At 43.1% G+C, this 72,089-nt stretch overlaps 1 protein-coding gene across 1 annotated transcript; it reads left to right on the top strand.

Moving 5' to 3' along the window:
* Window positions 1–13,701: 13,701 nt before the first annotated feature.
* On the top strand, window positions 13,702–47,265 carry TGFBI (transforming growth factor beta induced). Its single transcript, XM_006276411.4, has 17 exons — window positions 13,702–13,876; window positions 19,611–19,709; window positions 29,003–29,067; window positions 30,789–30,946; window positions 32,036–32,200; window positions 33,616–33,762; window positions 34,180–34,321; window positions 35,847–36,059; window positions 36,627–36,764; window positions 37,036–37,181; window positions 37,625–37,761; window positions 38,789–38,919; window positions 41,101–41,225; window positions 43,064–43,166; window positions 44,031–44,110; window positions 45,425–45,449; window positions 46,217–47,265. Exons 1-17 carry the CDS (start codon window positions 13,740–13,742, stop codon window positions 46,270–46,272), a joined length of 2,067 nt encoding a protein of 688 aa, XP_006276473.2. The 5' UTR covers window positions 13,702–13,739; the 3' UTR covers window positions 46,273–47,265.
* Window positions 47,266–72,089: the final 24,824 nt, after the last annotated feature.

A 72,089-nucleotide genomic window follows, 5' to 3' on the forward strand; every position in this document is an offset into this window, starting at 1 on the left:
AAAAAGTTCCCTGAGTCTTTCTTTGATTGGCATTTTGAATTTCCAAGAGCTTTAAACAAATTTTGGATGTTAGGACATACTGCTTTAAAGATATAGCAGCTTCTCTAGCTATGTAGCTATATAAACCTGCTAAAATTTGCAGAGGATCAAGGGCTTCTTGCCTTACTCAAGCAAGTAGCGTAATTGAAGCTGAAAAGATCATTTTGCCTGAAGATGAGCAGCTGGGTTTTGCTCAGAAATTCCCATTTTATCTTATGCAGGGTCTTGTGTAGAAGTGTTTGGTGCTTCTTGATTGTCAGTTGACTTTGGGTGTTCCAGGACTTGGTTTAGGACTCAGTTATCTTCTAGGAGAAGTATTCCAGCAGGGCTGAAGATGCCTCTTGTCCTTCTATTCATGGCAGAAACTTTGTTCTCAATTCAGCAAAGTCTTTAAACCTTCCTTATATAGGTAAGTGCTTTGCTGAAGAGACATGGTTTGGTGAACAGGCTGTTGCCCAGCACCCTTGGAAGCACTTTTACTACCCTTCAGAATCATATCACTGAAACAGATGACTGGCAACTTCAAGGAAGGGGTCACTTAATATTTCCTTGGCAATGTTTCCTTTCTTTCAAAGGACTATGCTAAGTAATGCTAAATATCTTCCAATCTTCAGGGAAAATTTCACAAGGTGGGCACATCTACATGTGATATGAATGCAGCACAATAAGCTCCAGCACAGTTTGTGCCAGAGTTTATTGCTTCTAGGTGCAGCAGTTCTATGGGCACATGGGACCGCAGCATGTTGAGCCAGGGCAGCACAGCCCCGGCTGGCAGGGAGCCTGGTGGGATCAGCCTGCCAGCCCAGAGCTGCAACCCCCTGGCTCAACCTGCTGTGGAGGGGCTGGCTGGGGCATGAGGATGCTATTGTGCAGGGCTAACACCGGGTAACATAGGGCCTCTGCAGGACATACGAGGAAATCTGGCGGTCACGCCGGATGACAAAGCTAATCTGTTTAACAATTTCTTTGCCTCCATTTTTTTGAGCAGAAACCGGGGCATCCCCCACCGGGATCCCCGACGTACCCAGGGGAGTCTCAGCCAGGCCCAGGGTCAGTGAGGACCTAGTCAGAGTACTTCTGGTGGGACTAGACATGTTCAAATCAGTAGGTCCTGATGATCTCCACCCCAGAGTGCTCAGGGAATTGGCAGAGGTTGTTGCGGGACCCCTGGCACAGCTTTATGAGCACACATGGTGCTCTGGCGAGGTGCCAGAGGACTGGAAAAGGGCCAATGTAGTCCCCATTTTCAAAAAAAGGAGGAAGGAGGACCCAGGAAACTACAGGCCCATTAGTCTTACCTTGGTCCTGGAAAATCTCTTTGAGAAAATTATCCAGGAGCACATCTGAGAGGGACCAGCAGGGGAGATCATGTTTAGGGGCAAGCGGCATGGGTTCATTAGGGGCAGGTCCTGTCAGACCAACCTGGCTGTCTTCTACAACCAGGTCACAAAATCCTTGGATGCAGGTGTCGCGGTGGACGTAGCCTTTCTGGACTTTAGGAAGGCCTTTGACACTGTCTCTCACCCAATTCTCATTAAAAAATTAGTCGACTGTGGCATTGATGCCTACAAGTCAGATGGGTCGCAAATTGGCTGTAGGTCCAAGCCCAGAGAGTGGTGGTGGACAGGTCTTATTTGACCTGGAGGGATGTGGGCAGTGGGTCCCCTAGGGCTCGGTCCTTGGGCCCGCACTGTTCAACATCTTCATCAGTGACTTGGACGAGGGGGTGAAAAGCACCCTGTTCAAATTCGTAGATGACACTAAGATGTGGGGAGAAGTGGGCATGCTAGAGGAGAAGGACAGACTGCAACTAGATCTGGACAGGTTACAGGGGTGGGCAGATGTGAACAGGATGGGACTCAATATGGAAAAGTGCAAAGTATTGCACCTGGGGAGGAAGAACCAGCGGCATACCTATAGGTGGAGAAGTTGTTACCTGCCTAACCAGCCCCTCTGGTAGGGAAATACGTGTAGGCTTCCCTTATGCTTATACAAAATGAACATCCCCACACTTTATGGATACCTACATCCATGGAACTCATTAGCTCTGCAAGTAACTTATTGATGAGCAGATACTTCCCCATTAAACACACAGAAAATAATTTTTCCATTAAGCTTTCCTGACAGATATCGCAACATTCAGTCTTGAGCAGCAATGAGGAGGTGGATCCAATGTTCCATCTCTTCCTGGCCCTTTATCAAGGAGCATTTACAAATCCTGTAGACCACGTCTGTGTTACTAAATCACTCCCTCTCAGAGACGATGACTGGACTTGCCAAATTAACTGCTCAACTGTAATCTACAAAATCACTGAAGTTAAATTGAACCATATGCTCTTCACCATCTGCAGGCTAATAGCGATATACGTACGATATTAAATATACATGTCTAAAGCTATGTCCTGGGGCCTGGCCAAGCTGTGCTCAGCATAAGACCCCAGGGTGGGACTTCATGGAGAAGGAGGGATGGCTTTATGCCACCTTTCCACTCACTGAGCCTAAGGTGACTCTCCAAACATCAGTGTCATGCAGTCATGCAGAAGGAAAAGGCAAGTCTCTATGAAACATCTCCTAGAAACCAAGGAATTAATTTATATAAATATTCACCTGGAGTCCAAAAATAGTGAAGTGCTTGTGCAAAGAGGGGATGGAAAATTTCACAGTCTGGTCCCTTTTCTCCTCCATGTGACTCTAGCCAAAAGAAAATGCTTGGTTTGCTATAGATCACAGAGCAAAATAGACAATATGGAAGCATCCACACAAGCATGGACATTTGATTCCCTAGGGACAATTAGCAGTGGGACATCTTGTACTGCCACTAGTTGCCCCTGGGGAATGCTTGTGCCACATGCCCTCTGGTGCATAGCAAGTTACCTTGGGTAGGGGAGGGGAGGCTGGGGCCAGTACTGGACTCCTGTTGGCTACAGCAGCGATCCTGCCTCTCATAGCCTGGCCAGCAGCCGGAGCATGGCTCCAGTCAGCCTGACTCTGGTTTTGAGGGGCACATGGTACCCCCATGTGTGCCACTCCACTTTTTTTTTGGTATGGTTTTTTTTGGTCCCTAGATATCCAAGGGTCAACCTCCCTTCCCCCCCAATGCTGCTCCCTTGCAGCACAGAGAACAGCTGAATGTGCGGTATGTGGCACCACACATGTGTCTGCAGTGGCACATACCGCACAGCCACGCTTGTCTGGATGTGACCTATATAGGTACATCTAGATTCAGATATCTGGGCCCTTTAGGAAGTTAGTACTTAAAAAGATTTTTTTTTTGATTTTCAAAGTTCTTAATCACTCGTTTAGGCTTCAATCCTGCCCAGTCTTCTTAATGCGCTTAACATGAGTAGTGCTGTCGGTATCTGAACAGTGGGACTGCTCACAATAAACCCATGTTTGTCCTAGGATCAGGGCCTTAGGTATTGAAGTGTTGTGTAAATACCATGCAGAGGACCTATCAATCCTTTTTTGATTCAAGGCTTTATCTCCTTCCCTCTTCCTCCTCTTCCTCAGATACATTCTTCTCTCCCTTACTGTGGAGAGAATCAAAGAAAGCGTGGCAATCTTTAGCACTGTCTGGAGACCTCACCATGTCCTAATCTCCCAAAGAATTTCTTCACATCACGTCACTGTAATTCTGAATATTTTTAATATGTTCCCAACTTTGAGAGACCATATGGTTTGTATAAACTTTCAGGATTACTTCAGAAATGTGCTCATAAACTCTGGATAATGTGCCGGAGAATGTACAGTAGGGAACACTCCTGCCCTGGCAGACATGGAGACTGCATGATCTAATAGGTCTTTTCCGTCTCTAATTTTATTAATGCCATGTGAAAAGTATCCAGAGGGAAAGGAAACAGGTGATTGTGAAGTTGCCTGGTGACCATTAGGTAATTAGGGACCAAAATCATCCCCACTGTGTGGTTTTGCAGGGGAAAGCTTTTATGCATGCCACAGTCTTTGGAAAACCCACGAGGAAGTTTTCATGCAGGGCCATATGATCCAAGTGGTGGGGTTTGACTCTGCCTATAAAGGGTGACATCTAGACCCCACTGAAATCAATGGGAGTTTTGCACTGTTTTCAGTGTAGCTAGGCATTGACTTGAGTTTTATAGGAGTGCAGAATCAATGGTCTTGGTAAAGTTAGGTTAGAAGATGCTAGTCTAGTTACTGGCCCAGCATAGTTTGAGTAGCTCTGTGACAGCAAATGGTTATCATCCTTTTGCTTTAGAAGGGACTCTCTGTCTCCAATTCAAATTAATGAGTATCATTTTTCATGCAATATTAATAGATCACCATAAACTACATTAATTTAGATTTCAAAGTTTATCCTCCCCAAATAACAGTCTATTACATTTTGGCTCAGGTCACTTGCAAATTTGTTCTATTGCTATATTACAAAATGGCCTACAGCCAACCACAGCAGATTACCCTACTAACATTAGGCATATAGCAAACATTTCAATCACTTAGAGCAGTCCAGAAAAAAAAAATAAAAGAAATCTCTTATCCTTTTTTAAATCCTGAAGACTCCACTCACGAAGTGGTTTGTTCTACCATGGTGGCGTGACATGTTTCATGACTTAGGTTGCTTGGAATGATGGAAAATGTCACGTATGGGAAAATGTTTTTCTTTAGGATTTATTTCTCACTAAGTCACTTATTGAAAAAGGAGAGAAAAATTGGAAAGTCAGAAAGAAAAGCAAAGAAATGAGAGCTAGACATGCTTGATAGGAACAATTTTCCAGTCTTCTTTTCTCCTGATGAGTTCTCTGTATGGTTCTCTGAAAGTTACAGTTACATCGTCTGACATTTCTGTTATGTTATTTTGATGCATGCTATATCTGAGTTTGGGGAAGAATAGAAAAAGGACAAAGAGACAGTCTCTGGAGTCCAGTCTCTGCAGTTGTACCTATTTTAGTGTGTCTATTTTTTAAACTAAAAGAGTTAGTGTGTGTATGTACTCACACATAGGAAACATTTGTAAGACTTTAACTCAGAGTATTATATGAGGAGATAAATTACAAACGTACCTATTGGAAGGTGAGAGAGTTCATAGGAACATAGAAAAATAGGGTTGGAAGGGACCTCAGGAGGTCATCTAGGGATATTAAAACCCACCCTTCTTCCAGTCAAAATAACAGACTAAAGAGCAAAATACTATGTAGTAATTGCCATGGATGCTGAATAGTGCCATGAACATCCAGAAGCTTGCCTAGAGCAGGAAAATGGTCCTAATGGATTGCAGCAAGCCCTTTTAAACAGTTGTATGGAGTAAGACTTTTGCCCTCATTGATTGGTAAGAAAATCGAGAAACTTAAGAGGAAAGAATAACTGTTTTTGACTTTGCTTGAGTTGCTTGTAAATGGGAGCATTTACATTTAGCTGTACGTTGCCTTTGTCGTAGATCATCACTGTTCAAGTCACTTGGACAATTACTGAAAATAAGACGAGTGGGAATTGGTCCTGGTTGTTGTTGCAGTTCCTACAGCTCCAACACCACAAGAATTCTGCTGCCATTTATCGTGACCACATTGACATAGGATACTCAGGCTTCGCATGGTGTAGCAGGCCAGCAGGTTTCAATGCCTTTGTCCAGGCTATTTCCATTCTGTTGATTAATAGATAGCTCTACTTTCCAGGGCTTTAAATCAGTGCCCTTCACAGATGTGAGATGCACTAAGCAAACTATTTTTCATTTTTAATTTATATTCTGGGTTTGCTTATTTTTTATTTCCCACGTTCCATTCATCACTTCAGTACATCTGCCCCAAACTGTAAACAGCATTTTTATTGATCTGTAATAACCGAAACAGCTATTTTTATATTTCTATTTCAAAGTCTTCCTGAAAACTGTTGCATTTTCTTACAAGTGAAGTTGGCTACAGAGTTTTCAGAGCGTGTAAAGGAAGTGAATATAGCTGCGTGCAGACAACTGATCTGGGGAGTTCTCTAGGTAATAGATACAGTTATATAGAGTATAACAATACTTTCCACTTACGTAGTGCCTTATAGCCAGGTTTCGAGAGGTGTTGGAGACATAAGTTCCCCTTTACAGAAGGCTGTGTGTGTCAATAGCTTGAAAAAGGAAATTAGGATTAGCTAGTTTCCTCCTGCACCAGCTCTGGACAGGCCATATGCAGCCCTGCAATGAAGGGAAATTGACTAGGATTAGGTGATCCTAATCAGTTTCCTTTTGCAACCAGATTCATGTGTGAAGGCGAGAGTTTGCTGCAGAAAAGGCATCTGCAATATCTTTAACACACAGAGCCTGGAAAACAGACACAGAAGAGTGCGTGTGTGCGTGCGTGCGTGCGTGCGTGCACACGCACACACACGCTTGAGGGACACAGGGAGCTTAAAAAGACATTAAAAGGAAATAACAGAAAAGGGTAAGTGAGGGGAAAAGGGCGTATTAATAAGGTAGAAAAACAGATGATAAACAGAGGCTGGGAGAGCAGGGGAGAGTAAGAGCACAGAATATAGAACATCAAATTATGCAGCTAAATGTAATGATGTGACTCTCTCAGCTGATTTTGTTGGTGTTATGTGTGTGACTTATTGCCACAATGACATAACACTGGCTTAGGGACCTAGCAAAGTCTGTTAGCATCCTCCAAAGCCCACTGACAGCAACGGGAAGCCTTGCATTGACTTTGAGAGGCTGTGAATTGGTCCTCCTAATACTAGGCAAGTGAACAAAGGCTATACTTGTATGGTGAGTAGGCTAAAAGTAGCATGTCATCCCTGTTTGTCCATTTCTAGCCTCCTTGTTGCACCCTCACTGCTGGAGGATTCCTGTCAGTATGAAGTGGCTCTGTGTCCAGTCCTATTTCCATCCACTTAGTAATGAATCAGTGGGGTAGCTCATGCGATTAACTCAGCACTGCAGTTGGTACTAAAGATTTTCAGAGTGTGACCATGACACATTGCTCAGCTCTCTGAACATACCATCCCCTGCCATCATCTTTCATCTACAAGACAACTGCTGAGTTAGGGGAATCTGTCCATAAATTGTCAGGATCCAGTATCTGAACAACTGCTTAATGGTTCTTGGTATAGCAAGAGAAGTGAGCCTGGGCATTTGGTTGGCTCTGTGAAGACTGTACCCTTCTGCTGGAAGGATGTCTTATGTAGCCAGTCCTTCCCAGTCCGGTGAATCTGAGTAAAGCGCTCCTGTGTTACTTCTTGCAAAGGGTTCATGTAGAGACACAAAAAGGATGAAAGTAACTAAGAAACAAGCATGGAGAGGGGGAGTCACTGGCAGGACACAAATGTCCTCTCTGCCAGCCTTGAGTAGAGCTCCTTGGAGGAGTGATGCAAGCAGGATTTGGCTTCCACACTCTTATATTGGTTTTATGATGGATTCTGGGGTGCAGATCCTCAGCTCTTATGAATCAGAATTGCTTCTTTGAAAATATTAGCTGCTTTATGCAGCTGAAAAGGCAGCTCCTCCACCACACCTTTATCTATGTTATTCTTGATCCCACTGGTCACTGAGTTTTCTCAGCTTCAGGATGTCACTGATTGAATCTCTCCCTTTATTCTTAAATTACCTAATCAGTGGTTAAATTAGATATTTTTTTTGCTTTGCTTTATAGAAGTGGTTGTGTTTTGATGGCTAGGAAAGTGCAGTACAAAAGTAGCATTTGTCTGGACCAATATTTGGTTTAGGGTTTTTTTTAATTCAGCCTGCGTAGGTACTATAGCATTTTCTTATTTCCACCCTTGCCTGTTGGCCATGATGAGAATTTTCCATGTATTTTTCAAATGCCAGAAGAATAACATAAATGACTGTATTAATTGGCTTGCTGGCTCATCCTTTTTAAAATTTACTCTGCTGAATTTAAAATGTGTAGATGTCAAAAGAGCTTTAAAAATTCTTCACTGCAGTTGCTTGGACTATGAAAGCTGAGAGCAACTTGGGAAAAATAGCACTTAAAAGTCAGCACTGCTCACACCAGACGTTACATTGAAATGGTGATTTTTATACCTTCCAACAACATGTGGCTGGATTGACTACGTATTGTTTATAATTATGGGATTAGCCAAAAGCAATTATTGCCAGCTAGGCATTACCATACACACAATGGCCAGATTCTGATTCTACCCTGTTGATCAACATTCATTTCTCTCCTATGCGTGTCTGGAGGAACAGAAAGGAAATAGTGGTTTGGTTTGGTTTTTGTTTTCCCGAAACTTAGAGCCTCATCCCAGAGACATCCCAGAAGCCACCCGCTCCATTTCCTATAGGTCCTCGTCTAGGCTAAACATTCAGCATCTGGTTCGGGAACTGGTTCATCTAGGTGTACACCTTTCTGGCCTTTCAGAGTGGTTCACGCAACAGCATCCACAATATTTATGATCCAAAGAGTTTGATCATTCCAGTCTTCAGATTTGTTTACCAAGAAGAAAAAAAAGCTTTCTAAAAGAGAAGTGCCTGTTATTGCTACAGACCTCTTCCATTTGGTTCAATGATACCCCTTGAGATGTATTTGGATTCCTTTCCTCTGCTGAAACAGCTGCTGTTACTGGTTTTTGCTTAGCCTGAAAATGTTTATGCAAGTGTCTGGGTGTGTGAGTGCATGTTCCCGAATGATTGATTCTCGCATATTTGCAGGAGCACACGTAGCGTCTATCGGAAACTGATTTCCTTTCAACCTCAACATCTGTGGGTCTGCCTGAAAGCCGAGCTTTGCGTGAGTACGTCACGGTATTACGACAATTTACACATTGAGTTCAGCTCCAAACTGATGTTCCAAATTCAATTGATATTTACAGTGTAAATACCTTTTCCCCTCCAGTTTAACAACAAAACCAGCTTCACATAAACTACTTGAAAGCTGAGTTAGTGGAGGGATGCAAGCTAGTATACACGCTTCAGGCTCCATGCAACACATAGCTGTTTGGAAAAGTCCTTTCCTGAGCTGCCCAGAGCACAGACTTTAATCAGAGAAGCATTTGCCATAGAGTTGGTGCCACCACCAAAGAACTAATGAATCATCATGAATCAAACGAGTTGTTGGGAGGTGGCATGATCAAGAAGGTGGGGCTTCACTTAGGAGTCGGGATGCCTGGGTTCTTTGCCCAGCTTTGCCACAGGCTTGCTGTGTGAAACAGCTCTTTTCCAGCTGCCTTTTCCCCTTGCACAACCCTTGTCTACTTTGAATGGAGGCGACTTTCCTGGTACATACTGACTCACTGCTCCAAAGAAATACTTCTTTAAAAATGCTTCAGGTTTGACGAACGCTTGCGGTTGCCAAGGCAGGGTTTTGATTCCTGATAATGGCCTTGGCACTGGAACCCTGTGATCCCACAGTGTCTGTGACCCATACTGGTTAAATAATGCATTACTACAGACATCTTTTAATCCCTTTATGGAAGAGTGTAGTACCTTTGACATGTGTTTGCTGGCCACAGTCAACTCTAAGCAAGGCCTGAAGGAAAACTTTTGCCTTCAGTGGCTGTGTCTACAAAAGCGGTGGACTGAGCAGTTGTTACTGTGGAGTCATTTAGTACTTGCATTACTGCGCAGTAGCATCCCCACAGGTTTTTTTTTTTCAGATGCTACTGCACAGTAGCAATGAGCTACTGCACAGTAGCTTGTTGCTACTGTACAGTAGCATCATGTCATGCCTGCCAGTGCTGCTGCATGGTAGCAACTGTGCAGTAGGTCATTGGTACTGTGCAATAGCATCTTGTGTGGATGTGCCCAGTGACTCTTAAGAAAACTGAGAGACAGAAAAAAAGAAAGGAATTAAAAACAAAACAACCCCAAACCCTGGACCTGACATCTCCTTTCAAGCAGCTTGGAGGAAGAAGGGTTTCCAAGTAGGTTTATGGTCCTTTTGTAGTAGACCATCATGGCTAAGTCAATGGGAATGCTCCTGGGAAAAAGGCACATGGGGTTTGGCTTTGGTTGTGTATTTAAATCCCTGATAAGAGTTCTGCTGCAGTTCACAGTGCAACGTTGATAAGGACTGCTGCTAGGATTCAGGCAACGTAGCAGACCAACCAATTTCAGTTGGACCCTGCAGATCCTGTTCTCATAGAAAAGTAGGATTGGAAAGAACCCCAGGAGGCTGTATTTAGTCCAACTTCCTGTTCAAGGCAGGATCACCCCTATCTAAACCATCCTATAAAGGTGTTTGTCTAACCCAAGGGAGCTCAACCCTTGGCCTGTGGGCCATATCTGGCCCATGGAGCCTTGTCATCCAGCCTCTGGGCCTCCCCACAGCTCCAGAAATTTGTTTGGGGGGAGGGGCATTATTTGCTGCTCCCCTGCTCTCAAATTTCCAGGTCTGTGGGAAGCTCCACGGGCTGGATAATATGGCTCAGAGTGGGATCAGGCCAGTGTGTGCCTGGATCCAGGCTCATGAGATCAGGCCACAGTGCTGACCTCAAGCACCAACCCAATGCAGGATCTGGCCCAAGGACTGATACTGAGCCACTCATCGAGCTGGCAGGGTCACAACTTTGGGTACCACTGGTCTAACCTTTCCTGCCTGGGGCAGGGGGTCGGACCTGATGATCTGGTTAGGTCTCTTCTGACCCTAAGCACTATGAAACTATGAAACCTATTCTTAAAATTGCATAGAGAACCCTCTCATGCAACTACTAGGCACAGGGCCTAGTAACATCAAGAACACCTTAGCTTGTGGTAGGTGGAGAAGGAGGATGAGGCCTCTGTCTGTTGTTCTATTGACAATTCAAGAGTTTAACTTCCCAGGTTTTAAGCCAGTAACTTTCACTGGCATTACACTGAATAAGCTAACCCACAAGAGACACTTGGAGACAGATGCATGTCTTAAAGCCAGATCGTTTCCAGGGCTGAGGTACCTGAGCATGGACAACAGGTATGTCAGACGGGAAGTCACAGCTTAAAGCATCCCTGCAGATGCAGGTGCCTGTTTCTTCCCTTGCAAAAGAAGGTAACAGTGGCTCCTTTCTTTCACAGCAAAGCTACAGGTGGGGGGGAATGCATCCATCTTTTTTATATAATTAGCTTGGTCACGGGACTAGATGGGGATGATTTGGGCTTTATGCTGTATCTCCCACCTCCCAGGTCAGTGCACTAACCACCTGGCTGGGGTGTTAAAGCTGTTACCAGTGTATAGAGAAGAATTCAATCAAGACAGGAAGGAAGAGAAGGCAAACCACTGTGTAAATCATTGATTGAGCTGTAACCCCAGAGAGGATGAGCAGGTTCCGATCCCTGCTGGAAGGACTGTTGATGGATTTCATCTAATTCCTGTTTAACTTAAAATGTGTGATCCGATTTGTTTACCCAGGGAAAAAAAAACACCTTTCTCTTAAGAAATAAGTCTTTATTACTGCTCATGACTTCGTCTGTTTGGCTCTGTGGTACCCCTTGAGAGACATTTAGATTCCTCTTTCCTGCTCAAGCATCTGCCATTTCTGGCCACTGCTCAGTCTGAAACTGTGCACAGAAGTGTCCGCCTCAGTTCGTGTACCTACGTGACTGGAAGTGGCCACAAAACGAGGTTTCCAGTTTGCTGGAAATGTCAGGTGTTTAAAATCTGGTTTGGGGCTGAATCAGACCAAACTGGAAAAAGAAAAAAACTAACAGAATGGGAAATGTCCCAGGGAACAGAAATGCCAATACAACATGCTTTTAAACCCCAAACCTGGTGTTTCTCAAAGACAGTGGTGTTCTTGGAAATTGTAGCTGGTCAGTGAAACTGACGCTCTTGTCAGTTTCATCGCTAATAGCAGGACAGACCCTGATCAGTGTCAGGTTCAGCATCAGCTACTGACTCTGCAGCTTCTGGGCATACTGGGACTGGGGAAGCACAGACTGGGAGCCAAACCCAGGAGGTCTATCCTGGTTTTGCAGCAGGGAGCCTGAAAGCAAACATTGAAATGAGAGGTGAAGTGGGCAGACGGGTAAGGGATAAGAGTGCCGCGGCCTTGGGAAGAAGCCCAGTTGCTTTATTGTTATTGATGCTTAGTGCAAGGTCTGTTATCCAGGGGAATAGGAGCGGAAAGTTGTGACCTTCTGGGGACTTTGACTGGGCTGTGCCAATGCTCCTGCTGGGACCAAAGCCAGAGGTTCCTGGCTAGAGGGTCTTGCCCTGTGCTCTGGGTCAGACTGAGGCGAGTCACAGAGAAGTGGGGTTGGAAGGCATCTCTGCAGGTTATCTAATCCAATGCCCTTCCTGAAGCAGGATCATCCGTATCCAAACTGTCTCATACAGCCATAATCTAAACTCTACATAAAACTGCCTTCAACCCTGAAAAACACAGGCCTAACGCCCTGCTCTGCCACAGGGAAAGCAGGGGAACTGCGGCACCCAGTGTCCTGCTTCTATGCAATGCTGTATTTGGGCTCAGGAAGGGGTTTTACCCCATGGTCCGATTGATACAGACAAGAGGCAGGTTGCCTTCTCTGGTAGCAGGGGACATGGTACACTACTCGGGACCTCATGAGTGTATATTGACAACAGAAGCAGGACGTTGGCTGCCTTGGCACAACATAGACTGAGCACCTGAACCCGCCCCAGGGAAAGCAGGGGACCAAGTTGAAGGTCATCTTATGTTGAGTGTAGATGAGGGGTTGTATGGGACAGTTTGCACAGGACTGATCCTGCCTCAGGCAGGGGGTTGGAGTAGATGTGACCTCCAGATGCCCCCTCCAGCCCCACGTCTCTAGGATCCTATGAACCCTTTAAAAGCATCTGGCTATAAGCTATCACTGCTGGGCAGCTCTTGCCGGAGAGATCCCTATTCCAGTGCCCCTGATCCCCAGCAACTGAGCAGATGATTTAAGATGGAGCAAGACCAAAGATGGCTCTAAGCCCCCAGGAGAGGGCTGGTTTATCAGCAGGGATTCTGGTGAAAAAAAATCCCCAATTTTCTGTTTAAAAAAACCAAACAACTCAAAAATCCACATTTTTCCATGCTTAAAATGAAACACCACTATATCTATCTATCTATCTATCTATCTATCTATCTATCTATCTATCTATCTATCTATCTATCTATCTATCTATCTATCTATCTATCTATCTATCTATCTCTAGATGTGACCTACCTAGGGGATGCCCCTACCCTGCCTATAGATATAGGTATATCTATAGATAGAGAGAGAGAGAGAGAGAGAGATAGATCTATCTCTCTATCTATCTGTAGATAGATCTCTCTCTCTGTCTATAGAGCTATCTATCTCTGTACCTATCTATCAATATAGATATAGATATACCTAGATTGGTAGTGTTTCATTTTAATCACAGGAAAATGTGGATTTAGAGTTACTTTTTCTTAAACCGAAAATTGGGGATTTTATGAAATCAGAGAAAACCAGGATCCCTGGTTATCAGGGACACAGAGCCCCCCCCCCCCCGTTGAGGCAGGAGCCCCGCTGGAACGCGCTGACTGCGGGGCTGTGATCTCACTCGCTCACGTCATCTGCAGAGAAGGGGGGACCCCGTGACGTCACGCCGCAGGTGGTGGGGCGGGAAGGGCTGTCCCCGCGCGGGGCTGGAGGGGGTCGCAGGGGATGCCCCAGCCGGGCTGGGTGCGGGGGTTGCAGGGCCGCCCCCTCCTCCCCGGGCCGGGCTGCCGGGGGCAGGGGCAGCGCTGTCCCGTGGCCGCGGCTTCCCCGCCCCTTCCCCTGCCCGGCTCGTATTTAAGCGCCGCTCCCGACCCCGCCGCGGTCTCGCTTCCCCCCGGCCGGCCCCATGCAGCGCCCCGCGCCGCCGCCGCTGCTCCTGGCCCTAGCCCTGGCCCTGGCCCTGGTGCTCAGCCTGGCGGGCGCCGTCAAGTCCCCCTACCAGCAGGTCCTGCAGCACAGCCGGCTCCGCGGCAGGCAGCACGGGTAAGGGGCTGCGGGGCGGGCAGGGCTCGGGGCCCCTGGGAGCGGGGCCGCTACTTCGTGTCCAGCCCTACTTCCATAGCTGTCAGGGGCTGGACGGGGGTCCAGCCCCCCTGCGCTGGCTGCGATCGGGTTGTGCCTGTGTGTGTGTGTGTGATCTCACGACAGATTGATGTGTGTGTGACAAGTTTCTTCGGATAGATGTGACATCTTTTATTAGACCAAGTGAGGAGTCGGAGGGGGAGGGGGGGGGAACTTCTTAGCAAGCTTTCACCCTTCATCAGGCAGAGGGAGTCTTTGCTGGTTTGAGACTCCAAGGAATGAGAGGAGCTAAAAGTGTGGCAGGGTGTCAGTGGAAATGTATATATGTGGGTGTGATCTCGCTGCGTGGATTGCTTTTGAGGGCACGGTGCCACAGAAGTGCTGGTGGCTTTGGCACAGCCTAGGTTTGTGGCTAGCGTGGCACAGAGGGCAGGCTAGATTTGCACCTTCTAGACTAACCCAAGTAGTATCTCATTCACATCCATCTCTTGGGATTAGTTGTGTGTGTATGATTTACAGGGCACAGTCCCATCGAAGTGTGGTTGCCCTTGGCACACCCTGGGATTCAGGTTTACAGGTAACAGAAGGCAGGCTACATTTGCACCTTCTAGACTAACTCAAGTAGCATCTGATTCACATCCATCTCTCAGGATTGTTTGTGTGTGAGAGAGAGAGCTGGCAACACAATCGGGATTATTTGCATGTGTATCATATTTAAAGGCACGGTCCCATAGAAGCATGGGTGGCTTTGGCACAGCCTAGGATAAAATGGAATAGAAGGCAGGCTAGATTTGCACCTTCTAGACTAATCCAAGCAGTATCTAATTCACATCCATCTCTTGGGAATAGTTGTGTGTGTATCACTTTTAAGGGCACAGTCCCATAGAAGTGTGGTTGGGTTGCCATTGGGACAGTCTAGGATTACAGCTTGCAGGGAACCAGAGGCAGGCTAGATTTGCACCTTCTGGACTACCCCAAATAGCATCTAATTCATATCCATCTATCAAGTTTGTTCCTGTGTGTGAATGTGAGAGAGATCTGGCAACTCTTTCTCAGGATGATTTGTGTATCACTTTTCAGGGCACGGTCCCATAGAAGCACAGGTGACTGGTACAGTCTAGGATTAGGGCTAGCATGGCACAGAAAGCAGGCTAGATTTGCACCTTCTAGACTAACCCAGGTAGCAGCTAATTCACATCCATCTCTCAGGACTGGGGGAGGGGGCGGGGGAGCTTTTCAAACTTGGAAGGGGTGGGATGAGCTTGTTGGCTATACCCTACACTAAGGATGGGTGCAGCAATTTCAGCATCTCCATAGTGGTGTTTAATTGAAGTATGCTGGGGGTCAGCTACAATCCCTTCATTCAAGGATGATCTCTACTACAGCTCATTGGTGGGTCTTGAGATGATTTAAGAGTCCAGTCCTCAAGCCACAGATCTGTCCTCAGAAGTTGCAGGTCTTTCTTCAGCGGAGAGTAGGCTGCAGGGCATCCCATTGTGGGGATTGCCTGTTGTCCCACATGGGAAAAGTGTGATCTTCCTTAGACTCAGTAAATCTCCTGTGTCTTTAAAAGAAGAAACAACTTTTTGGAAAATGTTTCCCAAGCTGAAATTTTCAGTCCCTGAAGTTTTTAATGCTACCTGGTCCCATTCAGACCTAATCTATTTTAGACCAGACTCTTTCTTTGGGTTAAAAAGCACCTGAGTTCTTCAGACAAAAGACACTTGGCCAGAAAGCACAAGGCATGTGTACACGTGCGTTAATGCGCCTTTTCTAATGTGCGTTAAATTTAGTACCTCCAATGTGAGGTACTAAATTAACATGCATTAGGCTATGCTAATGTGCAGTAGCACATTTGTACACTTTTGTAATGGACACTTAATGCATAGTAGACTATTTTACTGTGCATTAGCGTAATGTCACAGTTTTCTATGTGACGCTTTAACGCCCAGTAAAATAGTCTACAGCATATAAAAGCGCATGTGTAGATGTGCCCACAGTGTTATGTTTGCTGCCATATTGGACAATGCCTGCAGTACTTTCTATATTTAAACAACGTACAACTCAGAGTTAAAGAGGTGAGAGTGTGACACAAAGTGATCATAGTGATCTTGTGTGTTTAATTTTTTCCATAACATTTGGGTATTGCAGAAGTCACTTTAGACCACTTCATGCTTTCATATCTCCATGTATCCCATTAAGAGAGTGCATATTTAGACTGCAAGCAGAGATCTTAGCTGCTGCATTTTTTTTCTTTTCTGTGAAGTCCCTGGGACAGATTTGGTAGTAGGGTGTTAACTTCTTGGAGTAGGCACTCAGTCTCTTTCTGTTTGCTTCCTGCTGAGTAGCAAGTGTGTTCTCAACACCTCTCTTCATAACAACCAGATCTTGACAAAGCACAAGGAAGAGCAAATCTTGCCAGTATATTTTATGAGATTTTTGCATGATGTTTTAATTAGTCTTACATTTGGTTGCTTTGCAGACTTGAGTTGGCTCAAAGGTTGCTTCTGGTTTCATTTCCTTTTTACAGGCTACAAAATAACAGAAATTATTTGCATACGATTATTTTTTCCTTTGTCAACTATATAGCATTATACATAAACCTTGTCAATAGATCTTCGTTGAATTGGACAAAAATTGGACAGAAGTAATACCTTTCTTTAAGGCTAAACCTTCCAAGGTGAAGACTATTCGAAAACCACATGGTTATAGGCTGGTAACAAGTTACTGATCCTGTTTGCTCCCTTGTAGAGACGTTATTAGGTATGACAGTCAGTTCTCACAGTTGCAATGGTGACTCACACTTCTTTTGAGATTTCACAAGGAACAAAACAGTGGTGAGTTGGGTGTTGAGATGCTGATCGAAAGGTAGGTGTGGATCAAACTGGGTATAGCTAGAGCCAGGACCATGATAGAATAAAGGATAAAGGAGTGTAAGGTTGGAATTTGTAAAAGGGCATCTTTAATTTGACGGTCTCAGCAAGTACAGATCCTTGGTAGGCAAATTCTATACTATCATCTATCTAGAAGATATCTTGATTGTCAAAGTCTTACTGTAAATTATATAAATCTGATGTTCTTGATCTACTTAAGCCTTGAAACCAAACAATACCCACATTCTCCTACTAACTTCAATATAGAAGTGAGCACCTGGCACTTGGGAAGTAGCCACAGCACTGTCTGCTTTAAATGAATGTATTTCTCTGGCGTTCTTTCATCTCAAAAGAGAGAAGAAAGTTGTTGCCAGTTCAATCAATAGAAATACAAACAAGCGCCTGCAACTGTTTTCCTAGCTGAATGGGCATCCGAGATCTTGGTGGCAATAAACCAGCATGGGAGCATTCAGAGATGGACGGATACTCCATGAATTGTACTATGCTGTCCAGATTTGGCCTGCCAGTCCATTTCTGGTCGAGGGACCTAGAAAAAACCACTCAGTTTGCTCAATAAGCTACATTTTTGGATGTCTGCTTATACACGTAGCCAACAGCAGACACAATGGGAAAACAACCACAGGGTTCTTGGACATAAGATACATTGATTATGGTCTATAAAGAGCTCAGAAGGGATCCCATGATCCAATGATGTGCAACCAGATGTTGCTGCAGGTTGCTCTACTCCATGACTATCTCTACTGAAATGAATAGGATTATGGGTAGCAGAATCTTGCTCTGTAGAAAAAAAACCATGTCTTTTATATATATGTTCCAAAAGTACTTGAAAGACCAGATAAAACTAGCTCTGTAGTAACCAGACTTGTCAAGGATGAGTACTGGAAGGATTGTCCACTGCTATTCAGACAGACATCGAAATCCAGGAGGTAGCTGGAGTGTCCTTGTAAGGGTAGTCCAGGGAGACTGAGTCACAAAGGGCAGCGATATAGACTACTTGGGACCAGATCTCCACCGATGTCAGCCGGCGTGGAAATCAGTAAGGCTTCCCCGGTTTATACCAGCTAAAGTTTTGGCCTTCGATTGACTTAATATTTCTCGTTTAGAAAGTAGATCTTCCTTTCTCCCTGCGTACCTGGCATTCTGTGTGTAAAATGAAGCAAATGCTTCCAAGCAAAAATGCACAGCTTTTATTGGAAGTGGCAGCAATGCTGGAACTGATGAGCGCAATTTGACAAGGAGCTGAGGGTCCTCAGCTTTTGTTGACTTTAGTGGGAGTTGAGGGTGCCCAGCACCCAGCAGGATGGGTCGGTGTCTCTACAGCACAATGCTGCAGCAAAGTCAACAAAGGGCTTCTTGAAGGCAAGCCAGGCTCCAGCTGAGACCAGCAGTGCGTTTAGCAAATGTATAGCAGAACCTCACATTAATTCACACTAATGAGGTGGAGATCAGTGATTTGGGGAGAACTGAATTTTGTGCAATGAGAAGAAAGCAAACAGACCTACAGGTGTGGGGGAGAGGAATCCCCACTGCACGCCCCAAACTCCTTGGTTAATGAATGGGCTGGGTGTCATTTATCATAATACTTTAGAGCACATTTGCAATGGGCTGTAGACTCTTTTGTCCATGGAAATCTAATGTGAGGCCACTATAATATTTTAGTCATCTTCCCCACACCCCGGGGCTTTGGCTCAGTGAGGAAGAGCAGTCTTGTGGGGTTCTGAGCCCTTCTTGATAGAAGGTGCTGTGCCTTAGCCTGTGCTTCCATGCAGTGCTGTCCAGGACAAGGTCCATGGTTGCACACTACCCTGGCTGCTTTTGAATCTGACTGAATGGTGCTGACCACCCCTGACTCCTCCACCTTCTAATGTGCCTCTCTGGGGCAGGAGTCGGGGACAGTAGTCAGATGCCTGACCCAGGCAGTCTCAATTCTGTAAGTAATACACTGCATTTCCAGCTTTGCCCATGTCTGCCTCCTCCTCCCAGAATCAATATATTTTAGTGCACAGGCCCAAGGGATTGGGACTCGTACAGTCAGCAGGGCCTCTTCAGGATGGGCTGGGCACTCTGGCTATTATCCATGGGCTGCGGAATCAGGGTTGTGCATAAGGTCTTTGCTGGATCAGGGTTGGCACGCTCAATACCATTCAGGATCATGATTGATGGCTGCTGTCCACTTCCACCTGGTAAACTATGCTATAAAAATGTTATTGTGTTGTAACAGAGGCTCATTTTAACCGTCCGTAATTCAATCAGTAATACGGGTCTAATGCCATGAATGGAATGGGTCTAATCTAATCTTCAGATAAAAGAACGTTTGTTTTAAACCAATTCAATCCACATTAGTTCAAAGACTAGTAAATACTGTTCTCTCTTTTTAGTATTAAAATGAAGCCAAATAGCCATCTTGATTACATTTATTTTAAGATATTCACCCTATTATGCACTCTATTGAGTTTTAATCTACATCCATAATGGGAATACCGATGCCACTGTAATTGTAACTTCATTTTTTTTAATGACTGGGGGTGGGAGGTGGAGAAAGGTCAAGACTTTGCGCTCAGGAAAGATGGAAAAAGCCCTGGTCTCATGAAGAGAGAGCTCTTTCAGGGCATAGCATCATTTATAATAGTCATTATATATTCTGATCTCTTAGAAATTTAAGTTGCAGCTATAACAAGATTCCTTCTCCATAAACACAGTACTGCTTTTCAGACCCTTTTCAGTTCAGGCGTCGCTTAATATTCTATATATGAGTGAGTAAGAAGCTTACAATATCTTGTTCTATCTGTCTTTATCTATAGCCCCAATGTGTGCGCTGTGCAGAAGCTTATTGGAACAAACAGGAAATACTTCACAAACTGCAAACAGTGGTACCAGAGGAAAATCTGTGGCAAATCAACGTAAGTACTTGAGAGGCATCCAGAAATCTCAGTAAAAAGGTGGTATTATGGGTCCATGGATTGTATAGTGTTCTTTTGAGAGAGAAGCAGCCATTTTTAAACACATTGGCCGTCACGGATTCCAGCATATGGCCTCTTGCTGTGTATACCTTTAAGATCTGTTTCATTACAAACTCTGTTAGCCACATTCTGATGGCTTTTTGAACAATTTAATTTTGGGGAAAGGGCGTGTATACCTATCAGATGTATTGATACCTTGCTAATTGGGCTGCCTTTCTGGGCACAGACTAATTTATCAAGAGTTGGGAGGCTGAGCCATAGATCAGTAACCTTTGTAGTGAGGACTTAAGTGGTGCCCTTAGATTCATTTGCCCCTTGATGAACAAACATGAAGACGCTTCTCTCTCTTTTATGCCTGAAGAATTGATTTATCATGTATTTGCTTCTGAATAAATATTTGCTCCTTGGTTGGTTTTTTTTTTCCTAGCTGTAAAATGAGGGTCCATCCTGCATCACTTTGAGCTGTTAAGGATGGAAAGCCAAAGAGGAATCCAAAGTTGAATGATTCATTAAAGAATTGAGATATCATTTTTTATCCTTACAGAGCTCTCAGTGCTGTAATGAAGTATAGATCAGATGTTTCCTAGTAACTAACTTTGCCTTTTCCTCCCCCCCAACTGTTTTTCTATAAAGAAGCAGTGCAGAGCTGGTGGATATTAGAGGCACTTCCTTGTGGTTTTGTGGAAGGGGAAAATAGCACAGGGGGCAGGGAAGGGGGAAAATGTCAGTTTTAAGTCAATGTTTTCAGATGACTCCTCCAGGAAAATTCATTAGGCTTTCAGATCCATCCTACACCCAAACCTGCAAACAATAATATGTAAGTAGTTATTGCACAAAATGGTGTGGGTAGCCAGCTTCCGCGCATTCTTTTGAAAGGTGCAGTCTGCACACGAGTTATAACGTGCGACCCAGCTGGCTGCCAGACTCTTGATGAAGTCTGTCTGTCTTTCAAGAGACATCGCCTTTGCAAGGTCATGCAACCTCTCCGAATGTCGTAATGGGGCCTGAGCTGCGCCTCGCAGAAGCGTGTGAAGCTGTGCCCGTTGCAATTTTATTGGAGCTAGTTCTGTGTTTTCCCACGCCAAGACTGAATCAAGATTTCCATGCAAATTTGACATAAATGAAAGCATTAGCAATTTCATTTTGATTGAGATCATGTGTAGAAAAATCATTTCTTCAATGGAACTGACATCAGAAGATCATCCAGATGTTTGTCAGGACATTTGGGAAAGTATTTAACAAGCATTATCCAATCCAGCACTGAATCAGGCCTATTACAATAATCTTTCTCTTGAGCTGAGCTGAAATGAACTCTGTTTCCTGGCTAAGCAGCAAACTGAGAAGTCTTTCACTGTTTTCACCTGAAGGGACTATCTGGATTTTAAGTTGGCTGCTAAAGAAAACACTCGAGTGGTTCAACTGCATGTGCAGAGCTTCATGTTCAGTCCCCTGTGTTTCTTGTTTGTATAATGAAGAGGTAGGAAAAACAGAAACCACCACTCTTTATGGTTTCTGGTCTTTCAGTGCATTACCGCTAAATGAATGCATTCCCTAGTCTTCCACATGAAGTTAAAACTGGAGAAGCATTGTATGATGTTATTCAGCATATACAGTAATAATGTAAGGTTGTCCTAAGCCAAAATGTTGACTACGAGAAAATGCTAAAATACAAAATCCCACCCCCCCTCCCAAATCAGAGAGGATGAGCAGGGATTAGCGATGTTGCAGCATCTCGCACCTCAAGGAGATGAGGGCTTTTGTGAAACAAACTCTAGCTAGATTGGTACCTGTTCCAGAGCCTTGAGTTAGGAGCCTACACTGCACATACAGTGCCCGGGGAGACTTGGGCATCTTTCATCCCTGATCCATTTTGCCTCAGTGGAAGAGAGCCAAAGTGCAGGAGAGATGTTCCTCCATATGTTGGAGGGGTCTAAAAACCTGTTTCTGAGAAGCTCTCCCAGGACAGCTATCTATTAAAGATGCTGCAGCCTGGGGTTAGGTCACTTTTTTCCAGCTAAGGTGTGTGGGGACCATAAGCTCTTCCCCAGGCCAGCCCTGTATCCCTGCCTCCTTCCTGCCACACGCTGTGGCACACACCTCTTGCCAAGGTGCCTTGGGATGTGTGGGTTGGTGGATTGCTCAGGGGGTATTTGGCTCATAGTTGAATACAAAATTATCTATATGTAAAAACCAAAATCCCCTTCTACTTAATTCCCCTTCTCATTTTTCTGCATAATAAATATCATGTTCCCAGTGAAAGATGCCTGGAAAACATATTGGATTATGGCTGTAGGATTCATATACCAGGGATTTGGGCCTCCCTCTCTAGACAAGTTGCTTTAGTCATTTGTCGGTTTAAATAAGGTCACTTTAATCATCATCTCATGTATTGAGATGTCTGGGAGAGGCCACACAAGTTATGGAGTTAAGATCCTCTCTGTGATTTAGAGAGGGATTTTCCCTGCATGGGAAAGTGTATGAGCTGCTACAACCCCAGAGGAATACTGACTTCCACTCGCTGTGGGCTAAGCAGGTTTACTTGGTGCCTTCTTGTTGAATGCAGTTGTAAATGACCTGATTTAGCCACCCCTTGCTCACTCAGTGACTCATCCCATTGATATCAGTAGCCCATGTTAACGGGTTGTAGTGTGCTACATCTAAGTGGCAATATCCATCCCCAGAGGATCACCCCTGCAAATCCATGAATAAATGCGTGATTGTTTGTGCATCACTTCTTTGTAGAAATGATATTTTCTTTACTCCAGTGGTATAGCAGCTGGCTGCTTCTGATGGTGAGCATCGTGTCAGGTAGGCTTCTATCCTGAATGTCCAGCATTTTGGACTATTCCTGCAGAAGACTTTAGGGCAATATGCTAGATCTGATGAGTGATGATAGAAACTTCAACACATGCATCAAAATGTGGCTCTAGCCCTCTTATCTGTGGTTTTTGGTGTTCTGACCCATCCAAAAGAATTAGATTACATTATTTGGAAGGAATTAGATGAAGGGTTTATGTGCATGCCATCACTGCATTGTTTGATGATGATGAAGTAGAATTAGATGGTTGGCAAAAAGTTAGACTTAACTTTGATTTAATGAGCATTAAAACAAGCTCTTTGTTTTGGTAATTAACTACTTTTACACTGTTGGGTATCTAGTCTTTCCAAGGGCAAAGGGGTATTTTATTTAATATATTCCCATACCTCTGTGTTTATATTTCCATGAATCCCACGCACACTACCCTCATGATAATGCTTTTTTAAAACGATAAATATAATTCAACTCCAGACTTTTATCTTAAGGACAAAGAGATAACTTGGCTAACTTTGGATTTAAGCCCTTGAAATAATTGCTAGTGGCATTATGATGGTCATTTAACACTTCCCTGTCTTCCTGGGCTAAATTAACATTCTCCTTTTGTTGGATGTGCTTTCCCTAGTTCAGAAAAAAAAAAACCCCAAGTCTCTGGCACTCCCTTTATAAAACAGACCAGATGGGTTTTATTACAGGAAATTATTACAAATAGATCTTTATTCAGTAATGTATGATTATGCTTATTTTTATTACCTTGAAAAATGCACTTAAAATTAAATTTTAGGAACATAGTGGCAAAACAATGACTGGGTGGGGGGAGGGGGGAGAGGAATAGGGTAGCTCACTGTGCATAGTGTGGGCTATTTTACGGAACACGGCATTTTGAAACCCAAATCTGACTTAATAACTATAAAGATTTTACTTGAAATCACTCAACAGGGAGGTCAGGAAATTGTGGTGAGAAAGCATTGCACAGTGCATGACAAATGCTCTTTGTATGAGGGCATTCTGACGGGCTTGCTTACTTAACTCGCATAGTTGGCACCCACCTCGCAGAGATACAATGATCTGTAACCAATGATCCAACATCATAGACAGAGACTGTATTTGGCGGATTCGAGGGTTTTCAAGTAGAATACCACCAGCCTGCTCAGTAGGTTAGGAGCGGATTTAATGTTGCAAACTATGCTATTGGCCATATAAGAACAAAACTTGGCCAAATGCTTACAGTCTTTGCAGTCTCATGTGGGTTCATGGGGCAGTATGTATATTCTGGGTCAAATTCTGCCTCTAGCTTGAATGAGCTTGCAAAATATAAAAGCAATAGATGATTTTTGGTGAGGTTTTGAACAAACAGAAGGCTCCAAATACAGGACCACGTTCTGCCCTCTGTTACATCCATGCAATTTGATCTACTTTGACAGTACAGCTACCAATAACCAGTGCATAAATTAGTCCCATGCATATTTTTTCCCCACTCTTGGCCAGTGTCTCCCTGTCTCTTCATTGTATATTATGATACCCAGCTCTCCTGAAAGACCTCACATGGTCTCTTTCCCAGTGGTATGGTAAATGTTACGTTCTGCTCAGAGGATAGCCACCTCAAAAGGAGAGACATGATATAGATCCCATTAGATACGTGGTCCTGCAGAGGAGACTGGCTCACAACCAGAGAATGTGGCTGCCTTAATTAAATTACCATGTCCTAGCCAGGAGATCTCTCAGGCATTTGAAAACACAGCTGAGTCAAGGTGGAAGCCAGTTACCTCATCATACTGAGCTGTGGAGAGGTTTTGGGAAGCTCTTGCAATCTCCCCAAAGCCCTCAGTAATGTGGTGTGCTGGCTGGGTGAGACTTTTGTGAACCGTCAGGGAGAGCCTGGGGTTGTTTTCAGGTCTAGCAATAAAAGATCAGAGACTGTTGGGCCAAATTCACCCTGAGGCTAATTTCACTGAGACTGTTGGAGTTACGCTGGCAGTGGGCTTATTTATTGCCTTTTAAAATATGCTTACATGGCAAGCTGTATGCACACGTTTAGAGTAAAGACTTCTTAACAACCAAAGCGAGTTCATTCCCTCGTCTGAATGGCTCTACAGCCTCTAGGCTCTCTCTGCTCCTCATCTTGAAGGGAAAATCAAGAGGAAGCAGCTGATCCTTGCTGCATCCTCTGACCAACATCTCCCAGCCAAGATCGTCTTCCCAGTACAACCCTCCATGCCAGCCTGCTGCACCTGGAGATGTAAATCCAGGGCCTGTTCAGTGAGGCCCACCAGCTAATTTCACTTGTTTGCAAGGAGCTTACCCACATGCCTTCTCTATGTAGGCTGGAGTCAGCCTTCCACTATTTTACCCATCACCATTTCATACATCAGAATCATCCCCCTGAAGCCAACAGAAAGCTAGTTGAAGGCTCTGGAGACAAGGTGCCTTTTCACACCACTGAACAATTGGGCAGATCCTTCCTGTATTGACTTAAGCATCCAAGTGGCATGTGCTAAAATGAATTAGTGATCCATCGGAGAGGTCACCATAGCACTGCTGAGCACCCTGGAAAATCTGAGACTGATGCATACATGGCTACAGCCACTTCCATACCGGTGAGCTGTATCCAGCTTTTTCCTTTGCCAGCTGATACAGAGCTGTGGCAAAGAGGATGTAGCTCTTGGCTACCAGCACAAAGCCCCCAGCAGGCTTTCAATTGCCGTGGGCTTTCTGCAGTCTTGTAAACCCTGGAGTGAGTTAAAACCCCGTTCTGCGAGCTGTGTACACTCGCTTCCTGATCTGTTAGTCACAGCTCATTAATCTCCGATCAATCCATAAATAAGCCTTTTAAAGGCGACGTCAGAACTCAAGAATTATTTATGCTGAACTTTGGACTGATTTCTCTTCAATCAGTGCCTCGTCTTTGATTACACTTCTGGACCAAGGAGCAGTCTAGACTGGATTTAGTTTCTTTGGTGGAAAAAAAAAAGAAGAGAAATTGGGGGTTGGGGGTAGGGGATTGTATGTTTCTAATGAACATGAGAAAATAAGGTAGCTAAGAAAAGTGGAACAGCAGGGTGTTAAGATCTCCAGTAGTCAAAAGAAGGGATTGCTTTAGGCAAACTCTTTCCCACATGGAATATATAATGTCTAGACAATCAGTCTGGGTTTGCTTTGTAATTCTGTTAGGAAGCCATGACATACAATTTATTTGCTTCTGTCACAGAAGCACAGGTATTTGTTTCACTCACTGACTCTTAATTACCCTGAAGAATTCTGTTTAAACCCAAGGCATTCCCACTGCTTGTGAACTGCTCAGATGCTGACAAATACCCAAAGACTCTGGGTTTTTCCTTCTTTTGAACCAAGCCCAGTAAAACATAGCTCTTGGGGTCTCCAATCCCCTTCTTTCAAACAAAGTTTGAAAAAAAAAAAGAAGAGAGCATGCAGTTTTAGAGGAATCTCTAGTTTTATTCATGGTTTTGACACCAAGCTCAAACTGTTTTGCCCTTTTTTAGCAATTGTAAAGGTTAGTGGTCAAGCAAACCTCAGTGCAAAAAAAAAGCAATAACTTCTGTTTTGGTTTTTTCCCTACGGGAATCAATCTGAAAACAAAGCATCTGCCTTTTATTGACTTCTTAAATTGTAATTCATGCCACATGAACTGGGTCCATTCCTCGGCTGATGAAAATTTCCATAAATTAGTGGAACTACAGGGATTGAGACTGGGTCAGGGTCTATCACACCGTTTGCCTTTTTACAGCGGAGCAGGGTAGTTGAATTGAATTGATCATTAGTGGATCAACAGATAGATACAACAGTTATATTGGTATGAAATTATGCAGCTAGAAGATATTCTGATAAACTACTCCTAGAATATTGTAAGTGGGGTGAAAAAGTAAGTCTAACCCTATATCAGTCAGGGTCCTAATGTGGTATTAGCAGGCAAATATAAGTTAATTCAGAACAGCTCTGTGTATTTCAAAGGAGCAAGTGCCTTTCCCTTTCAAAATGGTTTAGAGTTCTGTCTATCAGCAGCCTGGAAGTATATAATGTACCAATGGATTAGTACTTCCTCCAAGGGTATGTCTGTGCAGAAGTTTATGAAGGCCATGACCAAATGAACTTTAAATTAGCTAAAGCCAACCAGAAAATACTCCAGCAGTTAGCCCATCCTGAGTTCCCTGCTATTGCAGCTACACTGCCAACACCACTTGAGCTAGGCTGGGTAAGACTACACAAACTGCATTTGGTCCTGTGTACACCCTGAACACTGCACTAAATAGTATGGGTGTTTCGGTTGTAAGCAGCAGTTATTTATGTGGTCAGTTTGCCACTTCCAAAGATTATTTTGGTCTGTTAGTGCAATGTGTATAAGATGTTAGAGATGCCACTTGTCACCTGCTATAAAAAACATGGTTGGCAAACTAATGAGCTGTGCCAGTTAATGAGTCCCAAAGCTTGATGGGAAAAGTCTGGTTCAGTTTGTGATACAGAGACAAGCTGAGAGTTTTTCCCAACAAGAGCTGGGCTGACAGTGATCAAATGAAAGAAAACATTACGCTGCTTTGTTAAGCTTAACGCTGGGGATTGACCAGGAGTTATCCGAACAGCGATTAAATGTGGTATACAAACCCAGGAGATCCAAAATAGCTTTCACAGTGTGCTAAAGCAAGCTGGCACTTGCAGCTTTATTTCTTTCCAATCAATACAAGGGACTATGAGCAAATGTTATCTGAGAAATAGTAGTGTGACCCAAAGCCACACCAGCTAATTACGACCTACACAATTCAATAAAAGGAGCTTTTTCAAGAATGTTGCATAATAACAAATACCGTGAATCAACTCATGGTCTTTCTGCACAGCCCTTAGAATTTGGCTCTTGGTATTGTGGAAGGGAAATGCAGTCTGAATATATAGATGGCCCCACTTCCCACAGCATGGAAGGCATCTCTGATATGGCATGCAGTGGTTCAAGTTGCACTGGGTTGCGCTCACTTCTGAAGTAAGATATCATGTTGGCTGCACAGCGATAGGCTTTCAGGGGTTGACATGAGAAAGGAGTGAAGCAGGGTTGTTTTGATGATATTTTTAATTGGATCAATGATATAGTTGGGAGAAATGTTAGAAAAGCTTTTGGGCACCAAATGCCCTTTTCTTAGGTCACTCTGAGTAAAGGACATTGTGGAGGAAGCGAAGTGAGCATATCAGCTCTAGAGGTGAAAGTATATGGATGTTTAATCTGTGTTCTTTAGGGGGCATTGACTTTCATTCCCAGGAAAAGAAACAAATGCACAATTAACCAGCATGGCCCTGTAGGATGGGAAGCATTCTTCTGGCTCAGCAGAAGATCAGCCAATACCTGCATACTTGTTATACCATCCTGGTTTCCCTTTGTACTTCCATTGTTGTGGCCCAGCGGGCGACTGAAACTGATGAGAGTTCTCCACAAAGGAAGGAATTTTGTCAATTTCAGTCTCCTACGAGGTCGAGGGCGGGAGCCCAGATGGATTTGTACAGTGTGAATGCGTATGCCTGCAACATGTGGACACATGCATCTGGGATGCAAACTAAGCAGAATTCAGCTTTCAGCCTGGGACAAGCCAAACCCACATCTATTCAAGTGAAACATAATTGCTCGGTTCCAACTGGACAAACTGCTGACCTGTTCTACTGTGGGCACTGGCTGACATGCCAGAGGTCAGCAATAGAAACTAGCCTCCCACTCCTGTTCCTGGGTGTACCAATTGGCTCCTTTGCTAAAATACTCCACTAGGGGAAAGGCAGACAAGGTTCTTTGGGTAAATCTGATATCCTTTATTAAACCAACTCAAATAGTTGGAAAAGTTCTTCTTTGCAAGCTTTCGTGTATAAATACCCTACCACTAGGGGAAAGACCGTCTCAGGCTGCTTGCACAAGGATTAGGTGCTATGGATGCTCCAGTATATTTTCCATGTTGCTTTCCTCTCTCCAGGAAAAACTGGCAGTCAGATGTGGCCAGTAGTTAAAAATCTGGGTGCCTCAGACTTTAATTTCTCAAAAATGACCCATCTTGGCCATTGCATTTCAGTCCCACGTTGGTTTTGGACATGCTATCTTAAAAAAGAAAATAAATATTTCACTTCTGCTAGGATTGTGAGTCAGTCACTTTCCAAGCCTATATGCTGGCGCTTGAAATTTGATTTCAGTCTTTTGTTTGGATTTGAATATGCTCTCAAAGGGAACCTGATTTTTGGCATTTTATTTTCTTTTTACAACGCAAAGGGATTGAGACAACTGGAACTTGCAAGGAGATAAAATATAGCTAGTTGTTTTAATTCTAAGCTCACTTATTAGTTTTATAACTCAGTACATATAAGCTGTTGAAAATATAGAAAAAGACATGTAGAGTGAAAAATTCATTGTCTAATCTTTGGAGTCTGTTTTCTATTGCAGAGTGATCAGTTATGAGTGCTGCCCTGGATATGAAAAAGTTCCTGGAGAAAAAGGCTGTCCAGCTGGTAAAATATGTTTTATATTTATTTAGGCATTTAAATTCTACAGCTATCCTGAGCAGATAATTGCTCTGATTCTTGGGAATTGTGGGTGATACTGTATACTCAATTGTGTGGAGAAAAAAGACTTATCCAGTAGAAAACTAAATGATATCATCTCAAATGAGCTTCAACGCCTGCAGAGTTTTGACAGAAATGTTCTTTTCACTTAAAAATATATTGAAGGTAATTAATCTAAGTTAAGCCTGGTATAGATATTAGGAGCAGGTTGAGTAGCACTACTGGAAATCTGATACAAAACTATCTGTCGTAACACACAGATCTTCTGGCTCGTACTTATTTTTCATGATGGCAAGCCATAAGTCTTACAAAAGTACATCTGCTTGAAAAAGCTCAGTGACTATAAAGAAAAGAAGGGGAAAACCCATCGCATTACAGCAAAAAGGAAGTGTTCTGTTTCTGCCAAGTTTGATGTCCCTATCTGAGCCTTTTCCTCCTGAGGAAGTTGTCGACATCTCCACTGGTGCAAGCTCCATTGAGATTAAGGGTGTGGTGCCACTTTACACCAGTGAAGAATCTGTCAATATGTAATTTGGCATGACATGAATGCAAACAAGAGCTAGCTCTGGATAAGGGCAGGCCTAGGTATTCATTTGCAGTCCCTGTTGGAGCCATGCTCATCTGGTTGGATGTTCCAGTTGCGCAAAGTCCTGCAGTCTGTTTGCTATTGGGGTGCCATCAGCTGTGCCCTGAAAATGGGCAGCCGTTGCCCTGAGTGGGTAGCATTTACAGGGTGTTGGAGGGTGTGTGGATTCAGTATATGCCAATGGCAGCCTCTATATAGATGACTATCTTGGGGTGAGGAGACTGGAGCTTCCCCTCATCTAGTGCAACCCCAAGGAAAGGCTATACTAGGAGCAGGGAGGTTTTCCCAGCTCACGGAGGGCTAGATCATGCCTAGTTTATGTCTCTTGAACTAATTAACTCAAATTCATCTGCTCTGCTGAAAGGCATGTCAACAGCACTGCAGCAAGTTGGCTGTGTTAACTGGAAGTGCCGTAGGTGGCTTCTGGTTCCAGATATCTGTGGAGCATCCTGGATTTTGTTACCCAAAAGCCAGTTGCATTCCATGGACAGGAAGTCCCTTCCCCTCCTGCCCCAACCACAAGCCCCAGTCCTGGCCTTTGTCATTCCAGGTCTGTTTTCAGACACCAAGGCTGAGTTTGGGGTTCTGGGGCACTTGCCACCATTGATAGAGAAGCAGGTTACTTATAAAAATGGATATGGGGATTGCAGCGTAAAACTGTAACCTGTACCTGTGTTGCTAATTGTTAACATCTAGGAAAGAAATGTGAAGCCCAATGTCAAATGAAAAATCAAGTGAAACCTATAAAAACATCTTTTGTTCAGTTCTGGCATTTCTTTCCTTAATTATCTGGGGCTAGATTCTGATTTTTGTAGGAAGCCAAAGTAAGTCCATTTCAATCCATGGTGATGCTGTTGGTTCTGGATAAACGGTGTAGTTACTGAGATTAAAATCTGCCCCTGTTTTAAGACAGCAGTGTGATAAATTGCTGTTCTAATTCTAACAAATATATGGCTGAGTTCACTGGCATGTTTCATTTCCAGACATATTTTTTTTTTGCCAGCAGCTCTGTTTTAATTCACCCCTGTGCAGCATAGTATGAATCACAGTATGCTAGAAATAGAATATTTTCTTCTTTCAGCTTTACCACTGTCAAACATCTATGAAACTCTGGGGCTTGTGGGATCCTCTACCACACAGCTGTATTCTGACCGCTCGAACCTGAGACCAGAAATCGAAGCACCTGGAAGTTTTACCATCTTTGCTCCAAGCAATTTAGCCTGGGCTTCTTTGCCTGCTGTAAGATTAAATTTACTGTTCTTCTATTGCTTTGCTTCTTTATTTTTCTTTATTTAATATTCTGAGTGATGGGGACTGAGGTTCACTGAATGGCTAGTTCCAATGGAGGCAAGGCAGGTTCCAACATGGGCATTGCAAGGCATTGCTTCCAACATAGGCATTGTATACATTGCTATACTATAGTCCATCAGGTCCAGTATTGACTAGTATTTAGTTCTTGAGAGTAAGTTTAAGAGCCCCAGGGTAGACAGTTGAGGGTTAATCTGCTCCCATATTAGGACTCTTCTGATCTTTGATAGAGATTCACTTAAGACCTGAATCAAGAAATCGAATATCCTTTCTACAATTTTCTTTTTGTGGCTCATTACTTGATAACTTGTTTATTCCTGATATCCATAAAATGTCCAGTGCCTTTTTTGAATCTTATTAAACTCTTGGCTTTCCACTGTTGAATTTGGACATAGTATTTCTTGGCTTTGAACTTTCGACTTCTTTCTCTTTAATTAACCCCACTGCCAAACCCCATCAGCTTTACTTTGCTTTGATCTATAGAAATGGGAAAGAATTCAAAATCCTGTGCCCTGTTTGCTGAGATGGCTTTAAGCGGATGCATGCATTGAAGATCAAGAATCATATTTTCATTTTATGCATCTACTCTGCCTAGCACAGGGATATTTCTGATTCATTATTTGGACCAACTGTAGGTACTGCTATCATAGACATGATGACAGCAATTAACAAAAGCTTTGCCTTGATACAATGCTCTGGTTAGTCATTCATAAAAGGCATAGCTCTGTAACTTCCACAAATGGTGTTGCCTAATCTGTGCAGCTTTCATTTAAACATAGAAACCTGGCAGGTTCTCAGAGTATCAGCTCCTATTTAGAATAAAGGAGTTTCCTCAGTAAACTTTTATGAACACCTGGCATTTGAAAAATGCCATTATTAGGTTTCCATCTATATGAAGCATCATTGAAATGCATTTGTACGCTGCCGGTTCCTTTGCCAAATCCATAATCCTGATGTCAGTGACTCTCTTTATATTAGGTTGAGTCTCAGAATAATTAGTCTGATTTTGCTTACATTTAGGAAACATTGGATTCCTTGGTCAGCAATGTCAACATCGAGTTGTTAAATGCTCTTCGCTACCACATGGTGAATAGACGAGTCCTCACAGATGACCTGAAACATGGAACATCTCTCTCTTCAATGTACCAGAATCTTTCCTTGCAGGTCCACCATTATCCTAATGGAGTAAGTAAATTACTTGGTAAAGTCTTGGTAAATGTCTAGAGACCAGCTCCCCAACTGGAGGATCTGGTCTGTTCCCATTTTTCCATTTTTTTTTGTAATTTCGTAATTGTAAAATTAGGGTAAAATATTGATGATAAACATGAAAAAAAGGGGCTGATGCAAAAAGGTGCTGAATCTGCCTTGCTCTTGTTGACATAAGTGAGAGTTGAAGCTACTCCTGTGTTACAGGATTTGGCTTAAATATTCAGTGTTACAATTTGTGGTCCCCCCCATCCACTCCACTGATCTGGGCTGAGGCCAGGGCTGGGGCTGGGGCCAGGCCCAGGCTGGTTGTTTCAGACAACCAATCAGAGTGTGAATAAAGCGTTATGGCCAGACAGAGTAAGGCTTTTATAATATTAGAATATGTGTATATGTATGTGTGTGTATATGTATGTGATGTCTGTATTGTTTACATATTTTATATAGATATAGATATATATAATACATAAACAGTACACACATAGATATCTCTATCTCTATATCTATATCTAGCTATATATATATATATATATATATATATATATATATATATATATAGCTAGATATATCTCATTACCTGTTTTCATTATGTCTGTGTGTGTACACACACATACCACACACACACAAATAAATGAAATATATGTACATGATTCAATATGTAGACCTGTAAAGAGCTTGAGTAGAATGCTGATACACCAACGGTTCCAGAGATTTTGCACCATGGGTAAACGCACTGAATTATGTATTTGCTTATACATGGTAGTGCAGATAGAAGGGAGAGCAGGGTGACACAGTGGATGAAGAAGGCTGTAGCGTATAAAAGCTCATGCCCCTCTGAACCAGTTAGTCTCTAAGGGTTAGTCTCTCTTAGCCACTAATTAAAGTGCCACCCCTGCAGCATGTGCAAAAGTACCCTAAGGTGCCATCTTGCCTTACCTTCTGCTTGACTTCAGACTTAACATGACTAAACACCTCTGTGTTGATAGTACAGAGTGTCTGAAGATTATTTTTACTGTGGTATAGTTATAACCATGGCTATCAAAAGCACAATCGGAGCACAGTTTTTTACTGCAACACTTACTCACCTGAGTACATCTTATTTACTTGGGTAAGTTACAAGTCACTGGATTACTCAAGAGTACAATTTTAGTACATTAGTACTTTCTTTTCATACCTTGGGACTACTTAACCAAGCTATCAGTTGTTGAGCTTTAAAAGCAATAAACATTACTCCATATAGAGAAATTATTTTTAATTAGCTTCTTGCAGCTCCTTCACAGACAGAGACTGTTTCACCCTGAAGGTTAATATGGCATCATCTCAGAAATAGAATAGTTGAAGGCTTCTCTAATTTCTCTCGGTGCAAATGCAGTCCAATTGTGCTTCCTCCACAGATTGTAACAGTTAACTGCGCCAGGCTGTTGAAAGCTGATCATCAAGCCACCAATGGAGTGGTTCACCTCATAGATAAAGTCATTGCTACCACAACCAACAACATCCTGCAAATTGTTGAAATTGAGGAAAGCCTTGAAACTCTTCGGGTGAGTTCACCCTGGAAATGCTGGTTGTGATCATTAAGGTTTTTGTTAATGGTATTCCCTAAACTTCATTGTGATAGAGGCACTTAAAGCTTGTCCTTGTTAAAAGATGTTGGCAGAATGCTTATACTAATGTAGGCTAATCCTGTTTGGGAAGAGTAATAATCTATATCAGTATAACTGTGTATCCATACTGGGGCTTTTGGTGGTATGACTATGTTGGGGAAAAAATCATACCCTTTATATGACATACCTCATCTTCTGGAATTATTGGGAGCCTTTCAATTGATTTCTGCGGGTAGGTGGTCATAAATGCCTTTCTAAATCTGGCCTTTTGTCACTGTCTTGGTGTGAGAACATGGTTGCCCCTCTTTTTCTTGGTGAGGGTATGCTAGCCAACCACTTTTTGTTTCTTTAAAGGCTGCTGTAGCTGCTTCAGGTCTTAATAACTTGTTGGAGAGTGAAGGCCAATTCACACTCTTAGCTCCAACCAATGAGGCCTTTGAGAAGATCCCGCAAGAAACATTGAACAGAATCCTTGGGGACCCAGAGGCTCTGAGAGGTAAATCATTGTTTGCCAAGTGTGTTAAAAGGCAGAAAAGTATTTTGTTGTTCCAGGAGGAACTTAATAGAACTGGACTGAACTAACCCTTTGTATACCCTAACCTAGGCTCTAATAACCCATTTCCACTCCTTGTTCCTAGAAGTCTACAGGCTGCACCAAACCTGCATATGTGTAGGAGTAGTTGGTGGGGGGAAGACTGGACACAGTCCCATTCTCCAGATCTTCCAGTTTGTTTGCAGGAGAATACAATCAGGAACTTTCATAGTAATTGCTTTGGTCTCCTTTGGAGACCCAGCCTTAGTCAAAGAAGGATCAAGGCAACTGAGAAGCTAGTATTGCCTTACCTGTCCAAGCACCACTGTGCATCATTGGACTGGGAACTCTGCTGTGTAGCAGTTACACTGCACAGGTGTCAGTCTCCAAACACCCATCTGCATGCCTCTGCTGTGGAGTGGAATTTGAGCATAAGGGATACTTTGCCTCCACTTAGGATGGGGCGGGACTTGGATGATCATGTCAAAGCTAATGTACTTCTGTTTTGCTGGAAAATGGAGGTTTCCTCTACCACAAGCACCTAGGCAGATTTTATAGGAAGTAAAATTATGGGCTACAGTCTGTCTGCCTTGCCCATGTGATCAGTTCCACAGATGTTCATTCATCTGCCTGGTCATATGGACTGCTCCTTGGGTTCAGTCAAAGGACTCAAGGATAGGAGAGTTGGCTAAGTCACTTTTGCACTGACTGGTGATGGTCCTCTAGGAACCATTATACCACCTGGAATAAAATGGTATCCCATACCTAGCACATCTTTGATGAAGAGGTTATGGTGCAGAGCCTGCTTGGCTGGGAATCACTTGGTACTCTGAGACAAGTTTACATGCCCTTTGGGTTTAGTGAAGCAACACTAAGGGGACTTCTTAGCAATCAACTGTAGTAGAGAAATCAAGTGTCTCTGACCAATGCCTAATCTGTCTAACGTTGAAGAAAATACACCGCAGTCAATCCATCTCTTCTGGATTAACATTCGCACAGATGTCAGTACAAAATCCCATATTTCTTTGTCAAGATTTGAGATTTGGCTACATTAAACTGCCTCCTTGAAAACTTCAAGTCAAGAATGGCTGGTTTCAAATCAAGAGGGGCTTCAGATGAGGCTGGTTTCTACTAAATGTAATTGTCTTCTTCTGTAGCTTGCAAATATGCAACTGCCAACTGAGGGCAGCTTCCACTGAAAAGAGATGTTAAATGTCTTAGCTGCTTCATGAATAGTGATGTACAACTCAAGGATCTTAGATCAACTACATCTTTTTTTCTAAAATAGCAAATAATAATAATAATAGTACTATTTAGGTGGTATTTTATGTAAAAACCAAAGGGAATGTAAGCTGCTCCACTGGGGCAATTGCATTGGTTTTAATCTGTAGGCTGTAAATCATTGTGTTTTTTGAAGCAGGTCTTTGTCCCTGGAGGTATGATACCAAGCCATATAACCGGCCAAGCTAACATGCTTTCTCTCTTATAGATCTCTTGAACAATCATATATTGAAATCAGCTATGTGTGCTGAGGCCATTATTGCTGGCTTGGCAATGGAGACTCTGGAAGGCACCACATTGGAAGTGGGCTGTAGTGGAGAGGAGCTCACTTTGAATGGAAGGCCTATCATTGCTAACAAGGATGTTGTAGCAACCAATGGTGTTGTGCATTTTGTTAATGAGCTGCTAATCCCAGATGCAGGTAAAAAGCTAAATCTGTGTTTTATGCACATCTTTCTACCCTTTGTTTAGAAAATCTCCTGATTGAGGAGAGGGTGACTTATTCTGCAGCAGATTTTAACTAAGCACAACAAGAATGCGGGTAAAAGCAAGAATGTGGTTGGCATGAACGAGTATTTGTGCATGTAAATTGGATATTTAAGTACCAAACACCCAGATTTACATGTGTAAACATGTTTTTTTCAGGCATCTGCAGGGGAGTATAGAAGCAACTTGTCATTCATGCTTAACTCATCCATCTTTGGAAACCTAGCTTTTAATAGAATGTTATATTACTGCAGCTTAACACAGTATTTGAAGTCCTAAGATGTAGTAATGAAGGGTTCATTAGGAATAATTAAATAGATCTGATAGAAGAGAACTAAGGTGTAGTTTTCAGTCAAAAAGTTCCAACCTGTGTGCTATGGAATCAATTTCTTGGAACTGATACATTAGCTTTCCAGAAATACAAATAGCTTATTAGCAGGTACTTCTAATAGCAAAGAGTGTCATTCATGTTGCAGTAACTTGTTATATGATTTCTTTTCAGCTAAAACTTTGTTTGAGTTGGGTCAAGAATCTGAGGTTACAACATCTATTGACCTTTTCAGACAAGCCGGTCTCAATTCTCACCTGACTGGAAATGAGCGTTTGACGCTCCTTGCCCCCATAAACTCTGCATTCAAAGGTAAAACTTCAGAAATATTTTATTTGTTCCATTGGTGATGAGCACAGACTCACTTCTTAGAGGAACTGGGTCTGCAGAGCAGAATATTACTTCTGTTTCAAGCAGTGACCTTTCTTTTTTTTTTTTTTTTTAATGCATGTCCCTCTCAAATGGCTTCTGTTATGAGCCCTTATTGTACTTTGGATATCCTAATTAGACATTGGATCCTTCTTAGTGGCTCAGTCATTGGAGTAAAATGAATCATTGGGTCTTGATGTACTTTTTGCTACAGATGGGATTCCTCGTGTTGACAACAATTTGAAAAATTTGCTTCGGGATCACATTGTTAAAGGCCAGCTTTCCTCTAAATATCTTTACCATGGACAGAAGCTGGAAACTCTGGGCGGGAAGGAGCTGAGAGTTTTTGTGTACCGCAACGTAAGTCCCTATACATATCCTAGCTGGCTACAATATTGAAGCTCTAAAAGGGCAATTGCTCTAAAAGTGGTCTTTGTAAATGGCATCATGGAGTTCTGGGTTTACAGTCTCACACATTTCACAGCAGAGGTGAAATCCTGGCACCATTGTTTTAAGTGAATGGGAGTTTTGCTATTGATTTCAGTTGGACCATTTCAGTTCCAAACAACTAGGAACCTGGAAGCTAAGACCTCGTTACACATTATCAATGTTAGGAATAAAAATTCAGCAGGCCAAGGAATGCAGTTACACAAGTGTAACCCCATAAAGTCCTGAGCATCCTTATATTTTTCTTTTTCATTAAAAAAAATAATTACTGTGTCAGTTAAAATCCCTGTGTTAATTAAAATCTCCTCTTCCTTGAAAGGCTATTATAATTTCTTTTCTGTGATTTGTATTTGCAGAATCTTTGCGTTGAAAACAGCTGCATTGCTGCCCATGATAAGAGGGGAAGGTTTGGCACAATGTTCATCATGGAAAAGATGTTAACCCCACCAATGGGAACAGTGATGGATATGCTAAAAGCAGATCATCGCTTCAGGTAAAATGTTATTCTTACTATTGACCATGTAGAAGCCATGGTTCCTATTCCCTGATGACTGTAGTCACTACTACGTGGTGTGTGTAAGGGTAAGAAGAAAATCTAAAAGGGTGTCCTTTTCCTAAATTATAAAAAGCAAAGTTTGAATGAATTCAAGCTCCAGCTTTTAGTGCCACATGGGTGGATCTACACATGTGCCTCATTGCGGTGCTGACTAATTAGCTCTGCAGTAAAGTGTCACAGTCCACATGTGTGTCTGTATTAGGACACAGTAAATGAACTCCACTGTAGGATAGTACTGTTGGAGACCAGTACTATCCTATGGCAGAGTAGTTTACTTCATCAAAATGCACGTGTAGATGGTGACAGGGCCTGGCTGGGGCACGAGGGTGCTAAAGTGCTGGAACTGCCTGCTGCCTAGCCCTGCACTGTAGCACCCTCATGCCCCAGCAAGCCCCTCTGCTGCCCAACAATGCCACCTAGTGGTGCTACCCAGGGCTCCCTGCCAGCCCAGGACTGCTCCACCTTAGTTCAGTGTGCTATAAGGGTCCCAGGCGCACATGCAGACACTGCATCCGGGAGCAGCTGACTCTGGCACAAACTGCACCAGGGTTTATTTCTCCTCACTAGTAGCACTTGTAGATACACCCAAGTATATTTGTGTTGCTTCCTTGATTTGTCCTTTGCTTCATATTTTCAATGTGAGCTGGGTTGAGATCTATCAGCAGACATGTCTATTATTCGGAGTAGTAGTATAGAGGTGGTTGGAAGATGATGACCCTATTGTGCATATATTAATACAGTGAGGACCCCATTCAAAGCCCCCTGGAATACTCCCACTGTGAGTTTTGGATTAGGTTTAAACTTATTGACCAACTTTTCAGAATCTGGTGTAGCTCTACCATTGTAGCTCTTCTTGAACATCTGTGATAAATACTCACTAGCCAAGCAGTGCAGTTACAATAAGGATTAAAGTAGGTTTGAACCAATGGCACTGACAAGGTTGTTTTGTGTGTGTGTCTTGCAGTACATTGGTGGCTGCGATCCAATCTGCTGGTCTAACCGAGACATTAAATAGGCCAGGTACCTTCACCGTGTTTGCACCAACAAATGAAGCTTTCCGGGCTATGCCACGTGGGGAACTGAACAAGCTTATGGGTAAATATCTATAGATGTGATCTGCCTTGCAGAACGTTGAACGTGTTTTGAAGGAATGACTGGACCAATGTGCCTTCTGGAACCCGTTCTTTGACCATGTCTGTTGAAAACACTCTGCATAAGCAACCTTGATGTGCCCCCACTGAAAGTTCCTGAGATATATATATAGATATCTATATATAGATATCTATATATATATATAGTAGGCTTTGGAAATGGCATTGCATTTTCCAGTGAGGCAGTCACAAAGCCACTGAGAATGGGGGCACACACCACCATGACAGCTCTGCATCCATCTACAATATGCAGTGTACCCTCCTCCTTGCTTGGGCTGGGCTCTGCTGATGGTGTAGACAAAGGGGGACAGTGGTACTACAACTGCCTCACCTCTCCATGATGTTACTAGTGACATCCTTGAGATCTCTGGATTTGGCAAAGTATATGGAGGAAGGATCATAGTGCCACCTTCTCATGTCTCACCACACATTTATGCATAATGTGGTTGCTTAAAGCAAATTTTGATAACTGTTGTCTTCAGTGGGCTTTGAATCCAGGCCCCCACAACCAGAACTTTGTCTGAAGATAAAATTTTATATATTGCTGGTATCAAGCATTTTTTATATATAAAGTGTATTCTATATTAAAAAATATTTATATACCTATATGATGAGTGCATACAGAAAAATAAAACAAATCTAGTCATAAGAAAAAGACATTTTCTGGACCGAAGATCAAGACTGGGAGAGGATCAGTGTGCTGAAAAGCATAGACTTCAAAGTCGATATGGAAAAAGTATGAGAAGGTTTACAGCTATCCTCCATATAAGCAGTAGGGTGTTCTCTCTTTTCCAGTTGAGAATGGATGTAGTTTGGAAAGAATGTCAGGTATTCTAGCGTAATATCTTGTTTGGTCATGAAAGCCTGACCAAATATTGACATCATAACCTACAAAGCATCTGCACCTGGTCATGGGTGATCCTTTTACGTGCCCAGACAAGTCATGTATAATATGAGACTGCGCAATCATTCTCATGTTTAATGTATAAATATTTCTCAACCATTTTGCAGCCACTGTGCCCTGCTCCATGGGTGAAATATCCCAGATGTGAGTGCTTTAACTGTTCTTGGTTTTCTAAGCAAATATTTAGCTTATGGTTCTGAAGAAGAAGTGAATCATGCTGGCGGGGATATGCAGTGTGATCTGACTCACACTGGACAAGAGAATTGCAAAACGAGATGCTTTGTTTTTCTAGATTAAAAACCTGGAAGTCATTTTATGCTAAAAGGTGTCCCATGTTTTGGCTGATCTAGAGTTTAACCAGTGGCATTTTAAGCTCTGAAGGAGAAAACGAGAAGGACTGATGCCCACAGCTGCAAAAATCTCTAAACAGAGGTTGTAAAGAATATACCCAATCTGCTTCTTCTGAGGTCTGATCTGAAGTTTAATGAAATTAGTAGAGAAACTCCTGTTGTCTTCTCTGGGCTTTGAATCCAGGACCCCCTCTCCCTCATAATCCCAGTGTCTGTGAACTATGCATTGGTGCCATGAAAATGGTGGCACCCCATCCTATGCCTCAAATACTACAGTCTGGCTTGCTATGAGAAAGCTTGCAGCCCTTTCAAAAGGAATATTAATATGGACAAAAATGTTGAGATTTGCAATAACAAACAAGGTTTTCCCTATTCTTTCCCTATTATTATTGTTTGAAACCTGACCATCCTCAGGAAATGAAGCAGATAACAGAAACAGGTTCAACAAACATTTATTTGGAAGAAAGAGAATGAAAACATAAGATGCGGTGATGGAAACCCTCAGATTGTGATCTCACCCAGTTTTATAAACAATGCAGAGTTGGGTTGGAAATTGGACCACCAAGTGGAAAATCAATGTGTTGCTGGAAGCAGTACTTCCTATGAATGAGTTACTGACCCAGTGCATCAGCCTGGTTTAAGAGGACCCTGGTTTTGGACAGTGATCATTTAAGACCTGGGATCATAAACACCCCATGGTACTTTGCATACAAATGAGTTAACTTTGGTGTCCCAATTAAAGTGGTTGTTGCATGTTTTCTCTCTTGCTTACTTGGGTACTTTCAGTATTTTATGGGACTGCCCGTTTATCGTCGTTCTAGAGCCTAGGGAACAAGTTATAATATTGTTCTGCAAATGCTTCTTCTGCCAGGTAACGCTAAAGAACTTTCAAACATTCTGAAGTACCACATCACGGATGAAATCTTGGTTAGCGGAGCAGTGGGAGCGCTCGTGAGAATGAAGTCTATGCAAGGCGATAAACTTGAAGTCAGCACTGTAGGTATCCCTTGAGGGGAGGAGGGGCAAGGAGTTGTTTGTTGGTTCTTTGAAACATATTTTTTTTACCAAGCAAGTGCTTTTAACCAGCTAAGCCACAGTGCCCCCCAATAAGTTGCTGTAGAGGTGGGCAGAGACCCTGGAACATGTACCACACACATTCTCTGACGGCTGCCCAGCCAAGACTCGGCTTCCTGGGGCAGCTTGGATTCAGTTATCACAATATATTTTTTGAGCTACCCAGTGACTATGGGTTTGTCAGGCTTGACATTTTATTTTCAACAATTGTTTTATGCTCGTTTGGATAATATCAGATGACTTCCAAATGCACCTTCAAGTCCCACTAAATGGTTTGTAAAACAGTCTTGAAATAGGAACCTCTGTACTAGGAACCCCATGAAAAAAGCCTGGTTTCTCCCTAGGAGGATAATTTGAAATGAATTGCTATAGCTGCTATAATTATAAATAACCCTGAATCATGGGGAAGAAATCAAATGAACAATCTGTTCATTACAAAATCTTCCCTCTAGGATTTTTTTTTAATTTAATACATTCTGTGTGTGCTCTTTTTAACAAAGCAGGATTTATTTCATTAATGAGCTTAATGAAGCAAATTTGGCATCCATTAATGGGAAAATAATTTCTGTAAATCTAATAATGGATGAACTCCTGCAAAGATGCAAAAAACCACATTCACAACAAGTTAAATGGAAAGATGTGTGCGTGCCCTGTTGGCTGCTTCAAGTAGGCTAGGTTCTGGGCTGGAGGATCCATGGACCTGGTCTTGTCTGGCTACTTCAGATGAGTTTACTGCAACTAGATCCCATTAAAAAAGCAGTTAGATGTCATCTTGATGACCCAAGACCCCTGCTTTCAGGCAAGAGGCAAATATTCTTCTTGTGCCATAGAGCAGAACCCCATCTATCTTGTAGAAGAAGGAGAGCAAGTTCAGTTCCAGAGGCCACTGTTGGATGACCTGAGGGTACTTCTGCCCTTCTTCTTCTGACTCCAATAGCACTGAACTAATAAAGTATACTAAAGACTGTGGAAGTCTTGAGAACTCCCCTTTCCTCCCCATGCCCCGTCTTCTTTTTTAATGGTGGGAAGGGTATTAACGCTACCTCTTTGGTACACCAAGACAGGTCTTTCTATTTCATCCCTACAAGTTATATCCTGGATTGTATCAACCCAATCTTCATAGCCTTAGGAAAGGGTGAACAGTGCAAAGGAGACCTTGAACTCCAGCCTTCAGCCATGGCAAAAAAAGGAAGGATATGTTTCTTCATAGGAAACCAGGAAGGACGATCCAGTGCAATGTTACAGTATGAGGCAACAATCTGGGTGTCAAGGAAACCTGTCTTCTAACCCAGACTCTGCCACTTGTTCAAGTTCACTCCCCCCATTTTTTTCTCCATTTCCTTTCTCTCCATTTTTGTGTCTCAGCTGTTTAACCTGTAAGCTTTTTGGACCACAGACTATCTCTGACAGCACTAGGACAGTGTTGACCCTGAACCTGAGACCTGTAGGCATTACTGTAATACAAAACTAGTTCCCTACCACAGTACAAAAACTAATCAAGCGATCTGATCCCATGGTCTTTACATCACTTGGGTTCATCCACCCTACCTGATGTAGTAGGTGTGGACTGCTAATCTCATTCAGCTTCTGCCTTGCTGTTTGGTTTTATAGTCCTCCCTTCAGTGGAGAGCGCATTACAAATACTTACACCTACTGGGTAAATAAATTATGTGACTGTGGATCTAAGGGGGTTTTCCACATATATTATAGTCATTTGGTTGAGGTTTTCCTTTTCTTTTCCTGTTTTTACCCCCTTCCAGAAAAACGATGTAATTCAAATCAACAAGGAACCCGTTGCTGAAAGCGATATCATGGCCACGAACGGTGTGATTTATGCTGTGAACTCAGTTTTACAACCTCAGGGTAGGTCCATGTTTATAAATGTGTAAAGCTGCCTGGGTTGCTCACTTGTGGAAAGCACTCTAAGAAATCTGTTTGCAAAAGGAAATAGGATTTCTCTGGTGGCCAGTAGGGTAATGGGTACATGCTGCTGGTTTGCTGAGAAGCGAAATTTGGATGGTTGCATTATAGTGAATGGAGCCCACCACTACCACCTTTTTCTGATGTTTACTAAGTGGTTCGGAAGTGTTCTGTGAGATTTGCTTAGCCCCATTCCTTTTACAAAATGACGATGCACCTTATAATGGCACCAAAGATTTTGAATGCACTTCTGCCAAATGTGGCATGACAGTCTGAAATTGCTCATTTGAGTCCTAGTTCAGGCCCACACTTATATTTGTCCTCAGTTCAGCAAGCAAAACACATGCCTAGCTTTAAAGTTGCAAGTAGTCCCAAATGCAACTTAACACACAGTTAACTTTTAGGCACTTCTTAGGTGAGGTCCTAAGGGGTGTATCAGGACCTTCAGGTATTATATTCTTGCCCTAAGGGACCTAAGCATAGTACTGTCACTCAATTTGGAAAACAGAATGGGTAGGGGATATCTTGGTATTACTATGACCTCATCTATTTAACCTACAGTAGCCTTGCCAGTGCTCCAGTAAAAAATAGGCTTTTATAGTGTAGTCATGTAAGCAGTGGTCATGTCTCATGTAAGCAGTGGTCATGTAAGTTATTTTTGCTGTCTTAGGAATGTGGGTGACACACAGTAAACACTTTAATTTGCTGGTGCCTTCATGCTTTCACATAATTTTGCACAAGTATTCAGCAGAGGGAAGCAGGGGGTATGCATCATATATTCTAATGATGTTGGAACTGTGCCTTTAGCTTCTAGGCCTCAAGAAAGAGGTGATGAGCCTGCAGATCCAGCACTAGAAATCTTCAAACAGGCATCTGCATTATCCAAGGTAAATAAAAATGTAGCTTGCCCGTGGTGCACTTCTGAAATTGCCTTGCTGTTACTAATTGTGCAAGTTAAATTCAGTTTGGGGTTTATGCCAGGGATGTTGGGTCAGTGCTTAAAGAAGCGCACTCACCTCTTTTGCATAGCTATAAAATAGACAAACCATTTGTCCTAACATAGGGCACATATAAGCTCGATGCTAGATGTGTGTCCAATTTTACACACACACATTGAATAAATGTCATTGTTATAGCTAGATTTCCCCCTTCTTTGTTCAGACTGCCAGCTGTCTTGTGCAGGAAACTTCTCTCCTGCTTTTGTCTGTTATATACAAGACACTTCTTAGCTACTATTTGTTTCTAAAAATCACTTCTCTAGGAGTAACCAGTTTGCTGTTGAAGAATGTCAGGCTTAGAAGACTTGTATTCACCATTAAACTAGATATTGTCCTGCATAACCAGTCTGCACCTCCCTTCTGGTGGAGGCCTTGGACAATACATAGATCTCACAGGTCCAGACTCCTTCTGGATGCTAGGGCAACCAAGCTGCAGAATTGTGGCACCCTCCACGGAGAATGCCCTTCTACCACATAGGACCCAGCACTGGATCCTTGGAAAGCACTCGCTTACCTTCACATATCCAATGATGTCATAGGGCATGTTGGCTTAGAAATGGTGTTTAAAAGTTTGGTTTTTGGGAATTGGCCATGCATCATACAAAACCCTTTGTACAGTCAGGGCCATAATGCCACACACTCACTTGCATGCATACTCCTGTCTTTGAAGCACTAGAGCTACATGCTACTTGTGACTCACTGCATTGAACACAGATGTAGTTTTGTCTTCTGTACTGTTCCTTCCCAGTGGGAGAGCTGGTTTAAAAGCGGTTAGTAGTTTTCAACAGATCCTCTTTGTTGAAAATTTGAAGAACTTGGACTAGATCCATTCGATATATTTAGAAAATGTTGACGAATCAGTTGTTTGGCTGAATGGTGTATGCAGCTACAAGATATAGAATCATAGAAAATGAGGGTTGGAAGGGACCTCAGTGGGTCACATCTAGTCCAGCCTCCTGCACAAGGCAGGACTGTCCCCAGCTAGATCATCCCAGCCAAGGCTTTGTCTAACCGCCAAGGATGGAGATTCCACCACCTTTCTGGGTAACCTGTTCCAGTGCTTTACTACCCTCCTAGGAAGAGAGTTTTTCCTAATATCTAACCTAAACTTCTCTTGGTGCAACTTAAGACAATTGCTCCTCCTTCTGTTAAGGAGTTCAGAATTGTTTTTACATTAAACTAATATGCCTTCTCTTGTTGTAGGTCTCTCAAAGGAATCCTCGACTAGGTAAATGGAATGTCTTATTTTCTGTATTGTTCTCTCTAGGATATTTCTAGTTATAGGATCACTTGCTTACCTCTTTTTTTTTAATCAAAACAGCCTGAATGTTGCTAATGTACCATCCTGCTTTCATGTCACCATCCTCCACTGACCACTCCTCCAATATGCATTCATTAGAAATTGATATGCCTTGTACCTAGACCTTAAGTACTCAGTAAAACTCCTGAAGAATGGGAGCTGTATTATCGTTATATAAAAGAATACATAGTATTTTCCAACCCCTCCTCAGTAGGGTGGCACATTGTAGGGGTTAAAAGGCCAGAATATCTGGCATCAGAAAGTTTGTCGCATGGATAAAATTACTTGTATTCCAGTAAACAGAAAGTGTGGGCAGACTAGAACCGTTGCCTTCTCTGCATATCTTGTTCTTATCCTGAAGAGGCTTTGAATACTTGCAACTCTCGCTGAAGTCAACAGCAGTTATAAGTCCTCAACGCCTTGTGGAAGCCAGCAAAAAAACATGCACCACAGGCTTTGGCAGGAGTCCTCATCACAGCAATGGGAATCCTTCCACTGACTCCAGTGACATTTGGACACAGCCATATTAGCGTAAAGGAAAAGAAATAGCAGAAATAAATGGCTGGGTAGTGATTTCAGTGCAAGTAAAATGTATTGTTCGATGTGAACATAGGGATGTTTTCAGCATTGGTGTGAGAATAGGAACGGATGCATTATATTTTTCACATTTGCGTCTTTCCCTTTTCTCTTTTCAGCACCTGCGGTTTCCAGGTTATTAGCAAAGATGAAAGGAAACCCTGGGACCATCTGAAGACCATTCAGAGGAATACACAGTCAGTGCTTCATTCAGTTTTTGCAGTTGGTTTGAGACCGGGACAGAGTTGTTTTTAAAAACCAAATATCACACTTCAAATTTATTTTGTTTTCACTGAAACCGATAGGAGAAAAGAAGCCATGTGTATATATATTTGTAAACCATTGTTACTGTCTTTTGACCATATTGTTCCACATTAAGGCTGATTTTTTTTTTTTTTTAAAGTAGGTACTAAATTGAAATGTTTCTGGTTTGGGTACCTAATCTGGAACAAATTTGGGGGGGCCACAATTGATTTTAGAAGTGCAAGGGTGAGCTCTCACTGCAGCACTAATTCAGAAAAAAACTTAAGCACATACTTAAGGCCATTCTGTTCAGGGGGATGGTACTGTTTAGACATACTTCCCTGAAGTAGGGATGATTTTCCTGTGTATTTCCAGTGGATTTCTCTGGGGTTGTGCATCATAAGCATCTCTGAATAGCAAGATGAGTGTGTCATTTCATTCAAGGAAGCCTAAAGCAGCTTTGAAAAATCAGTGCCACCTATTGAAGATGTTAGTGTTAATGACCTGGTGGTAATTAATGAGTTCAACTTTTAAAGCAAATAGACTCCAGGTGCAAACCATACATTTGATCTATCTAGTGATTATTTTAGAGTTATCTGAGTAATACAGGTTGTATTACAGCAGCATATATTCCCCACTCGGTCTCTTATTTGGAAAGACTATAATGCAGTTCAAAAGTTAATAGGCTTTTTTGCTGTTGTTGATAATGGGAAATTTGCATGATATAAGCTACAGTTTGATCTTTTGTGCTTTTTATTAAACTGAAAAGAGACAGTTTAACAAAGCTGTCTCTTTTCACAGTGAGACTAAAAATACATCCTATCTGTAATGAGTGTTCTCCCTAACAGAAGCCTTCAAATAAATGCTTCCTTTGTAATAATTGTCGGGGTTTTTTAAAAAAAATAAAACAAAATATAAACAATGAGGATTGTCAGCATCCGTGGTTTTTTATGGCTTGATGGCACTGTGACTTATTGCTGGGGGACAAAGTTCTAGTTGGCCAAGTAGCTCCCATGGTTCAAACTAGTATTAATCTCAGAGAGGCCAGAATAACTGAGGAGGACTTCCCCAATTGTTCTCTTTCCATGTGTGACTTCTCCAAATCCTGCACAACTGTCATTTGGCAGGTTGCTCAAGAGAAAGAAATGGAAATGTGGCTGGTGCTGATCCCATAAGAAGTGTTTCTGGCTATGGTTGGGCCCAGGGATGTCCCCCCACACCCTTGCAGGCCAATATCATTTGGCTCTGAACATCAGAGCAAGGGGACAATCAGATCTGAAGCTCCTGGTTGCATCTGTCTTGTAATCTTGTGTCTCTTTAAAGTCAAGGTGCTGAAAGGGAGAACAGCTTATCAGGTATTTCTGCTTCTTCCAGAGAGATCATTTTTCAGCGTTCACAGTCCACCAGTGTGAACTAGCTTTCCATTCCCCAAGGGTTTTTGAAAGGCTGTAGTCCCACCTGTAGCGAGCGTGTCCTTCCACCCCCACTGTGCAAAAGGTGCATCCAACAGACAAAATAAATGCCAGCTCTTTACTTCTGCTAAGTTCCCGGCAGAAGCCCCCAACCTCACAGAGTGAGAGGATAGACTGGGGAGTAAGGATCCTCCAAAATACCTCACAGGGCATACATATCCACTCTAAGGATTTTGCATGAAGTGTGGTAGGAATAGCAGATTTGTGGGTGACATCAGGTGTTGAGCTTTCACACTCCTCCCAGGTGTCATCACTGAGTTTTAAGTCCTATCAAGTAAAGAGATTGGGTATTAAGAACCCAGAGGCTCCAGAAAACACTGATATAAGCATCCCAGTACCTGTCAGCTTGCATCAAGGTGAAGGTTGCTCAGGCAGAGGCTAGGATCAGTAATTTCTGCTACTGAGTGTTGTGAAGAGCATCCAATATAGGAGCTTTTTGTATGCGATCCTGAAAACCCCACAGGGACATCTCCAGGGAGAGATTTGTCTTCACACTCAGCTAATAACCTATAATATATGTAAAATGAGTGTAATGAGGGAAGAAATTATGCCAAGAGACCTCTGGGTGCTTAATGAGCAGTATCTCAAGCTCTTTATATCTTGAAGACTTCAAAGCAGACATGTGGCTGACTTCTCTCCTGGAGTTTTTTCCTAAACATCTGGAGCTAAGCTCTCACTCATCAGGATGCCAGGAGGGTTCCTTCAGTGAGTAATAGGCTTTGTATTCTCTCCTGGGCCAATTATCATCTCACGAAAGAAATGACTGTAAGGCAGAAATATATGGGTATAAACATTTCACTTTAGAAGGGCAGGATAACAAAATGGATGTTGCACTAGTTGCCCTTGTTGAGGGGAAAAAACAACTTATTCTTCTATCAAGAAAAGCAAAACTGAAATTCTTCCTTTCTGTATTGGAGATATGCTTATAGTTTGAATCTGTGAGAAGTACTTGGCCCCTTCTCACCCTTTCCCCCTTCTCACCTTTTTTATGTACAACATGGTTATTATTATTATTATTATTATTATTATTTTTTTTTTTTATCATTTGATTCTATCAAAAAGAGAAAGTGATGTAGAAATCCATAGTTCTAGCCCTACACAGACCAAGGAAAGGTTAGTGGGGGGCCTCGTTTGGAGAGACTTTGAGCTTTGACTAATTGGGATCATTAATGATTCATGGGGGGGAAAAAGAGAGTGATTAGTGCACTCAACCTGTACTTCGTTCCCAGCTCCTTGGGTTACCATAAAATCCTTTGGAGCAGAGGCTGGACCCCCCCCCCCATTTTTTCCCCAAGTGGGAGTCCTTGCTACAAAATTATACATTCTCTTGCTCATTTGCTCTCTGGCTCAAAGAATATTTAAGCATTTGATATGAAGCACAACAACTTTAACAGGATGGAGTAGAGCAGCCTAGTGGCTAGGCTATTCTCCTTGGGGATGGGACATGTGGGTCTACATTTCCACAGAAAGGAGACAGAATTGCACATTGCCCCCTGTCTTGAGTGATGTGCTTTCATCCCTGCAGTATCTGGTAAAAGGTTCTGGAGTATGGGAGCAAGATCCCTTCTCATTTTGTACAAGGCCTGATCTGCTCAGTCTGCTCTAGGTACACCAGCCAGAGCGAGCTGAGGACCCCTTTGCTATGAATCCTGACAGCTCTCAGGTGGGTGTTAATCACCAAGCTGTTCAGGCCTATGAAGACTTTTTTGATGGTTCTGGGTATGTTCAGAAACCGGCATTTAGGCATCTAGGGAACTTTACTGGTGAAAACTTAGATGTCTAGTGAGTCTGAGCACCTCCAGGACTGGATGGCAGTTGGGTAGTGGTTGTGAAGAACCAAACTTTAGACTCTTGAGACCAAACTCTACAGTGGCATTTAGGGGCCTGAGTCCTTCGATAGCTACAGCCCTGGGTTGTTGGGAAAATCCTTACCTTTGTTTTTATCCTTTTACTCTGTTTTCTTCGTCCTTTCATCCTTGATGCCTTTCAAAGTATTTTTTATCTTCTTTCCTGGGCTTTCTCCCCCCTTCCTTCCTGCCATTCCATTTGTTCTTTCTTGCTTTTACTCTCCTTCATTCTTTCAGACTATCTAATCCTCTTTCCCTATTCCCTCTTTCTTCTCCGTTGCTCAATCGTGAAGCACCCCTAGCTCACTCCCTGCTCACCCCATGATTCCTTCCTCTACCAAGGCCAAAGTTGTCCTGAACATTGGCACTGTGGTGGTCAGTGCTTGCAGGAGAGGTAGAGGAACACTCCTTCCTTTGTGTTTCTCTTGTAGTCACAGGTTGAGAAGATCTGAAAGGCTGCTTAAGGATGGGAGTTCATCCTAGAAAGTAGGATCAACTTTTGGAAATGCCACTGATGCTGCTGTGTCCTTATATGATGGCATTGTGTGTCTGGCAATTCTGGATGTGAGCATTACCTTTCTTTTCATACTTCGGCAGTTAGCAAGAGCTTGCACAGACTGGATGTCTTGGAGACAGCACAATGTTGGCTGACCTGAGTCATACAAATATTCAGTTAAGGGGAACTGCACTACTGAATATTTACTATTAGAAGGGGGTATTTCATCATAAAATTTTGCAATTGGTCCATCTGCTTGCCTCCCCCTGCTTCCCACACTGTCACAGCAAGGCTAGGGAGTGGGGAGGGTGGGAGTGCCACAGAAGAAGGCTGATATGAGGCGGGTAAGAGGGAAGTTGGCCTTGTGGGTGTATTGCTGAGGACTCGGAGAACCCTGTGAGAATGCTTTGGGGAAGGAAATGGGAGAGCTGAGATTGTGAGAATGGAGAACCCAACCTCTGGTTTCTATAGAGACATCACTATGCAACATAACTAAATATGGAAGTGAAAGGAAAATGCTTGGAGGTAACGGACCACTGCGGGGACACAAAGCATACTGCTTCTAAGGAAATACAAGTTCAGGAGCAGGAAATTACCCCCAGAAACAAAGTCAAGAAGCTAAGGCTAATGCAGTATATTCGAAAAATAAATTATCAGTGGAGAAATCCAACAAGTCAGACCCATTCCACTGCAACCATTCAGTGCTGCTGTCTGCAAGCCAGCTTGGTAGCTTCCATTTCAGAAGTAGGGGTCTCCAGATAAGTGCCCTTTACATATTCAAATATATACCAGTAAGTGTGTGTGTGTATAAAAAGCACAACTAAAGCTTGCCTATGCTTTGAACTCCTGTGTGGTGGAGTGGAGCTAGCTTTGAACTATGTGTTCAGGGTACACGTGACAGTCTAGTAAGGGAAGCCCACAGCTCATCATGGGGTAATTCCCTTCAGAGCAAAGCATGTTTGTACTGGTAGGGGTAAAACATTAGGAAGTCAGCCTAGGCTTTTACCTAGGGACTCCTAGCACCCCCTCCCCTCCACCTAGATAAATATCTCATCCATTTTGGGGGTGTTTTTCCAATGCCAAACCTAGCTGGGACTTAGAGCTTCTTAAACAATGGAGCTGAGTGACTGATGGATTAAGCAACTGGTTGTGGAGTACCAGGAGGCTTGTCTACTAGAATGTGAGTTCAAATCCAGACCAGCCCTGATGGCAATCAAAAACCGTGCAGTCTTTATATGGTCAAACAGAGGACTCTGTCTCCGAGACAGCAACAAATTAATCTATATATAACCTAAGAGTTGTTAATTACCTTAACTAAGAGGTTATTCATTTGGAACAGCTGGGAGGTACTGGATACGGGGAGTTTTGCATACATGTTGCTGAATAAAGGACAATTGGGATATTCAGTGATATTTCTGCTTTGGGTCCTGCTTTTTTTTTTTTTTTTTTATAGACCAGAGATGTTGGAATGGCATTTCTACCTGCACCTCAGTCACAGTGGTTATGACATTCGCAGATGCCTCTGATTCCACTCAAAGGACTGAGGGTATAAAATCATTTTGACTTTACCTGGTGAGCTCTCTCATCCTATCCCTGTGTTGCCACTTTTTACACTCAATTCCCGTTTATTCTACCAGGAGTTATATGCATCTAAACACTAATCCAACCAAAAAAACAAAGGAAATTTGCAGTGGTGAACAGCCTCATCTTATCATTCTCTCCATAAAAGTTCAACTATTTCATGGCTCTCACCCTGCTGACACTACTGAATGCTGATTAAGTACTTTCCTCCTTGCTCAGGCACCTGTGACTGCCATCCACCTGAATGATTAGCTTGGACTCGGTTTACTTTTGGAGGAGAAATGAACATGCATGACCACCATATACAGTAATACCAATCCATCACACATCATTGATTGGATCTTGCGTGATGGATCCAACATGAAGAAATGCCTCAGGTTCCATCTAATGTGGATGGATCTACTATGAGAAAATTCTGCCTGAGGCTTGTATAGAAAATACCCAGCTTACTTCAGGCCTTTGCATGGGATAACAGAAGGTGAAACAATTCCAGGTTGCTAGGTTTGGATTTTGTAGCACATTTTGGCAAGTTTTATTGATACTGACTGTAATTTAAGGCAGGTTCCTTGTCTTCGAGGCCATAATAGCAATTGTGCATGTTAAAATGGGGTTTTATGGGGTGGCAATTGTTGTTATTAATTTTAACGATCAAGTCTCATGGCTGCACCCCTGGGCTGAAGAATGGAAAAACCTCAGCTAGTATTTGTTCTTGCGGCATGGGCTGATGAGCTAGTTATAGTAATATTGCACCAATGAGTAGTAGTTTTGGATTTGTTTTCACTCCTCAGGGGTGAGCTATTTAAACAAAATGAAACACAAGGCCAAAGTCATGCCTTTCCCTTTCCTTATTATATTATGAGCTCTCAAGTAGGCTAATTTCAGCAGAAAACCTCAATCAAGTGAAATATGTTAGAACCAATTCATGAGAAAATCAGCATTTTTGGGAGCCCTTTTCTTGAGTAAAAGTATTTTCAAGCATGCAGAAAAAAGAGGTGGTTTCATCTGTTGATGCCTCTCCTTTGTAGCACTAGCCATTTCACTCCGAAGGCAGGCTCTGGGCCTGAGAACCCTTGACCACATATTTAAGTCTGTCTTGATAGAAGATATGACTTCAGCGTATTTCTGTTGTCAGTACTTCCAGGGGCCATTAAGCATTAAAAATAAATTTAAGCATGTGCCTATATACTATTCTGATTTGGTATACTCAAGTCTGGGCTATGAAGAATAAAGCACATTTTGCAAACGGTGCAATGGAAAAAATGAGTCTATGAACTGTTTCCGTTTGGGAAGTCAAATGTGGTGGTTTTGCCCCTTTGGATTTTGAGACAGTAGCCAGAAACATCATTTTCTCCTCCTCTGCTGATCCTGTGCAAATGTGTTTCAAGAAGGAGAACAACAACAACACTGTGCTTTGTTCCTAGAGAAATTCCATACTGAGTGATGCAGTGGAAAACATGCGCTCCCTTGACTGAATGGAAACTTTGCAACATTGTTTTACTCGTTTACAAAGAGAACTCGGTGTTGATTTGACCCATGTGCTGTCATTTGGGTGGTCAGCGAGCAGCCTCCTGCATAAAACCTATTGACACATACATGCATCTCATTAAGGGTTTTCGCAGCACTTCGTACAACAGCGAAGGCATTCATTTATGTCAGAGGCCAGACAAAGAGATGGCAGCTTGAAGGAAGACAAGACATCCTAGCCAGATGTTCTATAGAAGGGTGACCCCCGAGGCCTTCTGACAGCCAAAAATAAAGACTGGGGGGAAACCACCCACATGTCATTGCTGGAAGAAATTATATTCTGTAGTTGTCTATTGTATATGAACTTTAGTTGCTATAACTGCCCCCCAGAAGAGCAGCTGCACCTGTTAATTTTATCTCAGAGGAATAAGAAAAGGTCATTTCTTGCAAGAGGCAGAATTGAAGGATCCATGAGCTTTCATGCTGTTTATCTGTAGCGCAGGCAACGCTTCTGTGTTGTCCTTTCCAGTGACAGGTTTGGACGGTTTTGCCGAAACTTATACATCTCCTGAGGGGAAAAGCAGTTGAGGTGAAGTTCTTCCAACTTGGATCAAAGCAGCATTAATTTTGTGGATTCTCAGAATGTTTTATAAGTGAATATCTCGTAAAAAAAACTGAGATTTTGTTTTGAAAACAGTCACTTGGCATGAGTATTGGAAGGTATCAGGCATCTGGCAAGTCGTATGGCAAGGTGGATACTAGCACTTCTCCACTTAAATATCATATTTTGATTAAATGTTCCAGGAAAGCGCAATGGCAGGAAGAGCTGGCTTGTTGGACATATCAATAAAGATGGTGTGGAAAAACTTTCAATTACAATTGCAAATAACCAAAAGATTATTAGTGTCACTTTCAGGGTACATTTATCCACATTCCCTTTGCTAGTTATTAAAGATGTTGGCTTTACTGAAGGGTTTTTTCCTCCTAAATTAATTGCCTTGTCCTAAGCAATCACACAATAAGTCGGAGAATCCAACTTTCCATTAAGACTCAACCTGGCACCTGAAGTTTGGAGCTGCAATTTTTCAATTGCACAGTTATTTGCACATCCACATGAACCATGATCAGACTGAGGAATTTATAGAACAAAATGTTGTTTCAAGGCAGAAATCAAGAACTTATGCATGCAAAATCAGGGGGCTACATTTAGAGCACTGTTTATAGAGTTAGATTTTCAATTATGTGCAGCAAAAATTGTTTGTGTGCATGCAACACCTGCTTTACCTGTGTGTATAAGGAGGGGTCTACACATGGGTGTGAGAAAATCTGGCCCTCCCTCTCTCTGCCTCACATTCAACATCTGTAAAATGATGATGATAATATTGATCTCGCTTTGAGATTTTAGACAGAAAAGTCTGTACAAAAAGTAAGTATAAGGACCTTTATGTCATAATACAAGTTACCCACAGAACCTTGGGAGAAGGAATCCACAGCACACATACAGGCTGGCGAGTTCCCTTCTTGAAAGCACAGAGGTGGAAAGGGATCTTGGAGTCATTATTGACTCCAAGATGAACATGAGCTGCCAATGTCAGACCGCAGCCAGCATCCAAAGGTGCATCTCAAGCCAGTCCAGAGAGGTGATCCTCCCCCTCTATGTGACATTGGTCAGGCCGCAGTTGGAGTACTGCATCCAGTTCTGGGCGCCGCACTTCAAAAGGGATGTGGCCAGCCTGGAGAGGGTTCAAAGGAGGGCCACCCGCTTGGTGAGAGGGCAGCAGGACAGGCCCTATGAGGAGAGACTGAGGGACCTGAACCTGTTCAGCCTCAGCAAGAGGAGGCTGAGGGGGGACCTGGTGGCTGCCTACAAACTCATCAGGGGAGATCAACAGCAAATAGGTAGAGCCCTTTTCTCCTCAGCACTACCTGGGGTGACGAGGAACAATGGTAATTAGTTGATGGAGAATAGGTTTAGGTTAGAGATCAGAAGGCAATATTTTACAGTTAGGGTGGCCAAAATCTGGAACCAACTTCTCAGGGAAGTGGTCCTCGCCCCTACCTTGGGCAAATTCAAGAGAAGGTTGGACAGTCACCTGTCTGGGGTCTTGTGAACCCAGCATTCATTCGTGCCTGTGGCAGGGAGTCAGGCTAGATGATCTGTTCAGGTCCCTCCTGCCCCTAGCTACTATGAAACTATGAACCTAAGTGTATTAATAAGAACATAAGTGCTATACTAGGTCAGACCAATGGTCCGTCAAGCCAGTAGCCTTTCTCTAACACTGGCAGTAGTAGATACTTTAATAGGAAGAATATATTTATAGGCCATATTCAGTGTAATCCATACCCTCCTTGGTAGCAGCCATTGTTGGTTTAGAGATGTCTGAGGACACATCCCTAAATGTTCAATGGACATTGTTATATCCTTTGCTTGGACCAGATTCTATGATTTGCCTCAACAACCTCCTGCAGCAATGAGTACCACAAGTTAACTACACGCTGTGTAAAAGACAAAAAAAAGTGCTTCCTCTTATTTATTTTAACTCTGTTTTCTGTTAATTTGAGTGAGTCTCTCCTAGTTCTTGTATTCTGGGACCTGATGAATAACAGTTCCCTATTCACTTCCTCCACACCCTTCATGATTTTCTAGACCTCTCTCATGTGATGGCTACAGGGAACCCCCAGCTCTCTACTGTTTGAGGCTATAGAAGGGCCAACTATCATTATTTCTCAGTCATGGTTCCATAGTTAAACCTCAGCCTAAATGTACAACCTGAAGTTTGTTGAGCCCTGGAAGGGGGGTTCAATTTTGACTCCCTTGTTCTCCAGTGATCCCCAGTTGCTGTGTCAGAGACATGAGCAATGAAGGCACATTGGAGCAGGCTTCAGTCTGCAAGCTGGTGCCACCTATTTGTACTCACCTTAATTGTTTCTAAGCCACAGCCAAGTTGCAGGGCTGTAAACCTTCCCTCTAGCTCGCACTGAATGATGGCTTTTATCTACGCAGGTTTGTGATGAGACTATCTCACGGCCAGGCTTGGCTTTAGTTCCTGTTGTGTGGATGGGTAAGGACATTAACCCTGTAACTGGGGCAAAGCATTTCTAAGAACATGCAAATTTTTTTCCAGGTTGGAAAAACCCAGGAAATGCACAAGCTGTTGCCTGCTTTCCAGCTACAAATCGGAAGGCAACAAGTCCTTCCTTTGATCTGCCTTCCTTATTACCTGAGAGAACCATTCCTCAACTCCTGGCTGGCAGCTATCCAATTGTAACCTGCCCTAAGGCAGGCTCTGGGCCTGTTCTGGCCCCTAGGGAAGAATGGTGACTCCTTCTAGATGCCTCATTGACTCTCACTGACCTCAGTGAAGCAGCTGCAGAAGGGGAAGCTTGCTTACACCAGTGAGAGTGTCCCAGCTGCAACTGAAGCTCGGGAGCAGTATGATAAATCAAAGCACTGCATCACTCGGGCATGGCAAAAGGGAACTGCTGTGCTGATTGTGAAACTGCTGGATCTAGTATAAATGCAAAGTTCCCTTTGAAACAAGCCCCCAAAAAGCAGTGGGGAGAGCAGGGTGGGAGGCATGTTGGGAGGAATATGGAGTATTAGCAGAAGGTGGGTAAGGGGAGACCAGCTGTGAGCATTTTAAGAACAGGAAATGCAATCTGAGTTCCTACGAAGTAGCTTACTGTGCAGGGCAGGAAACAGATTGGTGATGAGAGTGAGCAATTATTCTTGTTGTGTGTAGCAGTTTTTTTCCCCTGCCACATAAAAGGCTGCCAGTTAGGAACTGGGAAAATAACTATTTACAATGGATGGTTTCATTGCCAAATATTTATGTGCTGCTGTGTTTTTCTGGGGTCATTCACCTGAGTTTCTTGCTGCTGTTGCACTGAAATGTATAGATCAGGGAGGAAAATAATTCTATCCTGACCTTTTCTGGAATGAATAACAATGAGCCAAGTGTCTATTATCCAGCTATTTGAATGGTGTTATTTCGGACAATGATACCACATCGCGCCCTGAACTGAGCCCTCTGAGGGACATTCAGAGCTGAAAGCACTGCACTAGATCTACTTCATGTTGTACCATTCAAGACCAAGGGTGGTCTAATGTCTCGTGTACTTATGATGTTGTGGTCTCTTAGCTGTGTTGGGATGAGCAGGCTGCTGGTCCCTTTAGCATTGTGCATATTTTCATTCATGTTTGATTTGTCAAAATGATTCTGGAGATGTTTCCAGTATCAGTAATACTGGTTTTCCTGAATGAGGAGGTCACAGAGTTGGGTGGTTTCCCTGGCACCGTTCTCACTGTGCCTTCTAGAGGTAGCAGAGAGAGCCTACAACTTTTCTCGGTATCCTGTTTCACTGCTTGAACACCCTCGTAGACAGAAAGAGCCTCCCAACCTCCAACTTAAACTTCCTCTGCCGCAGCTTGAGGCCTAGTGCTATTTCCTGTGGGCACAGAGAAAAGCCCATCTCGATCCTCTCTATAATCACCCTGCAGGTATCTGAAGACTATCAGATATCCCTCTCACTCTTCTCTTCTCCAGACTACATAATCCTAGTTCTTTCAGCTTTTCTGCATAAATCATGCTTTCCAAGCCCCTAATCATTTTCATTGCTCTGTATTGAATTTCTTCCAAACTGTCCACATGCTTCTTGAAGTGTGGGGCCCAAAACTGGACACTGTGCTTACTCCAGGTGAGGTTTCACCAGCACTGAATAGAGCAGAAGAATCATTTCCCCTGATTTGTAAGTGATGCTACTGTTAACACCACCCACTACGCTGTTGGCCTTTTTTGCAACAAGAGCACACTGTTGGCTCACATTCAGCTTATGGTCTACTGTACTCTCCGAGTCCTTCTCCGCAGTACTGCAGATGGTTGGTCATTTCCCAGTCTGTATTTTTACATGCAATTATTTCAGCCCAAGTTTAGGACTTCGCACGTGGCCTTGTTGAATTTCAACTGGTTAATTGGAGAAATGATCTGTAAACTATCCAGGTCATTTTGGATCCTAGCCCTCCCCTCCGGAGTGTCTACAAGTCCACCCAACTCGGTGCCATCCACAAATTTGCTACGCGTGCACTTGATCCTATTGTCCAAATCATTAATGAAGATGTTGAACAATACTGGACCCAAGGCAAGTCTCTGGGGGAACCCCACTTGATATCTCCTTCTAATTAGACACTGAACAATTGATGACTATCCATTAGGTCTCTACTACCCCATCGCCATCATCAGATCTTTACTGCTCCAATACCCTATCAGCAGCTCTTGGCTATGTATCCCTTCAGCTACTCAGTAACACCTGAAGAAGACATCACCAAGATCCAAATATAGACCCTAGCCTTGTGAGATCTAACCTGGCAAATCTCCATGCAAAAATCCATAAAGCATTATTTACATGGGACCCCAACGGCAAGGTATGCCTAGGGAATGAGAGGTGAACATCTCCGGAGAAGTCCTCTCCTCTCCCCATCTCCATGGTCTCAGAATAGAAAAGCTTCATTTTCAAATATTGTTTTCTGGATGTATGCCCCCTTTGGATTTCCCAGACCAATATTAATGCAATAATACAGTGATCAGGACAGTGTGCCCAATGGTGAGGGTAGGGAAAAAGAAAATAAAGGCAAAGGAACAAAAAAATAGCATATTTCAGGAGAAATGTGCGTGATCTAGTCCTGAGGCCCATTTCACGAGCCCTTGAGGGCCCAGTCTTAGTACCCTTCTGTATTTAATACGCAGGGACAAAATGGCATGTGTGATGACCACCATGTGCTCTCACAGCATGTAGAAGTGAGAAACCAGGCCCCTCCCTGGCTCTTGCCCCCATTTCTTCCCCTCTGCAGTCACCACCTCCAAATTGTCTGAGACACCAGCATCACTGCAGAGCGGAGCCCAGAATCATTCTGTTTGGCACCCCCTTCCCTCCCCCCTCCAGCTGACCAGCCACCGTGGACTCCAACTAATGCTGCGCTCCTGTAGTTCAATGCATGGAACTGTTTAAAAAACCCCTGCGTCTGCAGCGCGACCCCAGCTTGCCCCGCTGAAAAGCATGTTTGATGCCTTGCATTAAGAGGCCTTCTAATAGCATTAGTAACACTGCTCCCTGTCTGTGCCCTCCAGAGTGTTGGATGCCTCCATTAGATCCTTTCATTTCCTTTCTGTCAAAGGAGTTATTGCGCAGATATTTCTGACCTGGGATTACTAGGTCATTCCAGGTGCCCTTGGCTCCTCGCACAGGCACAGTGGTATATTCTGTGAAGCTACCCCATATTGCAGCATCCAGGATCCTCTCCTCTTTCTCTGAACCTAATGCAGCAAGGGGTAGTTAAAAACCAGACGGTCTGGGGGGAACCTAGCCGAGTGGCAAGAATTTCCTCCTTCCCTGATATTCCCTTTTTAATTTGGCTCTTGCTCGGCACTTTGGCATGAAAAAAAAAGCCAACCTCTGTCTTGCGTTAGCTGTTTCTGAAGCACGATCATAAACTTTATTATTCTGTAGATCCACAGCTCATCTAGAGGGAGCGTGGTCATCTGGATCTCTCATTTGTTTGCTCTTCTGCTGTCTGTCATTTATTTTATACGATAAAGCAGAGAGTCATAAGTACCTCTGAGCATAACTGATTGTGCAGAATCCTTAGGAAATGGTCTGTGATTTTTTTAGAAGGGTTATTTTTTTCTAATTTAATTGCTTCTGCTTGGTGCCTTATGTACTCTGCCTTCCAGGCCAGTTCCTATGGGAAACATCGTAGTCCCTTGAAACTAATATTCCCTTATCTTTCCTTTGTATGTCTTTATAAAGGGCCCATCCCCACATTAATTCAGCTTCACATCAGCACTGGCCCAAGACTGAAAAGACTGTGAAAACAAAGTTATTCTGCCTACTAGAAATGACCTTTTCAGACCAAGGAAGTCAAGGAAACATTCCCGTTTCCTCCCCCCTGTCTCTGGAGACTCAGTCTGTCATTAAGTTTCCAAAGCTGTTAATAATACCGTTTTCATTAGCTATATATTAACCGAGAAAAGCATGTTAGGTATTGTAATGCAGAATGATGTATACCGGTCTCTAAATAAACACTAGTTCAGAAATCTTTCTGCTCTCAAGCTTTGTTAGCTGAATTGCATGTGTGTGTGTGTGCGTCTCAAGAGAGGGGGGAGATTTAGTTTAATTGATCATTAATAGCTTCTGGGGCTACTAAAGGTCACTCAGGTCAGCATAGCTAATCTTTGCCTGCTCATTGGTTACATAAAGTGATTCTCACCAGGAGTTTTTGGTGTTGAAGGCTGTCATAGCTCAGCTCTGAGCTGGGCTTGGTCCCCCAGCATGGTCATATGAATGATCGTGGGCCTGCTGGAGGAATGAAAAGTGCAGATGATGAGCTTGGAGAGGTGCTGGTAGGAACGTAGTGGTACTGAGAGGTTCTCCAGTGGTGGAGACTTCTTGGTGAGCAGAGCCTAGTCAAGGAGCCTGAGGAGGGTTTTGTGTGTGTGTGTGTGTGTGTGTGTGTGTGTGTGTCTGTGGAAGGAAGTGGAAATCAAGATGCTGCAAGAGATGACTTTGAGAAGGGGTGGAGCAGGCAAGATCTCGGCTTCTGGTTCAGGACGTGGTTGGCGTCTGGAGCCAGTGGCAGAGAACGATGGCTCATCTGTGGTGAGGTTCTGCAGAAATCCTTAACCTGTTGTGTCTGAGAAAAGGCTGAAGGGTTGTTTCTAAGAGTGCTCATGTTTTATTTTTCCTTATCTTTGGCTGGAGACCCAAATATACTCCAAATCTTTCCAGATTGCAATGCAGTGGATGTCTCCCAACTCCAGGGCAGGTTCGCTGCTCCCTCATTAAGATACGAGGCATGTCTGCCAGGCAGCTCAGACTTGTCACCTTGTGGATGATAACTTCTGTGCCTTGCTTTCCAGATTTATTTAACGGGCATAATAGTCTCCACCTCTTAGGAGGCCCCCTGAGAACTTGTTAGCTCAGGCTTGCCAAGCACTCTGAAGATGGAAAATGTTTTTTTTTAATTTTTAATTTTGCATGCTAACTACAATAGGAGAGCAACTTTCTCCCTGCTCTGTGGCTGAGTGAGGCATTGCAGTCCGTTGCTTCTACCCTGCTACTAACACTGAGGACCAGAAGGAAGGAGGAGAACAGCCCTTCACTCTTTCTCCTCTCCCCCATTCCTGTATGTTAGAGGTGACACCTCCATTGAGATGAACTTTTTTTTGGAGGTCCCCTGCAGGATCTGTGACCCATCTTCAGTGTACATATACCCTCTGCACTGTGAATAGACAATTGGCCTCAGTACCCATCACAAAGGAGGCTGTTGGGAGTTGCACCACAAGAGACATGTTGAATGGACATAGTGTCTTTCCTCCCCTCTGCTCCAAATGGCACAGAAGGGAAGCAACTACTGATTCTTGGAATAGCAAGTGTGGAGGGGAAGCATTTGGGCTGGGGGAAAGAGTAGCTCATGCTAAGAAGCAAGTTTCTATAACTCAAAACGTGTAGGGGTTGTGATGCATTGGAAAGACGAGGAGGAAGAGGAAAGCAGCATGACTACTACGCAGAGTAGGTGGCCCTTTTCATGCCTACCAAACGTTCTACTTGAGCAACTACATTTGAATGCCACCAGCAAGCATTTTTATTCTCCTGTTTTAAAATATCCCTTTTAAACCATTGCAGGCTGTTAAAGCAGATCACCTGCTGCTTGTGAATACAGTGCACTAAGACTAAGCTACCCTTTGCTCCCTTGAGCAACCCCGACTCCTGGGATTGTTCCACAGTAGGAATCTCTCCTGCGATGTGTGGGGATTGCAGGATTGGACCCCTGTCTTTTGTTTTCCACTTGCAACCAGATTCCCTTAAGATAGTCTGCTGAACTATTTATAGATACCGTAGCCAACAGCTGTTAATGCCAAACAGGAAATTTTAAAACGGAAAAACTTGTCCATGTCTCTAAGTGGTGAAAGTAAACTCTAGCCTGGAATCAGTAAACAAAATCAAATGAGTTCAGAGTTGCATCTTGCATTATACTTCTGAGGAAAGGTTATGATGGTTTCTCAGAGTCGATAGCTTTTTCCATTAGACAACGTTTACTGTATCGCTCTGAAGGCATATGGGTCAAACAGTGGCTCTGAGATGACCAGATGTGCCTGGAATTTGCACAGAGTGATGGTATAAGAGGCTGCTGTAGGGATTGTGCATAGCCTTGATATTAGGGCTGAGGTATATTAATGGGGCAATGTAGGGATCTTTTATTGGCAGTACATGCTGTTCTGGAGATGGCTTTCTAGACACTGACGTGGATCTCTGGAGGCTTGCAATTGTTAATTATTTGAAATGGTGGGGCGGGGGGGAGGAATGAAAATCCTTTGAAAACCATACGCTGAATTCAGGCCTGATGTGAGGAGAAACGAGAAGCATTCATATGCACCAACAGTTAACTGAACCCATGTAGCTGAATACACCTTACACAACTTTTTCCTCATGATTTTTTTCACTTAGGACTTTCTTGCTTCTATTGATAAAATACCCTGGGATAGGAGGGTGACTGAAGTATGAAACAGAGGTGTCATTTTAAACTTGTGTGGGATTCTCTGTCTTTGAAAAGAAAGGCATTACAATTAAATGAAACTGTATCTTCGTCTCTTTTCCTCTTCTGTCGGGAAGGATGAGGTGGAACACACTAGCATCACTTAAAATTTGCTTGTAAAAGGGTGAGAGAGATGACATGAGGCAAATGTCTAATTTATTAGAGGCCAGAAGTTCTTAGGGTGATCTCTTTTATTGGACCAACTGCACCAGGTCTTCATCAGGGCATGTCTTGCATTTGAAAGCTTGTCAAACTCTATCCCAACAAACGATGCAGTTGGTCCAATAAAAGAGTTCACCCTAAGGAATCCTGGTTTCTTGCATAATTCCTGAACTATCATGGCTACAACATCACTATAGATTCATAGATTCATAGATGTTAAGGTCGGAAGGGACCTCAATAGATCATCGAGTCCGACCCCCTGCATAAGCAGGAAAGAGTGCTGGGTCTAGATGACCCCAGCTAGATACTCATCTAACCTCCTCTTGAAGACCCCCAGGGTAGGGGAGAGCACCATCTCCCTTGGGAGCCCGTTCCAGACCTTGGCCACTCGAACTGTGAAGAAGTTCTTCCTAATGTCCAATCTAAATCTGCTCTCTGCTAGCTTGTGGCCATTATTTCTTGTATCCCCCAGGGGCACCTTGGTGAATAAAACCTCACCAATTCCCTTCTGTGCCCCCGTGATGAACTTATAGGCAGCCACAAGGTCACCTCTCAACCTTCTCTTGCGGAGGCTGAAAAGGTCCAGTTTCTCTAGTCTCTCCTCGTAGGGCTTGGTCTGCAGGCCCTTAACCATACGAGTGGCCCTTCTCTGGACCCTCTCCAGGTTATCCGCATCCCTCTTGAATTGTGGCGCCCAGAATTGCACGCAGTACTCCAACTGCGGTCTGACCAGCGCCCGATAGAGGGGAAGTATCACCTCCTTGGACCTATTCGTCATGCATCTGCTGATGCACGATAAAGTGCCATTGGCTTTTTTGATGGCTTCGTCACACTGCCGACTCATGTTCATCTTGGAGTCCACTAGGACTCCAAGATCCCTTTCCACTTCCATGCCACCCAGCAGGTCATTTCCTAGGCAGTAGGTGTGCTGGACATTTTTCCTCCCTAAACTGTAACACTAAACCCTATAACACTACCCATTTATTATTGTAGTTTTGAAATCTTGCTCTTCAGATCACACCTGTTTGATGCAAAGAGAAGTGTAGGGCTGTAGCTGGCAGGCCCATGGGAGAACACGACTTTTAAATTAATAGTTTGAGAGAGGTCATATTGTCATAAAAGCTCAGTATTCAGCATTGCTTCTTCTAACTCCTACAGCCAGTTTTCTTTAGGAAGCTCAGTACTCCGCTCACTGAACTCTTTAAACTTCATCTGCCTATTCTGAGGCCTTAATGGAAAATGAGCTTTCAAAAAACTATGTTTTTGGTTGTAAATGACACATCCCTATTCTGTTCTTTTTAATTGCATGACTAATCCCCTTAACTTCAAAGGGACATGAGTATGATGAGGTGGATTTGGTTGTACTTGTACCTTTATTGCATTGTCATCCATGTGTTAGATGAAGGTTTGAGCTAGGATCATGTATTTTAAGAGGGGGGAAATGACAGAAGGAAATGTTCTGAAAAGGTTATTACACGGGCAAAAGAAATTACGCTATTGCGACCTCACAAATGTATTAGTGAAATATAAAATGCAGAGTAGAATAGCAAATTTATTCATAGCACTTGCTGCCTACATTGACTGACTTGTGGGCAGAAAGAAATGCATGCACATCTCAGTCAGCTGAGCTCTGGGCACTTGCTTTTATTGCTAGAGAGCTCATGAAGAATGGAAGGCAGGCTTTATATAGTGCAATGGAGTCTCGAGGAGTATTCATGGCAGCACAGAGCAACAGCTTCTGTATGTCTTATTGGACATGACAGCTTACTTTGGGGGAAACTGGACAGCTGTGGCATTGAGTTGTTGTCAGCATCATGGCCTGAAATGTTTATGGCATCAAAAATGTAAGTAGTTCTTCTTAGAAATGCAGCTTTGCAAACCACCGACCCATCACTGCATAGGCTGCTGCTGAACAATCCTTGGAGGGTTTTTAGTTTCAGTGTTTCTACTGTGAGCGAGTACTGGGCATTGAGCCAGTGGACAGCCCTGCACTCAAGAGGGAGTGATGCTGACTCAGGAAGAAGAGGAGCCAGGATGGTTAGTGTATCTTTGGGCAGCTTCCACAGACAGGACTTGCAGGAGTAGCTCGTTCAAGCTGCCATTCCCTTGTAGCTGGGCATTGGCTGCAAAAGGTGCTTGCTTTTCTAATGGGAACGTATCTTCCTTGGAGCACAGAAGCCCCCAGTCCCTTGCAATTTGGTTTTCTTTGCATATGCATTAAACCCTTCCTTCAAGGCAATTGCATCTGTCTTTATGCTGTTCATGCAGTTTCTATATTGAAAAAAAATGGCAGTAGGGAAGTACTTCAGGGAATGGAACAGATCCCATTATAGCTCTGGGACACCTTGGCACCTTGAGTCCAAAAGTGAAGTCACTCAATAAGATCCATGCTTTTCTGACTTGAAATGCTATGAATAGGATAGCATGCTAGTCTTGTCTCTCTGCACACTCCAGGAGTGGTCTGTAATGCTGATCAGTCCATATGCTCATCACTATAATTATACATTCAAGCTGAGTGGGTCTTTTTTATTTGCATTAGAACTGGCCAGGTGCTTGAGTGCATCAGTTCTGTGGCTGGATGAGCAAACATGCATCCTAGCTCTTAAGCTATGTACATCTGCTGCCTGGCTTTAGGATTTTGTTGAAGACCTCCATGATCTGGAGCAGTGGTTTTCAGTCTGCAGACTGCAGACCCTCAGGGGACTATGTCTTAGGGGGTCAAATGTATGTGAATACCCACACTTACAATTCAAAGGCATCTGCACCCCTATTCAAAATTTCCAAACAGGCCCGCCCCCCCATTCAAAAATTTTTAGGGGTCTGCAAGTGAAAAAAGGTTGAAAACCACTGAACTAAAAGGTCTGCATTAGAGGAATGGCTAGTAGGCACCTTTCCAATAAGCATACATGCACCCTTCTTCTGGTATCAAATGGCATGCTTTCAGTGTGTCTTCCTCACTTGTGATAGCAGAACCAGATTCCATGAAAGGGCTTGCTTTGGCCAAAACAGTAATGATTGAGCATGATGCATAAGTCCTTTGTGTTTTTTCATCTGAAACAAGTGCAGCAGAGAGCTAATTTAGAGGGGTTAATCTAAAACAGATGTTTACTGGGAAAAAACAATCTGTTTGAGCCTCCACAGATGTACAATCAGTTGGAAGTTGTACATCCTAAAAAGAACCGAAAAACAACCCCCCCCCCCCACAGTTCTTTTAATTAAGTCCTAAATAATATGCTTATGGTCCCCAGCTATTTCTGAGTGATATTTTCAAAGAAACCTAAGGAAATTAGGCATTTAACTTCCATTGAATCAGATACGTACATAACTCCCTTAAGCATTTTAAAAAGCTTTTGTGGTCTTAGGCTGGTGTTTTCAAATGGCTGTGACTTATAGAAGAGCTGGAAATACCCACTGCAGTTTTCTGTAGTGTTGCTGGGGTATTTAATCAAGCCAGTCTTAGAAGATGAAAGATGCATGTAAAAGACCCAAAGGAAATGGGGTATGCAGTCAAGATCTGACTTCAAGACTGTTGGAAGAAGAGGGTCTCATAACCATTCTTGCTCTGGGATTTGAAAGCTGTCTGTAGCAGAGCAGCCATGACCTATGTCTAAATGCCTCTTTTTTGTATAAATGGAAAGAAAGACCTGGTATCCCAGTATCAAGATCTAACGAAAGATTTTTGCTACCACATCTTTCTTCTCTCCTAAAAAAAATGGGTGCTGAGTGATTCTAGGATACAATGTTATTTTGATTTCATGCACATGCCACTCAGATTGGTATGGGGGTGCTGGATGGGGGCTAACAGACACATCCTGAAAGGCTGTTTTGTCGCAAGTCAGCTTTGCTAGAATAAAAAAGAAGCAATGACTCATGATTGCACCATATTGCTAGTTGCCAAATACAAGGCCACAGACAGCTTAGAGTGAAATCTTATTTAGTCTGACGCAGCAGTAAAATGCAAGAGCTCCAATGTTACAGATGCCCATTACATCTCCAATTAATTTTATGGACGAGGTAACGTGGAACATTTAGAAAGCGTTGGAGAAATGTGGTTAGCCAACGTACATGCCTGGCCAAAGAAACATGCCCGGGCTCCAGCTGTAGAAAAGCGTCATAGCTTTGCCAGTCAGCAGAGCTTTGGACTCATACCCAGACAAGATTTGACGCTGCATATCTATTATATTAGGAGCATATTATTACTGGTTAGGAATTTTCCAAGGAAACTATTATCTTAAGACAAAGAATGTTGATTCACTGAAATCAAAACTTCACACAAATAAAATGGTTTCAATGAAAGTTGCACCTAGAAGTCTCCTCTGGTCCAAGGTGGAATCCCTGGTCAAGGTAAGGGTGAGACAACAAAGGCCAGAAGGCCTGTGGTTAGGACGTTCAGTAGGGATGTGAGAGACTGAAGTTCATGTCTCTGGTCTGAATTGGATATGTAGATTGAAACTGAGTCTCCCAGATTGTAGATGAGTGAATTAGGCATCAGACTGCTGACCGTTCTGAGATAGGGTCCATCTTGTCTTCTCATGGAAAGCTTTGCAAAATCTGTTTCCTATGCAGAGTGAATGGAAGAACTCCTAAATCTTCAAATTTTTGCAGGCCAGCTCCTGGGAGGCTCAAAAATCAATGAGAGACAATGGTCCCTGGCTACTTCTAGGCAAGGGACACATAAAACCCATTACCAAGGTAATGCTGATGCCTCAGACCATGCTAGCTCTAAGAATTTCAATATCTATGTTTGATAACAATAATTGTCTCTCTTGGTAGCATCAACCTGATATTAGCAGCCTGGGGTTAATGGACTTTCACCTGCTCCTTGCTCTACAATACTAAGCTCGCTTCCAGTTCAGCTTGCTAATATTTAAGTAGACTTGATATGATGCTGATCTCGCTCTACCCAGTTGCATACTCTTGCATTTCCACTGAGTTTCTCCTGATTTACATTAGTAGAAGTGAGAGGAGCATTAGAGTCAATAAGTGGATATTTATAATCAAATGGCCAATATAACTTGCCTTTTATTTGTGGCTTTCCAATCTTGTTTATTTACACCCTATTTGCATAAATAATATATTGGCTCTGACCTTTTGGACAGCATCAATCCAATGTGAGTGTTGTGATATGCATTTGGAACCGGGAAAGGAAAGTGCCGCTTTCACTACTACAGTGTGCTTAGTGAGCAGAGGCAGTTTGACTGAATTTGGCCCAGTGCCTTGAAACGTATTGTTTAAAACAAATCAATACACGTTCCCATAACATGCTTATGCATAATTAGGCAGTCAAAAGAAATAGGATCCAGATACAGAGAAGTGAGGGAAGTTCTGTGCCAAGCCAACGCTTTGGGCCTTGTTGGTCTTATCCAGGCTATGTTGTAGCTGAAAGCTGATGCTCTGCAAATGAGCGTGTCTGTGAAGCAAAAAGCTGCCACATTATCCCTTTCTTTCACTGAGCAGATGAACACTGAGAGCAGCCCCCCCTGTAGAGAGTTGTTAAGGTGCCACAGTCTGCCTAGCAGTGACAGCCTCCCCTCGCCTTGAACTTGTTCAGTTGGTCTCCTATCCATGGACAGATGATGGTGTGGGTTAACCAGCAGGCAACTGGTGTTGACTTATTTCTGTGCTTTGCTTTTAACTAAGTAAGAAAATATGGATGTGATGGTAGTGATGGTAGTGAGAAAAGTGCCTTTTCATGATTGCTTTGAATCATATATTGTTTTTTAGGTAGGCCTGTTCCAGTCTGTATTCTTCCACTGCAGATCTGGGATAACTACCACTATAATCGCTGAGGACTTTGTAGTCAGTAGAACTAGTGTTGAATTGTTTCTCTGTTAGGAGATTCTGGTTTACCTGTAATGCCAAAAATGATTTGGCTGATGGCCACACCATCAAACTCTGTCCAACCATGCAAAGCAACTCCCTGATTAAATTAGTTGTTAAAGCACTGGCATGATGAACAGACAACAAAGAATCCTATAGAAGGGTAACAATGACAGCTTTATACCCCTGTAAATCCCTATTCAACTTAGCAAAATGTTAAAACCATGATGCATGATTATTCTGCAAATGATTGGTTAAGTTTATGTTAATATACACTTCTAGCTATTGTATGCTTATGATATGCAGGACTCTGCCAAGCTTGGATTGCTTTTATTCCAGTAGCCTAAAGTCTGTTTTCATGACAAGTATAATCTTGAAGTAATGTATTTAGTATTTCATCTGTTTATATTTGAAGGATGATTTTATTCAGGACTCTTCCTCCTTTTACATGCTTCACATAGCTATGCATCTGATTTTATATGCCCCTGTAAAACCAGCACCACTATTACAGGGCTATGTCTCACCGTGCTATAAACCCAGTCCACATTTTTCTGCTCCTAGCAATGTGTTTATGGCAACTAGAATAGCGAATGTTAAATAAATCACAAGGACTGAATGGCATGCCCTAAGTGGCAATCACTTAATTTAATTACATGAGAAACTGAATTGTTATCACTTAAAAACAAGTCTGCTTTGTCCATCACAGGGCAAATATAATTAGAATGACCTGTGCAGATTGAAGTCAGGAACCTGTTTAGCTTAAGAATGGTTTTGATGAGCACTCTTATATAATTGCTCATTGAATTAATTTGAAAAGAATGTTTTCCCTTTGTCTGTGTATGTATCATTCCCAGCTTGCAATATGGAACCATTATTGGCCTGGGAGGAGGGATGGGAGGAATATGAGAAGCAAACAAAAGGCTTTTATGGGTTTAGGAGCTACTTGGGTATCTTCCTACTTTTGCACTAAAGGAAAAAGAAAGTTAAAATATATCATTTGCACAGGAAAACAGTATATTGCACTAAAGGCTAGGGCAGCCAGCAGTTATGGAAGGAAGCATGTGTTTACCATTCCTTCAAGGCCAAGGCCAAAACAATGAATAGGTCAAATTAGGTCCTTGAAATCTTGCATCAATAACTTTTGATGCAGAGTGAATTTGGCCCACACAAGCCCCCATGTTTGCTGTGACAGCATGAGCATTGTAGAGCTTCCTTACCTACTACCTGAGCTCTTTGGTCCTGTAAATCAGTGACCTGTACTCCCAGGCCGCGTCCACACAAACCTGGACGTTTGTTCACCTGGGGACAAGAAGCAGCAGCACACCTTGTGCCACTGCTACTTGTCCCTGGGGGACACCTGTGCCACACACCTTCTGGTGCATGGCAGGTTACCCTGGGTGGCATAGGAGAGGTTGGGACCAGCACTGTGCTGGCCCCAGCAGCCTTAGTTGGGGTCCGGGGGGCTTCAGGGACCTGCAGCAATCCTGCTGCTCAGAGCCTGGCTGGCAGCTGGAGTGTGGCTCCAGCTGCCCAGGCTCCAGTTATGGATGGAGCGTTGCTGCCACGTGCACCACCTTACTTTTTATTTTTTTTATTTTTTATTTTTTTTGACCCCAGGATCTCCCAGGGTCAAATCCCCCCCCCCCCCCCCCCCGAACTGCTACCTTACAGCACAAAGCACAGCTGAATGTGCAGTGTGTGATGCCACATACTGCACAGCTGTGCTTGTCTGGACATGGCCCAAGTGTCTATTTTCTTTTCCTGTCTCTCACCCAGCTCTGCTATGGAGGTTTTGGGATCACCTTAGGTTGTCTTACTAAGGATTTTCCTTTTGCATTTCACTGGGCATGTCTCAACGTGCATTAATGTGCTGTAAGTACGATGCATTAAGTTTAGTACCTGCAACAACAGGTGCTAACTAAATGTACAGTAATTGGCACTACTATGCAGTAGCAATGGGGCATGCCTTTACATGACACTGATCTGTAGTAGACTAATTCTGGTGTGTGTTGGCACAGCTTTTGCCATGACACACTAATGCACAGTAGAATTGGTCTACTGCACTTCTAGCATCTCATGTGAATGCGTCCATTAAGCCCTAGATTTTGTTTTGCCTGGAGAATGGTGTCTGACAATATATTTCAGGGTTTTCCTCTCTCCACAAGACAATGCTGGTCTTTTGTTCCTTCATCCTCTGACTGACTTTTTCTTCCATCCTCCTCTCTCTGCCTTCAGCCCATTACTTGTGTTTTCCCTTTGCTCCACAGGCCCCAGCTCTCTTTTACTCAATGTCACTTTAGCTTCCCCTTTGTGTTGCAGATCAAGGCTGGAAAAAATCCAAGCTGTCTCTGACTTATTGCACTCATCATCCTTGCATCTTTGAACGCAGCTCTTTCCCTGGGCAATGATCCTCAGAGGGAAGAGCCCCAGTTATTGTAAGATCTCTGGAGACACCCGGAACAATTGATAATTGGGGGTTTGGTTAACTGGAGTAGCCAGCAACCACAGACTTCAAAGGCTGCAGGCTACTGCCCAGATTATAAACGGCTGGCTTCCTCAGCAGGATTCCAGCAAAAGCACTGAAGTGAGCTCCAGCACTGAAGCCAAGGCCCTTCTTGAGTTGTGCTAAATCAGCTCTTCTAGTTATCCAGGCCTCACTCAGCTGGAAATGCGGCCCGTCTAAAACGGGCTTATGTCCATAGCTCTAGAGGATCCAGCCCTGTTTGGAATAAGAGGGTTCTGAGTATAGACAGTGATGTTGAACACAGCCCAACCTCAGCCTAGGTCATTAACTCTATGATAGCTCCTTCCTTCTGATTCACTTCTCCCTTACTTCTGCCTTCTTCTTAATCCCAAATAGTTTCTTCTTAATCCCGAAATAACAATTGTGAATGCCTCAGTTTCCACCTCCTTGCTTGTTTTTGATCTTTCCTCTGACAGCTCCTTCCTATCGCTTCATTGTTTACCTTTCTTCTCTCTCCTTTCAATAGGAAGAGCTATTTCCTGCTTCGCGGATGATCTCCTGCCCTTCCTTGTTCTTGTTCTTGGATCTGAGGAAAAAACATGTTCTGAATTTTTAAAATATGGCCTGTGTGCACCCAACTTCTGCCCGTGAAATGCCATGATTTGGGCTAAGAGTCCTTGTACATAGGTTTCAGCATTCGCTCATTGTTTGAGCCATTGTTTCGCATTCAGAAGCTGGATTCCTGATTTCTAGTAATGTGAATGGGAACTGGAAGTCCAAATCACTTAGGAGTCTCTGAAAATGTAGTACAGTTTAGAGACAAACTGGTACAGTGCACAGAGAGCAATGCTCAA

This window comes from Alligator mississippiensis, chromosome 9, assembly GCF_030867095.1.
Source record: "Alligator mississippiensis isolate rAllMis1 chromosome 9, rAllMis1, whole genome shotgun sequence".
Taxonomy (NCBI): Eukaryota; Metazoa; Chordata; order Crocodylia; family Alligatoridae; genus Alligator; species Alligator mississippiensis.

What these genes read in the sequence shown, in the direction of transcription:
- TGFBI (XM_006276411.4), top strand. Translation starts at nt 13,740, where the DNA reads ATGCAGCGCCCCGCGCCGCCGCCGCTGCTCCTGGCCCTAGCCCTGGCC. An exon ending in GAGTTTTTGTGTACCGCAAC is followed by an intron (nt 37,182 to 37,624) that starts GTAAGTCCCTAT and finishes TTGTATTTGCAG; the next exon opens with AATCTTTGCGTTGAAAACAG. An exon ending in AGGCATCTGCATTATCCAAG is followed by an intron (nt 44,111 to 45,424) that starts GTAAATAAAAAT and finishes CTCTTGTTGTAG; the next exon opens with GTCTCTCAAAGGAATCCTCG.